We start from the raw sequence: 72089 nt of genomic DNA on the forward strand, positions 1-72089 counted from the left end.
AGAGGGAGGTGATTGAGATAAAGAGGGAAACAGAGAGAGAGAAATAGAGAGTGATAGAGAGAGACAGAGAGGAGGGTGTAGTGAGAGAGGGAGATGGTGCTAGAGTTAGAGTTAGAGACAGAGACAGAGAGATGGAGAAAGAGGGATACAGATAGAAATAGGGATATAGAGAGAGGTAGAGATATACTGATAAAGATAGAGAGAGAGGGGGCAGTGGGAGAGAAAGAGAGAGAGAGAGAAATGGAAAGGATAAGCAGCTTCAAGTTTTGGGGTTTGGTGCAGAACATATTGATGCAATCATGAAGAAGGCACAACAGCAGCTACCTCGTTAGGAGTTTGCGGAGATTCGGAATATCACCATAGACTCGAGCAGATTTCTACAGATGTACGGTGGAGACCATTTTGACGGGTTGCACCCCTGCCTAGGACAGAGGCTCCAATGCCAGGATTGGAAAAGGCTGCATCGAGAGGGACCCTCGCCAGCCAGGACACGCCCTCTTCTCATTGCTACCATCAGAGAGGAGCTCACACTCAACGTTGGAACAGCTGCTTCCCCTCCATCATTAGATTTCTGAACGGTCCATGAACCCATGAACATTGCCTCACTATTTTGCACCATTTATGTTTTTTAATATTTATCTTAACTTGTGTTAATTCTTCATGTATTGCACTGTACTGCTTGCACAGAACAACAAGTGTCAGTGATTGCGAGCCGTATATAAATAGGGAGCATTTGGTCATATTAAAGGACTATACATTTATTATTACAACAGTAATATATAATGCAACCAATCGAGGCTCTGGAGGCAGTGGGACTTCAGCAAGCGAGCAAATCTGGGTGAGAGTATGGTTGAAGAGCAAGGCGGCAGCAGAGATTGTAGAGGGGGAGCAGTGAGAGTGGGTCAGGGGGTCTCACGGATCTCCCACTGGAGACTTCAACAGGCACCAGGTAACATAGACCTGGCAGCAGACAGTGGAAGCACCGTCACTGGCTTAAGTCTGAGTAGCTTTTAAAAGTCTCGGTGAGCAAGAAACATCCTACAATATTAAAACAGTGCACAATTAAATGAAAGTGAAGTGAAACTGGAAAAGAATGTAAACAGAGAGGAGTGCCCGATGATGAACCAGGTTGGATTGGCGAAGGGTGAAAGAGGTAAGCTCCCCAGTAAGACGTGCCCCGAGCACTATGTGAGCAGCTCATTTTGGACCTTGGGCAGGTACTTGTCAGTTTGGGATTCCCTTGCACGTGGAGTGGGTAAATGCTAACAATTCCTTATGGAACTGTGGGCCATACTCAGCCTAACTGGATGCTCTGAGGAATGTTAGGAGCAGGCTTGATGGGAAGACTGAGCTACATGCTTCATGTAGGAAGAGTAAGACCAGAGGATCATTGGGTGGGTAGCCTGTAGGTGTGAACATTTAATTCTGGCTTTATGGCTGCTTTACGTGAGTGGCAACTCGCCGAGGAATGGTACTTCATGTGAAGGTATAGCTTCCTCCTGTTCTTCAGAAACATCTGCTGGCAGTATTTGCTCAGTTGCACAAAGTCCATGAGAATGAATCAGCTTCCCCATTCGCCGATTTTCCTTCCTGTTGATCATGGTGACCTTGAATTCACAGAAAGCAAAAGAAGCATTAATCACCTTGAAACATTGACTCTGTTCCTTGGTCCACAGTTCAACCTTACTTGCCTTTTAAGGTTCTAATATAGAGTCATTGTTTCCTGCCTGACACTCCCATCGAACTTCTATTATGTTTCCCACGGTGACGTTACCCGATGAGTCATCTTGATGAAAAGCTGAAACCCTGGCCATCGTTAGTGATCTGGGTTGGAGCCTGTCAGCAATGAATCAACCTGTTTTTTGCAGCACCTGTTCACATCTCAGTGCCCCTCTCAGCCGGTGAGTTACTTCCAATGTCTGAACACTGACAGGTTGTCTGAAAATGCGAGGTAAATGGCCAGTTCCTTTGTTTCGATGAGGGAAGGGATTGTAGCCGGAGCTCTGGGACAGCCGCCACTGTGTGAGCAGTTTTGGGCCCCATATCTATGAAAGGATGTGTTGGCATGGAGAGAGCCCAGTGGAAGTTTACAAGAATAATCACAGATATGACAGGGTTAACATATGAGGAATATTTGAGAACTCTGGCCCTCTGCTCGCTGGAGTTCAGGAGAATGAGGAGACAGCTCATTGAAACCTACAGAATATTTAAAGGCCTGGGTAGAATGGGTATGCAGAGGAAGTTTCCATTTGTGGGAGAGAGGCTAAGACCAGAGAGCATAGCCTCAGAATAGAAGGATGTCCATGCAGAACAGTGGTAAAGAGGAATTCCTTTAGACACAGTGAAGCTGTGGAATTCATTGTCACAATGGCTGTGGAGGCCAAGTCACTGAGGATACTTAAAATGAAGGCTAATAGGTCCTTAATTAGTAAGGGTGTCAAAGGTTATAGGGAGAAGGCAGGAGAATGGGGTCGGGAGGGAAAATAAATCAGCCGTGACTGAATCATGAAGCAGGCTCAAGGGGCTCCTGATTCTGCTCCTATGGGTTATCAAGGTTAGAAACAAGACACAGAGCAGCTACGATGTGGTTCATTGAGCATCCACTGGGGAGTGGTTAACATGGAATGGCTCCACTTCCGGCTGATCTGCAATTGCAAAAGGGTGATGCATCTATCAGTCTCGGGTGGGACCGTCCTCATTAAGTGCAAAACTAGTGTCCTTACGCATTGAACGGCAGACAGGACCCCACTAGTAGGGCGCGGTCAAATCAGCTTGCCTGCTGGGACCCAGGGAACAAAGATTCTAGAGAACTTATTGTCAGTGGTTTCTAGCATCTGAGAATTTCCCTGGGCTACTTCATGTCTTCCCAGTGACAGATTGCCACTGGATATAGTCTGCCTCTGCCTCAGGTGGTTGAAAGGGGTTGTCATCCATTCAAGATGACTTCTTGTCTGGAACTGTTGACCCTTGGCATGCAAGGGCATCATACTAGAAAGTTTGTTTGTCCAAACACTGGAGATCTGTTGCATGTATGGGCACTAGAGTGTTATACATATGGCTGATGTATACAGACAGCAAGGACTTGTTATTATTGGCGATGGAAGAACTCTATATTGTGGGTCTTAAATTTGAATATGTATATACACTCATTGGCCACTTTATTAGGTATCACCTGTACACCTGCTCATTAATGCAAATACTTAATCAGCCAATCATGTGGTAGCAACGTACTGCAAAAAAGCATGCAGACATGGTCAAGAGATTCAGTTGTTCAGACCAAACATCAGAATGGGGAGGAAATGTGGTCTCAGTGACCTTGACCATTGTTGGTGCCACATGGGGTGGTCCAAGTATTTTAGAAACTGCTGGTGGGCTGTCACACACAACGGTCCCTTGAGTTTACAGAGAACAGTGCGAGAAACCACCAGTGCTTTGGGTTAATGAGAGAGGTCAGAGGAGAATGGTTCAAACTGACAGGAAGACGATAATAACTCAGATAACCACACATTACAACAGTGGTGTGCAGAAGAGCATCTCTGAAGGCACAGCATGTTGAACCTTGAGGCAGGTGGGCTACAGCAGCAGAAGACCATGGACATACAATTACTGCCCTCTTGGTTAGGTATGGGTGGCTGAGTGTAGAGTCTGGAGCATCCCTATCAACTTGGATTTTAGCAAGTCACTCTATGGATGCTGGAGGGGTTCTTTGTGTAAGACTCCATTCCAGACAGGATCAGCACCTTCAGCAAGTGAGTGTAACACACCTTTGTGTATGATCTCACACCGCAGTGCATGACCTCACACTTTAGTGTATGACCTCACACTAGTGAGGATCAGCACTTTGAGCAGAGGGTGTAATATACTTGTGTATGACCTCACGTCTTAGTGTATGACCTCACACCACAGTGCATGACCTTAGATCTTAGTGTATGACCTCACACCACAGTGCATGACCTCACACCTTTGTGTATGACCTCACACCCATGAGGATCAGCACTCTGAGCAGGGCAACCTAAGACATTAGCTGGATAAAACACTACTGTTTGTCCTAATCCTCAAGAGAAGATTTACAGACAGATTCCTCATAGTTCTACTGTTGATATGCTGCTCTGTCAGGACGAGCTGGTGCACTTTGGTTGGATTAAATTCTCCAATGGCTTTAGAGCTTTCAAGTCATTGGCTTTGAATCAATTTCCTAAAGTACAAGCTGTGCCTGAGGGTTTATTTATAGGGCCCCTCCTGTATTGCTGTCTATTGTGTACATGATCTTTTTCTTATTTTTATAAGCATCACTAGATATTTCACACCCATCAGACGCAGTAGTCATTGTACTGTATGTGTGGGCTTATTTTTTTAATGATCCTCCTCACTTGGTACAGGTTCTGCCTGACTCTTCCAAGCTCATTGCCCCCTGTTGGAGGGATGGTGCCAGGAGTGACACAGCACTTCATCCACTTGGTTATTCTTCAACTTTGACATTAGACAAAGCATGATTGGTGGATCGTTAGCAGGAATGCTGGAAGAAGTCAGCAAGTCAGGCTGCATCAATGGAGGGGAATAAACAGCCCTCCTTTAGAGTTGGGACGTCATCAGGACTGGAATGGCAGTGAGTGGAAGCCAGACAAATGTAGATGCTTCATCTGCCTGAAAAAGTGGGATCTCCTATTAGCCACCCATTTCAATTCCATTTCCCATTTCCATTCCGATATATCAGTCCTGGGCCTCCTCTGCTGCCGCCTTATCTCCTCACCTGCCCATTACTTCCCTCCGGTGCTCCTCGTCTTCCCTCTCTTCCATGGTCTTCTGTCCTCTTCTACCAGATTCCGCTTCTCCAGTCCTTTACCCTTTTCACCAATCAACTTCCCAGCTCTTTAGTTCACCCCTCCCCTCTCCCGGTTTCACCTATCACCTACAACCCTTGTACTTTTTCCTTCCCTTCCCCCAACTTCTTCATCTGACTTCTCATCTTTTTCTTCCTAGTCCTGATGAAGGGTCTCTGCCCAAAACGTCAACTGTTTACTCTTTTCTATAGATGCTTGGCCTGCTGAGTTCCTTCAGAATTTTGTGTGTATTGCTTTGATTTCCAGCACCTGCAGACTTTCTCTTGTGTATGAATATATTTACAATATTACTGAAATATTAACTACACAATACCCCTCCCTGCTCAGCTATTTCCTTTACTTTTGGAAAGCCTCCTCATACTGCTTTGTCCATTGCCATTTCTTCCAGCTGTGTAGTAATAACTTCAAGGGGTGGAGCACAGAGGCCAGTGTTGGCAGGAACCTGTTATAATAATTGGCAAATCCTATACAGGACTGCAACTGCAACACGTCCTTTGGCCTTGGGGCATCCACGACTGCCTGAATTTCCTCAGCACACTTGTGTAATTCTTGTGCGGCAATGGTGTGACCACAGTAGGTGATGCTTGGTTTAAAGAACTTACACTTGCTGTGTTGTGCCCCAAGCCCATAATCTTCTAATCATTTTAACACCCACCTGAGATTTTGGAGGTGTTCCTAAGCAGCCTTACCAGTAACAGTGATGTCATCCAGGTAACACTGAGTGCCTGGAGATCCTTGCAGAACTTGGTCCACAGCTTTCTGCCAGAGTGCAGGTGCAGATGCCACTCCAAAAATAAACCTATTACAGCGATAAAGCCCTTTGTGAGGGTTTATGGTGAGAAACACTTTGGACTCTCCTTCCATCTCTCTCTCTGTCTCAGCTGTCCAGGTTGATGAAATGTTTCCCTCCAGAAAAGTTTGGAAAAATAGCCTCTATGCTGGGCCAAGGGTATTGATCTACTTTCAGCACTGGGTTGATGGTGACCTTAAAATCACCACCGATCCTGACAGACCCATCCTTCTTTGTTACTGAGACCACTGGCATTGCCCATGGACTCCACTCAAACTTTGGAAAGAATTTCTTCAGCCTCCGTGCAATCTAGCTCACTGGCTACTTTATAATGGATGGTGTAAGCAACTGGGCGGGCTTTGTAAAACATGAGGGCGCCATTTTCATTAAGCGCTATTTTACCATTGATTTGTTTGAGTTTTCCAGTGCCATCCTTGAACACTTCTGTGACATCATCCAGAACCTTTCCTAACATGCTTCCAGTTAACTCTTCTGCAGGGATGTGGCATGCAAATAGTGGATGGATCTCCAATAAAGTTGTAGTTATCTCAGCCATGTTTCCAATTCCATTTTAAGTAATTTACCATGCACTTCTGGCGTGAGCTGTACTCCTTGTCTACTGTTAGTTTTCATAATGTAAATGTCAAGGATGCTCAGTCCAATGTCACTCTCATCACTATCAGATTTTTCATGAGCAGCATGCAGGATAGTGCTCTTTTTGAAAGTGCAGGTTAACTTTTTATCTTTTACTCTTCCCTGCGCAGTTCATTTATCTCTGTCTGCCCACCATGCTCTTTATATGTCTGTGTCCTTCTTTGTTGCATTTTCTGCAAGTTTCACCTTTTAACCTGGCATTGGTCTGGTGTATGCGAGCCCCTGCCACAACAGATTTACAATTTGTTCAACCAGGCCACCTTCTGTTTAGACATTGCAGTTTTGTTCACGCTCACTTTCATTCCTGACTGCAACTCAATTGCTTCCCTCTCTGCCGTTTCCATTGATACAGTGACTTCAACTGCTCTTTTAAGTGTAAGTTGTGCTTCAATGCTTTATTGTAAGATTCCACAAACTAAATGATCTCTTGGTGCATCATTAAGCCCATTACCAAACCGACAATGCTCAGACAATCTCTTCAATTCAGCCACGTAAACTGAATAAATTCCCCTTCTTTTTGATTCCACTTATGAAACCTAAAACATTCTACAATCAACAGTGGTTATGGTTCTAAGTGTTCCTGCATTACTTTTATAATATCAGCAAAGTTTTGTTCAGCTGGTTTGGTTGGAGCAGTGAAGTGTCTAAGCAAACTATATGCCCATAAATGCAATGCATTCAACAAAACTGGTACTTACCTCTCATTGGCGATTTCATTTGCTTCAACATACTGCTCAATTCACTCAGTATACATGAGTCAGTTATCTATTGTGCAATTGAACGCATCTATATTTCTGAAGTAGCCAGCCATTTCTGCTTTTTTTCATTTATGGATCGTATCAACCAGTAGTCTCCATTTATGAACCCATGAACTCATCCGTTCTCTGTCCTTCTTTTAAACTCAAACATTTCTCTCTTGTGAAGAAAGTGTGCTGTATTTTTTTAAACTTGAAAACCTTGCTGTGCTTTTTTAAACTCAAACTTCTTGTTGTGCTTCAACAGGTAGGTAGACATCTCAGATTCATTTTAAAACTTACTCAAAAATGTTTGTAACTCCAAAATATTAAACTAATCAAAAGCAAAGACACGGAGCCAGGAATAATGTATCTTAGTTTTACTTTAAGCGAGGAGCACAAGTACTGTATGACATGGTGGCATAATGGCGTACACCATTTACATAGTTTTACATATGACCTGCAAATGTAAACAACAAAGAATGCTTAATCAAACAATATATTTCCAATATTACTCGGATATTACTGAAGTGTTAAATACACAATAGGAGGGAGACATCTGTGAGCAGATGATGGATCTGATTCTGAACTGCACCCATCTTCCCAATACAGTCTGTGGTCTCATAACCACCAGCTATTTATATTTTAAAAATGTCTGGATTTTGTCACAGCTCTGGAGATAAATTTGATTTAATGACCATTTTTGTCTGGCTGTCTTTTTCTGCCGTTGGCAAAATAACAGGGAGCAGCCAGCTGTGACTGTACATAGGATGGATACCAGACAGAAGTGATGCCAGTGACTGCTTGAGGCATAAATAAAATCTGAGAGACTCTGCTGCGTAAAGCAAACAACAACTTAGTGAGAAGGAGATGGCTTGAACACTGGCATCTCAGAAAGCTCTTTGGTGTGACAAACAAGTCTGCAATATACACCCAGTGGCCACTTTATTCAATGCCACCTGTACCTAATAAAGTGATGTATATTTGTGGGCTTCTCCAGCTGCAGTCCATCCACTTCAGGGTTTTATGAGCTGCGCGTTCAGAGATATTTTTCTGCAGACCGCTATTGTACCGCGCGGTTATTTGAGTTACTGTCCCCTACATTTCAGCTTGAGCCAGTCTGGCCACTCTCCTCTGACCTCCCTCATTAACAAGTGGTTTTTGCTCACAAAGCTGCTGTTCGCCTGGTGTTTTTTTGTATTTTGTATTCTCTGTAGTAAGGGCTCCCAACTCTTTTTAGATCATGGACCAATACCATTAAGCAAGGGGTCCATGTTGAGAACCCCTGCTCTAGAGACTGTTGTGTATGAAAATCCCAGGAGATTAGCAGTTTCTGAGATACTCAAACCACCCCATCTGGCACCAACAATCATTCCACAGTCAGTCACTTAGGTGACATTTCTTCCCCATTCTGAAGTTTGGTCTGAACAACAACTGAACCTCTTGACCGTGTCTGCATGCTTTTATACATTGAGTTGGCTGATTAGATTTTGCATTAACGAGCAGATGTACAAGTGTACCTAATAGAGTGGCCACTGAGTGTATATGCAGGAAGAGTGGGGTGAGTGGAGTTTTACAAACAGCAGTGGTTCCTTTAACTTCACTGGAACTATTTTCTGCAACTCTTTATGTTCAATTTCAATTATCATTCAATCATTTAATCAATTATCATTCAATAAAGCCGAACAATACAATGTTCCTCTGGGGCCAGGGTGCAAAGCACAGTACTAAAAGGCACACACAGCAGAAGGCACAGAGGCAAACATAATTATAATATCAGTAAAACACACGGTCACAAAAAGAAATGATAATGTAACCCAATTCCCTGAGTGTCACAACCAGCAGATTGACGGTGCATGGGATCTTGTCCTGGAGCCAGGTTTCTGCGAGAACAAGCACGTAGCAGTTACTCATCACACTGCAAATGAACACAGTCCAGCTTGTCTTCCACCAAATGAACATTAGAGGGCAGCACTTTATGAAAGGCAACATATGGAGATGAAACCATAGCCATCAGGAGTGATTAGGCAGTTTGGCTGTGGAATAACTTTGGTGGCATTATAATCATCAGCTGACATTGATTTCATGCACATAATTTGGATGTGCTATCCTCCACTTACTGCATTTTTCTGGAGAAATGGCTTTGCTTTCACTTGGAGAACTTGCTTTAGATTCTGGTTCCCCTGCCCTTTAGAGTTTATTTTGTGAGTTTGCTGTGTGCTCTGAGTCACATTCATTGGTCAATGTAACGTTATCAGTAAATACTCTGGTCCAAATCTCAGGGACAATTGATATCAAGGCTGAAATCAAGATACCAGAGATTGCTGATGCTGGAATCTGCAGCAACATAAACAACACCCCTCCCTCTCCCTCTCCATCTGCCCATCACCCACACACTCTTCCCATTGGTAGCTCTCCCTCCTCCTTATCTGCATCCTAATCACCACCGTCCTCCCCTATTAGATTCCATCATCTTCAGCCCTTTGTCACTTCCAACTATCACCTCCTGGTCTTGACATTATTTCCACTTCCATTTGCCTATCGACCACCCATTGCCCCCCACCTGCTATCTCTTGCTCCACCCCTTCCCCTACCTTTTCATACTGGTTATCTGCCCTCCACCCAGTCCAGATGAAAGGTCTCAACTCGATCTGTTTCCCTCTGACCCAACGAGCTCCTCCAGCACTCGTTGTACTAGTCCCAGCTGAAAAAGACATTTTTCCATTCACAAAGTACTGTATCTGGCTTTACTAGCCAGGTCTGCCATAAACCAAGAAGCGATTTGATGATCGGAGGTAGAAGAGACTACCGATCCTGAATTCCAGAACAAAATTAAAACAGAGCGCTGGAAGAAAGGAGCATAAAGAAAGGACATAGCATAACGCTTTATAGTGCCAGTGACTGGGGTTCAAATCCGGTTGCTCTCTGTAAGGACTTTGTCTCCGTGATTGCATGATTTTCCTCCAAGTGTTCTGGTTTGCTCCCACGTTCCAAAGACGTACGAGATGGGCTAGTAAGTCATGGGGATGCTATGTTAGCATCAGAAGCAAGGTGGCACTTGTGGGCTGCCCCCAGCACATCCTCGTACCATGTTGATCACAGACACAAACATCGCACTTCACTGTGTTGTTCGATGCAAGTACAGTATAATAAAAAAAGGTCATCTTTAAAATTGGTATTTATTAAGGTACAGTGCAGAATAGGCCCTTCTTGCCCTTCGAGCTGTGCGTCCCAGCTATCCCCTGATTTAAACTTAGCCTACTCACGGGATAATTTACAATGATCAATTAACCTATCAACCGGTACGTCTTTGGACTGTGGGAGGAAACTGAAGCGCAATCAGAATTGAACCCGGCTTGCTGCTACTGTAAGCATTGTGCTAATCACTACGCTGCCGTGCTGGCAATATGTTTTGGATCAAAATGCATTGACCCAAAATGTCAACTTCACCTTTTGCCTCCGCAAATACTCTTGAGCAGCTGAGTTGTCCAGTGTTCTGGTTTCAGTGAAAGCTTTGTTGGTCGTCCTGGACAGATGATGCTTGCAGCTTTTTGATATTGGCATTAAAATTGGTTTGTTATCTTCATTCTTCTTCTAAGCCTCGCAGGCGAATCACTCACATGGCAGATGTAAAATAGTTTAACAAGTTTTAAGTAACCTTTTTAAGCCTTGTTTGATTGACACAAGCTGTTCAGAACTCTGGGACAATGTATGATAGAGTCTACTCCCATGAACTCTGATAACATTTCATGAAGTTCTGATTGTGTCAGAGGCTTCACTCACTGGGACACTACATGAATGGAATTTATTCCTTAAAGTACATTTAATTTAGTTATTAATGCAGGGGTGGTGAACCTATGTCAAGTGTACCCAGGATGGCACATGCAAAAGGTTTTGTTGGCACACAGCAAGCAGCACCATCCTTCGATCCTTTAAACCCTACCCATAGTATAAAAGATACATGATGATTATCTTTACTGCCAAAAATTGTTAGATGATGTTAGCCGCAGTGCCTGGGTGGGGAGCAGAGTCCAGGCTGGAGCAATCAGGCTCTATTGTCAACTGTGGACTGATGGCATGAGGTTTCTTTTGCAATACTTTTCTATAGTGATTGTGATACTACTTTATTTGTGTATTGAATGTGTGCTTTGTGCGACTGTATTATGCTATACACCTTGATCCCATAGTAACGCTCTTTTGTCTGGCTGTATTCATGAATTTTTGTGTGTGGTTGAAATGACAATTAAACTTGAATTGAATGATACATTTCAAAATCTTCGCAGACCTGGTGTACAGATTAATATTCAGAGACTAAGTGGTTGGGCCAGTTGGCATTGGCTTCTCCCTGTTTATATTTTTATTTCTGACATTTGTGAGTGAACATTGGATATTCAATGCTAACATCAGTAAACACTATATGTCATTTCACACCTCCATGAATATTTTTTCAAAAAAAACACATTTACTATGTTATTTAAGTTTATCGGTGAGGTATTTGTGAGGACTTTGTGATATGGTGCAACTCAAACTACCTGCGTCTCAATATCACCAAGACCAAGGAGATGGTGGTGGACTTTAGGAGATCTAGGCCTCATATGGAGCCAGTGATCATTAATGGAGAATGTGTGGAGCAGGTTAAGACCTACAAGTATCTGGGAGTACAGTTAGACGAGAAGCTTGACTGGATTGCCAACACAGATGCCTTATGCAGGAAGGCACAGAGTCCAATGTACTTTCTAAGAAGGTTGGCGTCATTCAATGTCTGTAGTGAGATGCTGAAGATGTTCTATAGGTCAGTTGTGGAGAGCACCCTCTTCTTTGTGGTGGCGTGTTGGGGAGGAAGCATTAAGAAGAGGGATGCCTCACGTCTTAATAAGCTGGTAAGGAAGGCGGGCTCTGTCGTGGGCAAAGTACTGGAGAGTTTAACATCGGTAGCTGAGCGAAGGGCGCTGAGTAGGCTACGGTCAATTATGGATAACTCTGAACATCCTCTACATAGCACCATCCAGAGACAGAGAAGCAGTTTCAGTGACAGGTTACTATCGATGCAATGCTCCTCAGACAGGATGAAGAGGTCAATACTCCCCAATGCCATTAGGCTTTACAATTCTACCGCCTGGACTTAAGAACTTTTTAAAAGCTATTATTAATGCTTTTTGAGATGGTGATTTAGATGCATATCATATTTTTTTTACTGAGTTAAGTATTGTATGTAAGTAGTTTTGCTACAACAAGTGTATGGGACATTGGAAAAAAGTTGAATTTCCCCATGGGGATGAATGAAGTATCTATCTATCTATCTATCTATCTATCTATCTATCTATCTATCTATCTATCTATCTATCTATCTATCTATCTATTTTTAAAATTGTGTTTACTCTTTTCAGCTTGGACAGAATGAAACAAAAATGTTCAAGTGGTGGGAGAAGCACCAGAGAGTGGTGGAGTGGATGATATGGCATGATTTTTAAAAAGTGATAAAGCATCATGCACCTTATTTTCTGAAACAGTGATGGGCAGGACTTCCCCTGTAAAGTGGCATTATGAAACTGTTCATAACTGTTATAAATGTGGTAGAATAACAATACTATTTATAAGTGATGTCAATTTAATTGTCTTTTTAAAATATTGATGTTAATAAATTTTTGAAAGGCTTTGTTTGTTTCAATCTGTCTCTGTTATTTTTTTATAAATAGTAGAACAAAGAATATATGTAAATAAGCAACAGGACACATCCTTTTCCTTAAAAAGTCCATAATCATTGTTACTAATTCATCAATCAATAATAGACTCTGCTCAAACTTATCACGGCACTCATGAGAATTTTGTAGAGGATTGTAGCCAATATTTGCACATAAAAAGCTTCTCAAGAAGGTTCACCACCACTGAACATCTGCAGACGCATACACTCAGCGGCCAGTTTATTAGCTACAACTGTACACCTCCTCGTTAATGCAAATATCTAATCAGCCAATCATGTGGCAGCTGAAAAGTGTTGCAGACACGGTCAAGAGGTTCAATTGTTGTTCAGACCAAACATCAGAATAGGGAAGAAGTGTGATCTAAGTGACTTTGACTGTTGGCACTGAACAGTGCCATTTCAGTATCTCAGAAACTGTTGATCTCCTGGGACCTTCAAGCACAACTGTCTCTTTAGTTTACTAAGAATCGTGTGTTGTTGCATGAATGAAGTACTGGTAGATACAAAGCAGCTCCTTTATTCGACAAAACAAAGTACAGCAGCATTGCTCAAAAGGTCTGTCTGGCCCAACATAGACTTGATATCTTATGTGCTAAAACAATTCCATATTTACAATGTATCTACAATGCTTTCTTTGAAACTACACACAAACTTCACACCTCCCGATTCGCGCCCACACCACACATCCAAATAAATTTTAATCAGCATTGCCTCTAGCCATGGAAGCTCTTTAGTGTGCAACTTCCAGAATATCCTCCACCTGTTCTGCAAAGCCCATGCCCGGCGTTTGGCTCACTTCATCCAGGACCACGTGCTTCAGGTTAGGCAACCTAATCTTCATGTTTTGCAAATGGTCCCTGATCCGGCCAGGTGTCCCCACCAAAATATCAATGCCTGTCCGAATGCTGCCATTTGACTGTTCCACCGTGAAGACAAGAGACAGGAAGTTTTCTGGTAATATCCTTGATAGCTTTTGACACCTGAATCACAAGTTCTCCTGTTGGTGCAAGTGTTAGGACCTTAGGAGGCTGACCCCTCCTTTGTTCAGTCAAGTCCAGCTGCAGCTTTTCTACCAACGGGATGGCAAAGGGAAATGTTTTGCCTGTGCCGGTCCTGGCCTGTGCTAAGCAGTCACTACCATCATAGATATGGTTGAATGTCCGTGCTTGTACCTGAAAGAAGTGAGTCACACCTTGAGCCTTAAGCAGTTTAATAGTCTCCTGAGAAATTCTGAAGTTTGAAAAGGCTCCTTCTCTCTGTTCAAAAGACAGTTCCTCTTCTACTTCGCCCTCAGAGCACTATATGGAATCATCGCTGCAAGATGGAATGGCTTCAGATTTTGATTCATTCATCAACCCATTTTTATCTTCCCGTTTATATCTCCTTTCAGATTTTTCCTCATAATCATCCTTCACCAATTTGCGCTTTGTTGATTTTGGAGGTTTCACATCACTCTCATCTGCTGATCACTGATGTTCTTCATGTGCACCGTTTTCTTTGTATTTTGTCTTTTCTTGCAATGTCCTTCTCTCTTCTGAGTGTCCGCTCTTCTCTTTATCTCTCTTGTGAGAACTGCTCCTTCAACGTCACGGGCTCTGCCTCCAAACCAGGTTCTGGGTCCTCGGTCTTGCAGCTGAGTCTGACCGGCATCTTGCCTCAGCACACCAGGAAACGAACCTCGACACCGCCGAGCAGTGTGGGGCTGCAGGGGAATTCGAGGGAGAGAAGCGTAAGTCAGATATAATGGTATCACAATGGAATAAAGGGAATTACAGAGGCGTGAGAGAGGAGCTTGCCCAGATGGATTGGAGGAGGATACTGGCAAGGATGACGGCGGAGCGGAGATGGCTGAAGTTTCTGGGAATAGTTCACAAGGCACAGGATGGATATTTCCCACAGAAGAAGTTCTCAAATGGCTGGGGTAGGCAACTGTGGCTGACAAAGGAAGTTAAGGACTGCATAAAAGCCAAAGAAAGGGCATATAAGGTAGCAAAAGCGAGTGGGAAGTTGGATGATTAGGAAGCTTTTAAAATCCAACCAAAGACAACTAAAGAAAGGAAAAGATGAAATATGAAGGCAGACTAGCCAATAATATTAAGCAGGATACCAAGTGCTTTTCAGTTTTATAAAGAGTAAAAGGGAGGTGAGAGTTGATATTGGACCACTGGAAAATGATGCTGGCGAGATAGTAGTGGGGGGAAAAAGAAACGGCAGATGAACTTAATGGGTACTTTGCTTCTGCCTTCACTGTGGAAGACACTAGCAGTGTGACAGAGGTCCATGAGTGTCGGGGAGCAGGAGTGAGTGCCATTGCTATTACAAAGGAAAAAGTGCTAGACAAACTCAAAGGTCTTAAGGTGGATAAGACATCTGGACCAGATGGACCACATCCTAGAGTTCTGAGAGAGGTCACTGAAGAGATAACGGATGCATTGGTCACGATCTTTCAAGAATCATTTGATTCTGGCATGGTCCTGGAGGACAGGAAGATTGCAAATGTCACTCCACTCTTTAAGAAGGGAGGGAAGCAGAAGAAAGGAAATTATAGGCCAGTTAGCCTAACCTCAGTGGTTAGAAAAGTGTTGGGATCTATTATTAAGGATGCGGTACTTGAAGACTATTGATAAATAAGTCAAAGTCAGCGTGGTATCTGTGGAGGGAAATCTTGCCTGACAAATCTGTTAAGAGTTCTTCGAGGAAGTAACAAGCAGGGTGGACAAGTGACAGGCAGTGTATGTCATTTACTTGGATTATAAGAAGGCATTTGATAAGGTGCCACACATGAGGCCCTTTAACATGAAAAAATTCTATGGCGTTACAGGAAAGATACTGCCGCAGATAGTGGAATGGCTGACAGGCAGGAGGCAGCGAGTGGGAATAAAGGGGCTGCCAGTGACTAGTGGTGTTCCTCAGGGGTCAGTATTGGGACCGCTGCTTTTCACATTGTTTGTCAGTGACTCGGATAACGGAATTGATGGCTTTGTGGCAAAGTTTGTGGTCAACACGAAAATAGGTAGAGGGGTAGTTAGTACAGAGGAAGCAATGTGATTGCAGCAGGACTTAGAGAAATGGGAAGAATGGGCAAAAACGTGGCAGATGGAATACAGTGTTGGGAAATGTATGATACTGCATTTTGGTACAAGAAACAATAGTGCAGACCATTATCTAAATGGGGAGAAGATTCAAACATCACACTGCAGAGGGACTTGGGAGTCTTTGTGCAAGACTCCTAGAAGGTTGATTTACAGGTTGAGTCTGTGGTAACGAAGACAAATGCAATGTTGGCATTTATTTCAAGGGGAATAGAATACAAAAGCAGGAAATAACGCTGAGGCTTTACAAGACACAAGTCAGGCCGCACTTGGAGTATTGTCAACAGTTTTGGGCCCCGTATCTCTCAGCAAGGATGCGTTGTCATTGGAAAGAGTCCAGAGGAGGTTCATGAGGGAATGAAGGGGTTAACAAGAGGAGCGTTTGGCAGCTTTGGGCCTGTACTCACTGGAATTTAGAAGAATGTGTGGGAATCTCATTGAAACCTACTGAACGTTGAAAGGACTAGACAGGGTGGATGTGGAGAGGATGGTTCCAATGGTGGGGGTGCTCAGACTAGAGGCACAGCCTCAAAGTTGAGGGATGACCCTTTAGATCAGAGGTACGGAGGAATTGTTTTAGCCAGAGAATAGTAACTCTGTGGAATGCTCTGCCAGAGACTGCGGTGGAGGCCCAAGGCGGAAGCTGAGTGTTTCCTGATTGGTCAGGGCATCAAAGGATATGGTGAGAAGGCAGATGTATGGGGTTGAGTGGGATCCGGGATCAGCCTGATGGAATGGTGGAGCAGACTCGATGGGCTGAATGGCCTAATTCTACTCCTATGTCTTATGGTCTGGTCTGGGATTCACGGCTTTTAGAAACCCATTGTTCAAAAAAGTACTCCAAAGTAAATTCACAATACATTTTCAGATGTGAGGATTGGTAGCCAAAGTCATTTGCTAAATGTCAATGTGCTAAACCCAAAAATCGCTCTAACAGGGCGCGAGAAACAAAATACATTCTGTGGGCAAAAATGCCTTGTGAGAGGTCAGAAGAGAATGGCCAGACTGGCCCAAGATGTCGAGAAGGCGACAGTGGTGGGCAGGAAAGCATCTCTCAATGCACAATGCATCGAACGTTGAAGCGGATGGGCTACAGCAGCAGAAGACCACGAACATACACGCAGTGGCCTCTTTATTAGGTACAGGAGGTTCCTAATAATATGGCCACTGAGTGTATACAAATATACAATCTTTAAACCCGTCAAGGTGATGGTGAACTATCTACTCCTTGTGTTGAAAGATTTAGACATCAGATTCGATATTATCTTTGGTATGATTTCATTAGTCAAATCTGTGGTGGGCTTTAGATCTTTACTGTATCTAGGAAGGAATGCAAAATCCAGGGTTTGCTCTGCATAAAGCACAAGGCTGTGTGGTGAGCAACAAGCAAGACCCGGCTTCTCGGCTGACAGGCTGATTGTAAACATTTGACTAAGTAAGCGGTAGGTTGGGAACCAAAAAGCACGATGCTGCATTTGCAGCAAATAACACTAAAACTTAGGAAACAGTCATCAGGTCGATCAGTATCAGCGGAGAGAAAAGCAAAGATAGAGTTTCAGGTTAATGGCCCATAATTTAGTCCTGATTCAAAGTCATCAACTTGAACTGTTCACTCTCGTTTCTTTCTGCACAGTTGCCGCCTGATCAGTTGTGCATTTCCAGCATTTTAAGTTTGTAGTCGATGATTCACTGGTGAAATGTGCAGCAACGGTTCAAGAAAATGAAGTCAGGACATATTTCCATGTCCCGAAAACAAAAGTGATTTCTTTCTGTGCTGCAAACTGCATGCATTTTGGATTATATTTTATTAGCCTATTTGTGGAAATATTTTGTTTATGATACTTGCATATGCTTTGTGGGTGCACCATGGTCCAGAGCAATGCTCTTTTAATCTCAAATGACAATAAATTTGAACTTGAACTTGAAAAGAACGATGAGCTTTCTCACTGAAAATAACTTGAAAAGAGGATTATTTGCTTTATCACGATGGTTAAATTTCTGTCCAATCACAAAAGTGGTTTTAAAAATACAGCTAATACACTTGGTTTTGTAGGTAGGTTCATTCTCTTAGTGCCAGGAATCACTTTCACTACTCTGCACGCTGATGTCTCTATCTCTTGCATCCATCAAGTTGCCCTTCATGTGGAAGCCCAACCGATCAGCTGCTGTGACCTCTTCTCGTGGCCGTTCAGACACAGGTGCCAGGTTTACTAAGTCAAGATTGGAAAGTGTTGGAAATAGGGCACCAACTTTGTGTAGAACTTAAACCTATCATCCAGGGAACACACACACAAAATGCCAGAGGAACGCAGCAGGCCAGGCAGCGTCTATGGAAAAGAGTCGATGTTTCGGGCCGAGACCCTTCATCAGGACTGGAGAAAAAGAAGATGAGGAGTCAGAGTAAGAAGGTGGAGGATGGAAGGAAGAGAGAACCATGCTTTCTCACTGAATATAACTTGAAAAGAGGATTATTTGTTTTATTATCATTGGTTAAACTTCTCCTGTCTAACTTCTCCGTAACTTCCGTCATCTCCAACAGGATCCCACCACCAAACACATCTTTCCCTCCTCCCCACTTTCTGCTTTCTGCAGGGATCACTCCCTATGTGACTCCCTTGTCCATTCGTCCCTCCTGGCACCTATCCTTGCAAGTGGAACAAGTGCTACACCTGCCCCCACACCTCCTCCCTCACTGCCGTTCAGAGACCCAATCAATCCTTCCAGGAGAGGCAACACTTCACCTGTGAGTCTGTTGGAGTCATCTCCTGTATCCGGTGCTCCTGGTGTGGCCTCCTCTACATCGGTGAGACCCGACGTAGATTGGGAGACCGCTTCACTGAGCACCTAACGCTCCAGATAAAAATGGGATCTCCTAGCGCCCACCCATTTTAATTCCGCTTCCCACTTCCATTCCGACATGTCAGTCCATGGCCTCCTCTACAGTCGCGATGAGGCCACACTCGGGTTGGAGAACAACACCTTACATTCCACTTGTGTAGCCTCCAGCCTGATGGCATGAACATCGATTTCTTGAACTTCGGTAGTGCCCCTCCCCCTTCACCATTCCCCATTTCCATTTCCCTCTCTCACCTTATCTCCTTACCTGCCCTTCACTTCCCTCTGGTGTTCCTCCCCCATTCCACCCCCTTTTCTTTCTTCCATGGCCTTCTGCCCTCTCCTATCAGATTCCCCCTTTTCCAGCTCTTTTTCACTTTCACCGATTGACTTCCCAGCTCTTTAATTATGCAGAGGATTACATGCTGGACGCGGAGGCTGGTGGGGTGGTAGGTGAAGACAAGAGGAACCCTGTCCCTGATGAGGGAGGTGGGAGGATGGGGTTAAGGCAGATGTGTGTAAAATGGAAGAGGTGCAGGCGAGGGCAGTGTTGATGGTGGAGGAAGGGAAGAAGGAGGACATCTCCTTAGTTCTCCAAAGTACACTCTGAGGTCGCCCCTCAGCTCTGTATGGATGCTCCAGTGCAAAGATCTAAGAAAGCTGCAGACGATTATAGAGTCAGCCCGCTCCATCATGAGCTCAAAGCTCCTTGCCTCGAGGACATCCTCGAAAGGCAGCATGCATCGTTAAGGACCTTCACCATCTGGAACATGCCCTCTAATCATTAGGCATCCGTTAGTCTCGAGAGACCATGGATTTGCGCCTCGGAAAGTTTCCAGAGCGCAGGGCTGGGCAGCGTTGTATGGGAGACCGACAGTTGCCCATGCTGCAAGTCTCCCCTCTCCACGCCACCGATGTTGTCCAAGGGAAGCAGCTTGGTACTGGTGTCGTCGCAGAGCAATGTGTGGTTAAATGCCTTGCTCAAGGACACAACACGCTGCCTCAGCTGAGACTCGAACTTATGACCTTCAGATCACCAGACCAACACCTTAACCACTTGGCCACCATCATGGAGGAGGCACCAGAGCTTGAAGACCTTCTCCCAGTGCTTCTGCTCCTCTGCCACCAGATCTCCGATGGTCTACGAACCCATGGCCACTACCTCGCTATTCTTCGTTTTCACTATCTATTTATGTATTCTTCATTGCAACTTATAGTAACTTTTTAATGCCTTGCACTGTACTGCTGCCACAAAACAATAATCTTCACAGCAGATGTCAGTGATTCTGAGACAGCATCACAGAGGAAGTGCAGCAGAGAGCTAAAATGAATTAGTGCTTTCAGGTGGACGTTCAAAGTTCAAAGTAAGTTTATTTTAAAGTTCGTACACGTCACCATACACTACCCTGAGATTCATTTTCTTGCAGGCATTCACGGTAGAACAAGGAAATACAATGGAATCAATGAAAAAATACACGCAAACACTGACAAACAACCAATGTACTAAAGAAGACAAACTGTACAAATAGAGATAAATAAATATTGGGAACATGAGTCCTTGAAAGTGAGTCCATGGGTTGTGGAATCAGTTCGGTTCTGAGGTGAGGCATCCTGTAATGTTATTTAAAGAGTAATAGGAAACTCCACTCAAGTGACCTTCCCATTGTCCTGCACATCGCCGATCTTTCAATCAACACTTAAAAAAACATGACCTGCTATAAAGCGCCATGGATCCTCCCGCGAAAGTAAAAATTGCTCTGTAATTGCTAATTCTTTTTTGTGTCAGTAGCTTTGCCCTGTGCTAGGGTCTGTTAATTGCTGAGCATATTTACATATTATAGTGTCTCTCTGCCAGGGTTGCTCACTCTGAATGGAATGGAACAGCTACTTCAGCAGGAAGTTAGGCATCTCAAAGTTGTCAAGGGGAATAACTAAGGGAGGCTTTGATTGTGGCATGTGTGGGAATGCCCCCCTGTTGATTTACTAGTTAACACTCCGTAGGAAATTTGCCTCTCAAAGAGGAGCTGGCTGTCGGGCTGAACAAAAGATGAGAATGCAGGAAACACTCATGCATCATCTATGGATCCTTCATTCAATGTGCAGTTGCTGCAGCAGAGGATAATGTCGGCTTGCTGGAGATATATCATAAACCGCTCAGTCCCAGAATGCCCTAGTCTCCAGTCACATGGCACAGTTCAGAAGGCTATAAGCACTTTTGGTTCTATGTTGCTGAAAGAGTTCCGAGGAGCTCCAGGTTAACAAAGGAATGCCACGATCACATCTTTTGTTATTCATTCTTTCTTCCCCCAGACCTTTTTGTTCTCTGCCAAACTGCTGAATCCCAAACTTCTTCCAGTTCCAGTGAAATGTCATTGACACAAATCCTTTTATCTGTTTCCCTTGTTACCGTTGCTGTTTGCTCAACTTTCTGTTTTCACTCCAGAAACAGAAAAGACACTCTCTAGGAGAACACTCCCTCATAAATGATTCTGTCTTACTTGAGTGTCAGGCTTTTGTCTGAATGTATTTTCTGTTTGCAATTCAATCCAGGTTGATGACTGACATGGAAGGGTCACTATGGTGAGATGGTTAGTTTTACATTGACGCAGACTTAACTGCTGTGTTACATAATTTGCTACAGTGTTATTCTATTGAATCTGATTTTGAATCAAGACTAGAATAGTAACATCAATCACAATTTAATTGCAGGTTCTAAAGGTAGTTATACAACATAAAACAAGAGTGAAAAAGCTGCCTGAAAGAGCAGTGAGCATTTTAGAGTCATTTAACACTACAGCACATAAACAGGCCCTTCTGGTCATCTAGTCTGCGACGAACCATTAATCTCCTTAGTCCCATCGATCTGCACCTGCACCATAGCCCTCCATGCCCCTCCCCAATCCACGTACCTATCCAAATTCCTCTCAATGTTGAAATCGAACCTGCATCCATCCACCACTTGTCATTCCACACTCTCAACGCCCTCTGATCAAAAACTTTCCTCCTCATGCTCCCCTTCAACATTTCACCTTTCACCCTTAATCCAGTGGGGAAAGCCTGCTTGCATTTACCCTATCTACACCCTTCATAATTTAGTATACCTCTATCTTTTATGTTCCAGGGTATAAAGTTGTAACTTATTCAACCTTTTCCTATAACTTAGGTCCTCAGGTTCCAAGAACATGCTTGTAAATTTTCTCTGCATTCTTTAAATCTTATTTATATCTTTCCTGTTGGTAGATAACTAAAACTGCAGACAATGCTCCAAATTAGGCCTCACCAGCGTCTTATACAGTTTCAACAAAACATCACAACTCCTGAACTCAATACATTGATTTATGAAGGCCAATGTGCCAGAAGCTTTCTTTATCTACCTGTGACACCACTTTCTAAGAATTGTGGACCCTTATTCCCAGGTCCCTTTGTTCTGCCACACTCCTCAGTGTCCTACCATTCACTGTGCAAGACAAACCATGGCTGGTTCTCCTAAAGTGCAACCCCCCCCCCAAATTGCCACACCTACTACCTTGTCTGGCTTCGCCAGCGAAGCCAATGTCTAATCCAGTTTACTACCACATCCCGAATGCCAAGCAACAGAACCTTCTTGACCAACTTCCCATGCAAGACTTTGTCAAATGCCTTGCTAAAGTCTGTGTAGAAAACATCCTTTCCCTTTCCTTCAACTTTCCTGGCAGCTTCCTTGTAAAACCTCTATAAGATTGGCTTGACAGGACATGCACAAAGCCATGATGACTGTCTCTAATCAGTCCCTGTCTGATGAGGTGTGGCTGAGGGCAGCATCGATAATGGAGGAAGGAAAACCCCTTTCTTTGAAGATGGAAGTCATCTCTGATGTCCTGGAAAGAGCTGTGGCGGAGGCAGAGGAAAAGGGATCAGCATTTTTGCAGGAGACGGGGTGGGAAGAGGCCTAGCCAAGATAGCCATGGGAATCGGTAGGTTTATAAAAGATGTCAGCTGAGAGTTTGCCTCCAGAGGTGGAGACAGAGAGAATACAACTTGGCATCTAACACCCCTCAAAGCTAATCAATGAACTCCAAAACCTGGGCCTCACTGCCCCCTGGTGCAATTGGATCCTGGATTTCCTCACCCGCAGACCCCAATCAGTTCAGACTGGTAAAAACATCTCCTCCACGATCTCCATCGTCACAGGATCACCGCAGGGATGCGTACTTAGCCCCCTGCTCTACTCACTTTACACCTAGGACTGTGGCTAAGTGCAGCTCCAGCACCATACACAAGTTTGCTGATGACACCACTGTTGTGGGCTGTATCAACGGGGGTGACAAATCAGCATGCAGGAGGGAGATTGAAAACTTGGCTGAGTGGTGCGGTAACAACTACCTCTCACTCAGTGCCAATAAGACCAAAGAACTGATGTAGACTTTCGTGAGGGAAACCAAAGGTCCGTGAGCCAGTAATCATCGGAGGATCGGGGTGGAGAGGGTCAGTAACTTTAAATTCCTGGGTGTCACTATCTCAGAGGACCTGACCTGGATATAAATATTACTGTGAAGAAAGCACATCAGCGCCTCTACTTCCTCAGGAGTCTGTAGAGGTTTGGCATGTCAACAAAAACCTTGGCAAACTTCTATAGATGTGTGGTGGAAAGTGTGCTGACTGGCTGCATTATGGCCTGGTATGGGAACGCCAATGCCTTTGAGTGGAAAATCCTACAAAAGGTAATAGATTTGGCCCAATATATCACGGGTAAAACCCATAAGACCATAAAACATAGGAACAGAATTAGGCCATTCAACCCATCGAGTCTGCTCTGCCATTCCATCTCGGATCCCACTCAACCCCATGCACCTGCCTTCTAGCCATAACCTTTGATGCCCTGGTCAATCAGGAAACTATGAATTTTCGCTTTAAAATATACCCATGGTCTTTGACTCCACAGCTGTCTGTGGCAGATCATTTCACAGATTCACTAATCTTTGGCCAAAAAAAATTCCTCCTTACCTCTGTTCTAAAGGATCACCCCTCAATTTTGAGGCTGTGCCCACCCCCACCAGAGGAAACATCCTCCCCACGCCCACCCTATCTAGTCCCTTCAACTTTTGGTAGGTTTCAGTGAGATTCCCGCTCCTCGCATTCTTCTAAATTCCAGTGGGTACAGGCCCAAAGCTGCCAATGCTCCTCATATGTTAACCCCTTCATTCCCAGGATCATCCTCGTGAACCTCCTCTGGACTCTCTCCAATGACAACAAATCCTTTCTGAGAAAACCCTTCCAACCATTCAGCACATCTGCATGTATCTACATCACCAAGGACCTCACGCGGTCTGTACACACCGGCTGGGTGGTGGAAAAGGCACAACAGCGCCTCTTTCGTCTCAGACGGTTGAGAAAGTTTGGTATGGGCCCCCAAATCCTAAGAATTTTCTACAGGGGCACAATTGAGAGCATCCTGACTGGCTACATCACTGCCTGGTACGGGAACTGTACCTCCCTCAATCGCAGGACTCTGCAGAGAGTGGTGCGGACAGCCCAGCACATCTGTAGATGTGAACTTCCCATGATTCAGGACATTTACAGAGACAGGTGTGTAAAAAGGGCCCGTAGGATCATCAAGGACCAAAGTCACCCCAACCACAATCTATTCCAGCTGCTACCATCCGGGAAACGATACCGCAGCATAAAAGCCAGGACCAACAGGCTCCGGGACAGCTTCTTCCACCAGGCCATCAGACTGATGAACTCACGCTGATCTGAGTGTGAGGACTGTTCTATTTATTATAAATTACTATGATTGCACATTACACACTTAGACGGAGATGTAACGTAAAGATTTTTACTCCTCGTGAATGTGAAGGATGTAAGAAATAAAGTCAATTCAACTCAAAATGTAGTCGTAGAAAAGCAGCATCCATCGTCAAAGATCCTCACCACCCAGGCCATGCTCTTTTCTCACTGCTGCCATCAGGTAGAAGGTACAGGTGCCTCAGGACTCACACCACCAGGTTCAAGAACAGTTACTACCCCTTAGCCATCAGGCTGTTGAGCAAAAGAGGATAGCTACACTCATTTAAGGACTCTGTTATATTGTTACGTATTGCTAGTTACTTGCACAGCTTGTTTTCAGTTAACAGTTCCTGATGTTTACAGTTACTGTTCTATAGATTTGCTGAGTATTCCTGCAGAAAGAACAATCTCAGGTTTGTATTTGGTGGCATGCATGGACTCTAATAAATTTTACTTTGAACTTTGATTGAGAAATGGGAGGGAGGTGTTAAAGGTGGACTAGGGCAGGGTGGAATTTAGAGGCAAAGTGGATAAAGTTGACAAACTCAGCTTGGATGCATGAAACAGAGCTAACGCACTCGTCAATGTAGTGCAGGAAGAGTTGGGGTGTATTACCAGGGAGGGCTTTGAACTTGGACAGCTCTACATAGCCAACAAAGAGTCAGGCATAGCTGGGGCCCATGTAGGTGCCCATGGCTACCCCCCGAGTCTGGAGAAAGTGGGAGGAGCCGAGGGAAATGCTGTTAAGATTGAGGACCAGTTCGGAAGATGGAGGAGGATGGTGGTGGTGAGGAATTAGATGGTTCTTTCCTTAAAGAAGAAGCAGAGAGCTTTGAGGCCTTCTTGACAGGGGAATAGAATTGTTTAGGACTGAACATCCACGGTGAAAGTAAAGCGGTCGGGGCCGGGGAATCGAGGAGAGTAAGACCATGAGTAGTGTTGTAGATGAAGGTGGGAAAGGGCTGAACTGAGGGGGAATAGAATGAAATTGAGGTATGAGGGCACAAGTTCAGTGGGGAAAGAGCAGCCAGAGACAATAGGCCTACCCAGACAATCGGGTTTATGAATCTTGGGTAGGAGGTAGAAGCAAACAGTTCTATCCATAAAACCTCACTAGACAAGCTCTCCAGTCTGTCCTGACAGAGCACTGCCGTGACATTTCCCCCTGACTAGCAATGCCACCCCTCCCCTTCAATCCCTCTCGCTCTATCACGTCTAAAGCAATGAAACTGAATGCTAGTCCTGTCCCTCCTACAACCAAGTCTCACTAATGGCTTCAATATCTTAATTCCACATGCTGATCTCATCTGCCAAAGTTCATCTTCCTTTTCTAAAGTACTGAAGTATACACAGCTCTCAACTTCACTCCTACCGTGCTCAGCCTTTCGATTCCTAACATCTCTCTCCACAACCTCTCCACTATCTGTTCTGGCACCCCAGTTCCCATTCCCCTGCTACTCTGGTGTAATCCCTCCCCCATGCAGTACTAGTAAACTCTCCCACTAGGATATTAGTCTGCCCTCAAGTTCAGGCGTAAACTGTCCCTTCTCTGCAGGAGAGCCCAATGATCCAAAAATCTGAAGCCCTCTCTCCTGCACCATCTCCTTAGCTACGTGTTAAACTGTATGATCTTTCTATGACTGGCCTCAGTAGCACATGGCACAGGTAGCAATCCTGAGATCACAACCATGAATGGCATGTTCTTTAACTTAGCACCTAGCTCCCTGGACTCACTTTGCAGGACCTCGTCACCCCTCCTACCGATACTGACATGGGCCCACGGCCTCTGATTTCTCACCCTCCCACTTAAGAATGCTGTGGACTTGATCCAAGACATCCCTGACCCTGGAACCCGGGAGACAACTTCCCATCTAGAAATCTTGTTCTCATCCATAACCAATGAATCCCCCTTCACTACAGCTCACTTCTTCCCTCCCCTTCCTTTCTGTGCCACAGAGCCAGAGACCCGACCACTGTGACTTTCCTCTGCTAGGTTATTCCTCCACCACCCCCCGGCAACTGTATCCAAAGGGCTATACCTGTTTTTGAGGGTAACTACCATAGGGGCACTCTGCATTGACTGCCTATCCCCTTTCCCCCTCCTGACGACACCCAGTTTCCCATGTCCTGCACCTTGGGTGTAGCTACCTCCCACTATGTCCTGTTTATCAACCTCCAGAATGATCCGGAGTTCATTCAGTTCCAGCTCCGACTCCTTAATGCAGTTTGTTTGAAGCAGCAGCTGGATGCACCTCTTGCAGTTATCATCATCAGGGACACGAGAGGACTCCTTGCCTTCCCACATCCTTCAAGAGGAGCATTCCACTATCCTGCCTGGCTTCCCTACTGCTCTAAATGTGCAAGAAGAAAGAAAGAAAGGATAAATAATGAATTTTTAAAAGATCTATCTATGAACTACGCTTCTCCTCGCTGAACCCTCAACACCCCGCTCTTCAAGAGGGCACAGAGCGACCACTCCCTGCTGAACATCGACTGCTCCTCGGTAGAGATCGTTAACAGCATCAAATTTCTTGGTGTTCACCTGGCGGAGAATCTCACCTGGTCCCTCAACACCAGCTCCATAGCAAAGAAAGCCCAGCAGCGTCTCTACTTTCTGCGAAGGCTGAGGAAAGTCCATCTCCCACCCCCCATCCTCATCACATTCTACAGGGGTTGTATTGAGAGCATCCTGAGCAGCTGCATCACTGCCTGGTTCGGAAATTGCACCATCTCGGATCGCAAGACCCTGCAGCGGATAGTGAGGTCAGCTGAGAAGATCATCAGGATCTCTCTTCCTGCCATCACGGACATTAACACTACATGCTGCATCCGCAAAGGAAACAGCATTATGAAGGACCCCACGCACCCCTCATACAAACTCTTCTCCCTCCTGCCGTCTGGGAAAAGGCACCAAAGCATTCGGGCTCTCACGACCAGACTATGTAACAGTTTCTTCCCCCAAGCTATCAGACTCCTCAATACCCAGAGCCTGGACTGACACCTTACTGCCCTATTGTCTTGTTTATTATTTACTGTAATGCCTGCACTATTTTGTGCACTTTATGTAGTCCTGGGTAGGTCTGTAGTCTAGTGTAGTTTTTTTTTCTGTGTTGTTTTTTATGTAGTTCAGTCTAGTTTTTGTGCTGTGTCATGTAAACCATGGTCCTGAAGAAACGTTGTCTCATTTTTACTACGTACCGTACCAGCAGTTATGGCCGAAATGACAATAAAAGTGACTTGACTTGACTTGACTTGACACTGGTCCACTCACACAATGGCCGCTCCGCTTAAACCTAGCTTCTTTTTATTGACCCTTGCTAGGTGCCTAACTATATGCATTACAATGTCTCCCCGGGAACTGTGGGGCACAAAATGTGCCAACTGCCCCCATTCACTTCTTTTAAACTCTTCCTACCTCCATGCAATCCAATGTCTCCTCACCAACTGTGCACAAAAAAAAATCTGCCAACTGTCGCCGCTTGCTTCTTTTAAACTCTCTCTCCCTCTGTGTAGTGCAATGTCCCCTCAGGAATGGTGGCGCACAAAACATTGCAATAATATTTTGCTATCTTACCACAGCAATGTGTCTTAAATTACCGCCTTAAGAGAGATAAGAATTGTTGAAAAGAATTCCAGTAATCCAAGATGGCCAGATAGGTAGAATAAATGTAAGGCGTGGCACTTTGCTGAGAAGACCATGAAATGTTAACACAATGAAGGGACAATTATTATCAAAACGGAATTTGTTTTATTAAAAAAATAAACTTTATTCATAATAACAGATATATAGAAAAGAATAAACACTGTGCCAAAACTTCTTATCTTCTTAGTGTTATATGGTCCAAACATTCAGTAGAGTTAACACTTTTAAAACTGTAGGAGAATTTTACATTGCATAAGGCAAACCAACTTCATTCTGTTCAGTTCCCAATTCCGCCCCTGAAACCATAAACCTCCTGGCTCTTTGCTCACACTGACGCCAGTCAGTCAAAGCCTTGATGTCCTATCAGTGAAGTTGAATTCAATTTCATACTTATAATTGCCCTTCCCTTTTACTCCCACCCCTTTGCACCCCTAATTTAAAGCCATACACTGTTCCACTGCTTTATTCCCTAAATTTATTTTATCTTTGTCACTTAATTCCTGCCTCGCTGGTCAAAGGCTCTGGTGATCTACCCTGCTGAAGGGCACAGGAAAATAAAGTTTAACAGCCCTCCTGTGAAGCACGTGGGACATTTTCCTGCTATTGGCTCAATGTAAATTATTCATGTTGTCAAGTCAATCCAGGCTTAGTTTTTCTAACATGTTCATCAGTCTTTTGATATTCTCCTTCCAGTTCTAGAGTTGTGGGCGGAATCCACCCACACAAAAGGCTCATCGATCATCTTTATTGCTTCCATTAACCTCTTCTGTTCATTCGGTGACAGCCACATACTGGGTTTTATTATCAAATTTCTTCCCTGCCTCACGTCCCTCAGCCCCCCGCCCCCATCGCCCCAGCTCCGCTTGGCCATTCCCATCCCCTGCTGCTCCCACACTTATGCCCCCTGATCTGTTGGCGGGGGCAACCTTCAGCCCTTTAAAGATAAAGATTAGCTTTAATTGTCACACGTACATCGAAAGATTGAAACGCGCGGCGAAGTGCGTTGTTTCGTGCCAACGACCAGCACAGAGGATTGTGCTGGAGGCAGCCTGTAAGTGTTACCACACTTCCTGTGTTGTGCATTTAATATTGCAATCATATCTGAGTAATCTTGCATATATATTGGTTCTTGCTCATTTAAATAATTAATTATGGGTTATATGTAAAAATACATTAATTGCATAGGTCGTCGCATCACCACGTGATATCTGTGCGCCTCACTTAGAGTAAAGGCAAACTACACCAGTATTTCAGGCTCCCAGCATCTTCTTTTGAATTAGTTTAATGCTTTGAAGCTACAAGATATAGCATCCAGCACCAACGTATCATGCTCAATGCTCACTGACCCTAACCGTACATCTTTGAAACATGGGAGGAAACCGGAGCACTTAAGGAAGCCCACGCAGCCACGAAGAGAACATACAAACTCCTTGGAGACAACAGTGGGAATCGAACCACTGGCGCTGTAAAGCAATTGGGCTACCCGCAACGCTGCTTCATGTATTTCTTCTGAATGTCACCTTGGTCCAATTTTTTAAAAACTCCATTCATCTCTTGGTGGTAATGACTTGCATTAATGTGGCAGCTGCACTGTCAGTAGAATGACAGAGAGAAGCAAACGTCTGATCTGAAAATTAGCTTCACAGGGTTTAAAACCAGCAGAAATGTAATAAGGTGCAGTGATAAAGGGACTCATCCTGAAACGTTGAATGTTTATCCCTCTCCATGGTTGCTGCCGAGTTCCTCCAGGATTTGGTGCGTCTTGCTTTAGATTTCCTGTATCTGTAGAACCTCTGGTGTTTATAATGAAATGCAGGGTTATTGGGGTATTTCTGCAATATTATATTGCAGATATGATTTTACCAGTTTCTTGGCCTGGTGGGTGGTAAAGTTTACCGGTTAGGGATGGTTGGCAAGACCAAGAAATTGATTGTGGACTTCAGGACTGGAAAGGCAGGAGATCACACAGCAGGTGGGAAGTTCCTGGAGGTCGGCATCTCAGAGGATCACCCGTTTGACCATGAAGGAGGCATGCCAGTGGCTCTGGTTCATTAGAAGCTTGAGGAGATTTGTTACTTCACCAAAGGCTTGCAAATTTCTACAGATGTACAGTGAAGAGCATTTTCTCAGGCTGCATAACCACCTGATACAGATCCCCGAATTCAGACGATGATGAGAAGCTACAGAGCGTTATAGACTCGGCCATTTCCATCATGAACACAACTCTTCCTGCTGTCGAGGACATCTTCAAGAGTGGCTGGCCCAAGAAGGTGACATCCGTCATTAAAGATCCTCACCATCCAGAACATCCCCTCTTCACATTCCTACCAACAGAGGTACAAAGGCCTGAGGATTCACACTTCTTCCTCTCCACCATCAAATTTCTGAGTGGTTTATGAACCTATGAACACAACCCTGCTAACCATCTTTTGTTCTATCTATTTATTTTTTCACCTTGTAGTAATATTTATGTCTGCCACAGCACTGCCGCCACAAAACAACATAACTCATGTCATATGCCAATGATAATAAACTTGATTCTGATTCCTTCTGAGTTACCTCAAAATTCAAAGATCGAAGTAAATTTTATTACCAGAATGTCACCAGATACAGCTCTGAGATTCTTTTTCCTGCGGGCTTACTTAGCAAATCTATAGAACAGTAACTGTAAACAGGATCAGTGGACAACAAACTGCGCAAATGCAAATATAAATAAATAGCAATAAATAACCAGTGTGAAATGACAAGTTAAAAGGTTCCTTAAGTGAGTGTAGTTAGCCCCTTTTGTTCAAGAGCCTGATGGTTGAGGGGTAGTAACTGTTCTTGATTCTGGTGGTGCGAGTTCTGAGGCTCCTGTACCTTCAGCAGCGAGAAAAGAGCATGGCCTGGGTGGTGAGGATCTTTGATGATGGATGCTGCTTTCCTACGGCAACGTTTCATGTAGATGTGCTTAATGGTGGGGAGGGTTTTACCCGTGATGTACTGGGCCGAATCCACTACCTATTGTAGGATTTTCCACTCAAAGGCATTGGTGTTCCCATACCAGGCCATAATACAGCCAGACAACACACTTTCCACCACACGTCTATAGAAGTTTGCCGAGGTTTTTGCTGAATCTCCGCAGACTCCTGAGGAAGTAGAGGCACTGCCATACTTTCTTCGTAATTATATATATATGATGGGTCCTGGACAGGTCCTCTGCGATAGTCCACTGCAGCCACAGTATTGAAGACATTAGGGAAATCTCACCGATCCAACTGCCTGCTGGCATGGTTGTCACCTTTCCAGTAAAACACTTAAGATTTCCAACACACTCGTGATAATTAAATGAGTCAACTGGTGAGTCACTTTTGCACAACACTTAATCTCGAGCCAGAGTTGACATTGTTGGATCTGATTAGTTTTCATTCAACGGCGAGTACCAAGTTGTTCATGGTGGATCACTTTACACTGAGCATCCAGAAGAAGTAATAATTCTTCGGGTAAGATGGCGGTGTGCAACGGCTTCTACAGGGCCAACCAAAGGTGTTATTGTCCTTTTTAAACGTTTTTTTTTGTGATCGCGAGACCCAGCTGGACATTAAGAACAGGGAGTGCTGCAGGCCCACCCCGTTAGTGAGCTGCTCGTTGGCGGAGAAACCGGAGCTGCTGGACTTTGAGCGGATCGTGCTGCGGCCTGCGCCTGCGAGGCGTCGGAGGAGTCGGCGCGCCAAGTCTGGCGGCAAGGGATCGTCTTAGTTGCTTTTCTGGTGATCCCAAGACCCTGCTGGACAATGTCACTGCGAGTCCGATTCACCGGTTTATTGGCGGACGGGTGGGGAGCTGCTTGACCTCGGCCGTAATGAGGACTACACCCCAAGCTGCGGTGTCACCTGTTTACAGCTGCCCAGGAGAGCCAAAGGTGTCAGAGGCGGTGTGGCACGAAGTCCAAGCTGGAGTCGGTGCTGCCCCCTCAGTGTCCAGAAGACGGACTGTATTGCATATGACTGCACACTGCTCCAACATCCATGGACTCAGGGGCTTGGACTGTATTTTTTTGGTGACTGTATTTTACTGCTGTCTTCTCATATGTGTCTTGTGCTGTGTATGACTGTTGGTACTGTGTTTTGTACCTTGGTCCCGGAGTAATGCTGTTTCGTTCATGTATGGTTTGACTAACAATGAAAGTTGAACTTGAAATTGTTGTCTTCTCACTGCAGATCTCGTCAACTATTTCAATCTTACTAGCCTAGACGGAGTTGCTTTTTTGCCCTCAGTCAGCAGAGGGGATCCTGAACTTCCTGTTGCATGCCATTTTAATTCTCAGTCCCCCTGTCCTTGCATGTTCACACTGGAGAGCTGGGAATCCACAGCAACACGCTCAAAGCAAGTCAGGCAGCGTCCATGGAGGGGGAAAAACAGTTGATGTTTCAAGTCACGATTCTTCTTCAGGATTGGAAAGCAAGGGGGCAGAAGTCAGAATAAGAAGGTATGGGATGGGGGGCAAGGAGTACAAGCTGGCAAGTGATGGGAGATACCCTGCGAGGGGGAAAAGTGGGTAAGTGGGAGAGGAGAGATGGGGAAATCTTCCATCTGTGCACTTTGCGATCTCTCTGGAATGAGAATTGAGTTTACCTACTTCAGGTAAACTGATCTCCCTTCATTAAAAATCAACTTTTAAAAAGCATCTACAAAAATGTATTTTAAAAGTATTCCGCATAAAGGAAGAAATAGTGCAAGAAAATCTTTGCGTTCATGAACGGTACATTCAGTAGAGCAAACTTTTTTTAAAATGCCACCATTGCCCCTTATGTGACTCCCTGAGGTGACACTATGACTGCTCGAGAGGCTTCGCCACCCAGCTTGGCGCCTCCATGTGCAAGAACAGAAGGAGCCTACACTGTGATCCTTCCCCACTGACATTGAGCGTTGGCTGCACTAAGCTTCAGCACATACACCAGCAAACTCGACCGAGTCAGTCTGCAGCATTCCCTCACAGTCGTCTCACTGTGCTGGGTGACCAACACCTTTCGGTCAGACCAAAGGGTACCCTTCACCTCCCCAGTATCTCCCCACTAGCTTTCCAGCCCGTTGTCAATTCCTCTGATCCTCAGTAACACTAACCTGCTCCTTTTCCGTCCTCAACGCTGCCCAGCTTGCTCAGAGCCTCCAGGGTTTTCCGTTCAGCTTTAACCATCTTTTTACTACTTAGTTCTGTTTTGTTTACCTGTCAAGGTTCATTTAAAGTTTTTTTTTAGTGCCTTTCTGCCACAGTGCTTCACTATTCCATAATCTGACATACAGATGGAATTCATCTGACCACAGATAGCGCTATCTGGCACGGTGTTATGAAATTCCTTTGCTGGGGGCTGGCCAACTAACCAGAGGCAAGTTCTGTAATCACATTTCACAGTGGTTATGAGAAATATGATCTTGCTCCTGTAAGCACTTTTTATGTCCCAGCAAATGAAATATTGTTGAGGTACAGACTCCGGAATGATATTGAGAAATGCAGTCGTCGACCTTACCATGTCCAGAGAGAGAAGGTGTGAGTTGATCAGATTTTTAAGTGCTGTTTGAGCATTCGGTGTTGCCCAGGACCTACCTCACAAGTACTTTTCGTAAATATATAATATCTTCCCAACGCATTTCAGAGAGTAACTGAGTTACTCACAGCTCAACATCACAACAGGAAGGTGACATTTGGACAGTGAAAACACTTCCAGCCTGGAGCGAGTGCTTAAATCTCCGGAATTGTGTTAATTTGTCAATCTTCCAGCTCAAATCCAAGGCCACAACAACTGAGCAAAGGCTTTCTATTTCGTATGTTTTTGTGTTGAAGCTATTCCAACGCAATTCAAGTTAAAAGCGGTTTGTGAAGAGCCTTTCATATTCTGTGAATGTTACCTTCCGATTGTCAATATTAAGATCAGATGCAGCAGGGTAAAGTCTCCACAGTCCAACAATATGTTTCCTGCAAATAAATTAAACAGGTTCAGTTGACCTCGACATTTTCCACCAAACATCCCCTGATTAGAAGCAGCACACATCAGGATGCAAAAAGAAAAGGAAGACTTGCAATATATGATGTCACCCACAAACTTAATATCCCCACTCAACCTTTATGAGTTTTGTTTTCTTACCATGTGTCAGATAAAAAGGTATAATTCTCTCCTTGACTAATCCATAGACGTTGGATGCTTAAACTATGGCTTAACTTCAGATGAAGAATTTCTACAGCAGTGGTTTAGTCTTTTAAAACTGTTTTTGTAAGATGTGGGACTCACTGGCTGGAATTTATTTATTTATTGAGCTGGGCCTCAGCAACACCAGGATTTAACCCTAGCCTGATCACGGGACAATTTACAATGACCAATTAACCTACCAACCGATACGTCTTTGGACTGTGGGAGGAAACCAGAGCACCCGGAGGAAACTGGTCACGGGGAGAACGTACAAATTCCTCACAGGCAGCAGCAGGAAATGAACCCCTCTGATACTATAAAGCACTCTGCTAACCTCTTTGCTACCGTGGCCTGAGAGAGTGGCAGTGTTCCTCCTTGAATCACTTTAGTCTGTGTCGTGAGGGCCCTCTCTCATTGCTGTTGTGTAGAGGCCTCCAGAGCTCGCCCCGGTGACAAGGAGGGAATGCTGACACAACTCTGGAGCCAGATGCAGGGAGCTTTGAAGGGCAACTTGCAAATCATTCCTATTCGCCTGCTGCCCTTGTCCTCCAATGGAGATCGTGGATCATGGAGGCACCACTGAAGCAGGCTTGGCCGTTTGCTGAGGTATATTTCATGGCTACCACCAGCCACAGTCCAGTATATTGGCAAAGAGTGAATGACTGTTTAATGTGGTGGAAGGAATACTGATAACAGGCTTTGTAAGTGTAAATCTGAATTTGCTAGAACAATTGTGTGGTGGCCCATTATGGAATAAGTACCAAGTAGAGAGCTATCTATGGGAAAGTTTATTTTTGATTTTTAATATAGAACATAGAACATTACAGCACACCCAGACCCAGACTTTTAAGGTCAATCTAACCCTTCCCTGCTACATGGACGTCCATTTTATATCATGTACATGCCTATCCAAAACTCTTTTAAATGTCCCTAATGTATCTGCATCTTGTGCTGGCGTGTGGCCTAGTGGATAAGGCATCGGTCTAGTGATCTGAAGGTCACTTGGTTCAAGCCTCAGCTGAGGCAGTGTGTCTTGTCCTTGAGTAAGACACTTACATTGCTCTGCGATGACACCGGTGCCAGGCTGCTTGGGTCCTAGTGCCCTTCCCTTGGACAACATCGGTGGCTTGCAGCTTGGACAACTGCCAGTCTCCGATACAACGCTGCCCAGGCCTGCGCCCTGGAAACCTTCCAAGGCTCAAATCCATGGTCTCACGAGACCAACGGATGCCTATTATTATCTGCATCTACCGTCACACTGATCACTTCTCAATTTTTGTATCACTTTTCCAGAGAAATTCATTTCACATACCAGAGAGAGAGAGAGAGAGAAAATGCTTTCTCCTCCTTTGTGGATCCCTTTGTGGTGGACAAAGAGTATCATTATCTGGTAATACTAGGGTGGGTCTGCAAGTTCTGACAGAGAACAAACATCAGAAGCTACAATTCCTTGAGTCAGCTGTGAACATTCATGCGATTTCAATATAATTGCTTTGTAATAGGATGTGCTAGGAAAGAGCTTCCTCCCCACCTATGGTGCATGTGGCAACACACTGGTGTGACAATGAATCACTGCATGTGTGACAAACGGAACAAATTACAAGGTCATCTTAATTTCGCTTTATATTCCCTACCATCCATGGCTAACAAAATCTTATCTCACTCCTTAGCTTTTCCATCTGTTCGGTCCCAGCATGAGCAAGAATTGGAGATTCCCACAATCCCCTGTAGTTGGGAATCTCCTGGCCTTGTTCCAGAATGGCTGAGCTCTCTCTGCTGAAGACTGTGCCTCCTGGTACTGGCTTCTGGAGAACCTGAGTTATGTGGAAAGATTGAAGAGGTTAAGACTTTATTGCTTGGAACATTGAAGATTGAGAGGAGATTTGATAGAGGTATACAAAATTATGAGGGGTATAGATAGGGTAAAAGCAAGCAGGCTTTTTCCACTGAGTTTGGGTGGGACTACAACTAGAGGTTAAGGGTGAAAGGTGAGAAGTTTAAAGGGGAGCATGAGGGGCAACTTCTTCACTCAGTGGGTCATGAGAGTGTGTGGGACGAGCTGCCAGCACAAGTGGTGCATACAAGCATGATTTCAACAGTCAAGGGAAATTTGGATAGGTTCATAGATAGCAGGGGTACAGAGGGCTGTGGTCACGGTGCAGGTCAAGGGCAGCAGGACTAAGTGGGCCAAAGTGTTTCTCTGCTGTACTTTTCTATGCCAGAGGAAATTCACGCATCAGGTATCATGGTAAGTTCAAGATTCAAGATTTTAGACTCAAGATTGTTTAATGTAATTTCCAGTACGCGAGTGTAAAGGAGAACAAAATAATCGTTACTCTGGATTCATTGCAACACAAAAAACACAAGAAATATAAACATGTAACACATACATACAAGTTTAATTAAATGTCCGTAAAGTGATGCTAGATGCAGAGTGTCTGTACGTTATGCGCTCCCTCCCCTACGGTCGACTCTTGACTGCCCTGGCTCTCGGAGAGACGACGATGGAAGTGATAGATGAGAGCCAGATCCAGGATGTCTCTTTCTGGAACCCAGCACTGTTCCTCGGGTCCAGGTCCTTGCCAGTCCAAACAGCCGTACACCCTGAACAGTCTGTGAATCCAGGACTCTTTTTACGGTGAAGTCCTGTCCCCCACCAACAAACCTGGGTGGGCGGTGGAGCTGATGGTGGTGGAAGGACTGGTGCTTACAGGTTTTAATTTGAAAACGTGGAAAGTGGGAATGATTCTGAGGGCCTTGGGGAGCTGCAAGGTGTAAGCCACCGTGTATACTTTCTTGAGAGCCTTGAAGCGTCCAGTGAGATTGGGCACCAATTTCCTAGACTCCACCCAGTGAGGCTAATCCTGAGTAGACCGCCAGACCTGTTGTCCAGTCTGCAAAGCTGCCCTCTGTGTTCTCTTGCGGTTAGCCTTTACTTCAGCCTTCTGGGTAGAGGCTACAAAACCTCCCTTGCTAGAGTCCGTGTCTCATAGCATCATCGGATGGGATCTACAGCTGCAGGAACCCCAAGCTCAGTGTCCTGCTCAGGGACGGGTGATGGAGAGTACCCAAACTGGCTTCGAATGGGGACATCCCATGTGCGGAACGCTGTAAGGTGTTGTGGGCAACCTCTCGTCTGATTTTTCTGAGGTCAGGCGTCTTAGGCGTCCTGGTTCACCCGCTCTGTCTGGCCGCAGGACTGCAGATAAAACCCGGAGGAAGGACTTGCTGTTGCCCTGATCAGCATACAGAATGCCCTCCAAAAACATGACATGAATTGATGACCATGATCTGACCAAATGTCCACCAGAAATCCATGGTTCCTGAAGACCTGGTGCGGGACAATTTTGGCCATCTCCACCACAGATGGTGGTTTTTCCAAGGCAATGAATTTGCAGGCCTTCGTAAAATGACTTACAATTACTATGATGATGCTCTTCCCCTTGGAAGGTGAAAGACCCACGACAAAGTCCATGGAGATGTGTGCCCATGGTTTTTCTGGAACAGGCAGAGGGTGAAGGAGCCCTTGAGGTTGGGTGTGGGGCTCCTTGTTCCAAGCACGCACCCCGCATGCCCTCACATATTGTTGGATCTCGCTCACCATTCCAGACCACAAGTATCTTCTCTTGATGAACTCGAGGCTCCTGGCAATCCCTGGGTGAGTGGCCATCCTCAATATGTCTCCCCATTGAAGTACCTGAGACCTGATGGAGCTTGGGACAAACAGACAACCTGGAGGACCGTTCTTGGGAATCTCCCCTTGCGTCTGGGCCTTGCGAACAAATGTGCCGATTCATCAACGAATTGGCGCTATCATCTTGGCTTTGGACAAAATGGTGGTAGGCTCCTCCTCTCATTTGGGTTCATTGAACTGATGAGATAAGGCATCTGGTTTCTGATTCTTTGACGCCAGTCGATAGGTCATGATGAAATTGAAGCGGTTAAAGAAGAGGAACCAGCAGGCCTGCCTGGAATTCAGTCTTATGGCCTCCTGAATATAAGCCAGGTTCTTGTAGCCTGTCCATTCAGTAAAAGGGTTGCTGGGCCCCTGAAGCCAGTGCTGCCAACTTGACCACAAGCAGCTCTCTATTTCTGATGCTGTAGGTGACCTCTGCTAGGGAGAAGAATGCACATGGGTGCAGTTTATTGTCCAAAGATGTCCATTGAGACAACACTGTACCCACTCTGATGTCCGAGGTGTCCACCTCCACGACGAAGGAAAGGTCGGGGAGGGGTGAAACCAAAACGGGGGCAGCAATGAACCACCGTTGAGGTCTGCAAAAGCAGCCTCCAAACAAAAGGGCCCGTGGATCACTTGGCTAGTGCAGTCAGCAGAGCCACCACTGAGCTGAAGATCCCGGTGAAGTGTCTGGAAAAGTAGGCAAACCGCAGGAATCGGTGGCCTTGTTTCATACTGGATGGGGGGAGCGGCCAATCTCTAACTACCTGTGTCTTAGTCGGGTCCATCTTGAGATTGCTATTCAAGATGATAAAACACAAAAATGAAATGGTGGTTAGGTGAATTTCTGATTTCTCCAGCTTGAGATAAAGTCCCTGACCTAGATGTCTGTTCAGGAACATGTTCCTCCATGGACTTCGTGAAAATTGAGATATCATCCCAATGAGGCGCCTCCAAAAATTGGGATATCATCCAAGAAAATTGGGATATCATGCCCTTCCGGGGACAGCATCCCAGAGCTCTTTGTTTATAAAGGCCTGGAAAGATGCTTGAGCATTCCTGAGGCTGAAGGACACAGTCAGATACTCCTAGTGCCCTGTCGATGTGCTGAATGCAGTTTTCCACTCATTACCCTCCTTTATGCAGACCAGATGGTACACACTCCGCAAGTCTAGCTTCAGGAATACTCCTGCCCCTTGGAGGATCGCAAAAAGGCAGTGTTCATGAGCGGAAGGGGGTGACCATTCTTGGCCGATAAGCCGTTCAGCCTGCTATAATCAGTGCATCCCATCTTTTTCTGTATGAAGATGAAGCCTGCGCCGGCTGGTGAGGTGGGAGATGGAATGAATCCCATGGGAAGAGCCTCCTTTATGTACTCCTCCGTAGCACTTCTCTCTGGGCCTGACAGCACATAAAATCGACCCCATGGAGAACAAGTACCAGGCAGTAGATCATAGGGCTGGTGTGGTGGAAGGGTCAAGGGCGTTCCCTTGCTGAAGTCCTTGTAGATAGAAGGGTTATTGGCCAGCTTGGGTGTTGCAAGAACCCCCAAATGTCCCTTAGAGGATGACTCCTGAGGCTCCTTAAGTAGCTGGGGAGGTTCAGAGAACCTCAAGGCCTCCTCCATAGGTTCACTAGAGTCTTTAGTTGAAACAGAGACCAAATCAGAGTTCAAATCCTTATCTGTACCCTCCGACAACAGCAACAAGAAGCTACAAATGGCCTTTGTGCTCCTGGGACGAGGCTTCACAGGTTTATGTTGAGGAGCCTTTACCTTAGATGGGACCTGGCAACTGACCACTAGAACTCCAGACTGCCTAGGCACTTCCTTGGCTTGCCCCTGGACTAGAGACCCTGTCTCTCTAGTCTCAGCGCACCCCCAACTAGGCAGGGTCAGGACTCGCATGTTCCAGTTGCCTGGAGCCGGTTTGTCTGCCCTTGGAGACAGGACTAGGTCTTCCAAAGGCTCCAGATTACCCCAAACAAAAGTCTGCCTCCTCACCGGCGGCTGGTTTCAGGAGAGTCTGGGGGTCGCAACCCCAAACTGAATACCTGCCCTCTTGCGACGACTGGATCATGCAACAATCCTCCCGTCCTTCCAGTGCACGAAAGGGTCATGTCGGGACAACCAGGGGAACGCGAGGAGAACTGATGATATAGAAACAAGTGTCCTCTGCATGTTCCTCCATCCCCAACCACAAAACCGAAGTCTGTTGCAGGATCTGCTGCACCCAAGAGGTCGACCATTCAGGGCTGGCTCAGCTCCTGCAGAGCTCCTTCAGTCGATGGGCGGTCGCCCAGGCCAGGAAATTATCAGCTGCCCCAGACACCCCTCGCCGGTTATTATTCCAGGAAATCTCCGGTTTCAGCGTGACTCCGGGATCGGTAGGGTCGGGAGTAGTGGCTGCTACCGTCACAGTCCTCCTGACGCTGGACGGGAGCGACGGCTGCGGTGTCGGACATTCGGCCCGCAGTTGGCCTGCCTCCCCATAGCAACCTCAACTCCGACTCTGGCTCTCGTTATCGGTGGAGAGTCCTGTGCGGCCAATTTGCATGAGCTCGACAGGATCCTGAGCAAGAGATGGGCTTGTCTTTGTCCAAGGTCGATGCATTGAGGCTAATCTCTTCAACCCTTTGAGATAGTCCCGCTCTTGCTCTGGCAAGCGATTATTGAGGCGGATCAGAGCCTCTAAGTCCTCGACCGACTCTCCCAAGGCAAGGACATCCTCTAGATCGTCTCGGAGTCTGTGGCGGTACAGAGTGGCCAAGACCTCCCATTCCAGCCACTCTCCGCGGCCAAAGTCCGAAATTTAATAGCATAGTCAGCTGCTGACTGATTACCCAGACAGTCCGAGGCTCTGTTTGCTCCGGTGGGGTGACGGAACACCTCTTCATCACATCCATGAATTCCTCCAAATCCGAGCGAGACTCCGACCTCTGCTCCCAATGCACCGTGGCCCAGGCCAAGACTCTCCTGGTCAGGAAAGAAGTCGCGAGGGACAACGTTCCATGCTCCGTAGGTGTTCAAATACCAACGAACGCTGGGTGAGGAGGCCACGCAAGAGCTCGGGGTCACCGGCAAATCCCTCCGGGGTCGGGAAGTGGTCTGACTCTGTAGAGAGAGCGACAGCCTCACCCTAACGACTCTGGCGTCCTCCTCGTGACAGTTGGCACACGGCGAGCTGGAGGTCGTGTATCTCCAAGAGCTGTCTAGAAATGTTCTTGCTGTGGGTGGCCACAGCTGACAAGAATCTCTGACACCCTGCTGGGTCCACATTGGGCTCAACTGTACTGCGACAAGAGACCCGGGCGAGGATGGTTAGGACGATCCAACGCTAGACTCGAGACACAATATGAGACTGAAACAAAGACAGCGTTCTAAACCAGACGCTAGATGACAATCCAAAGCTGAGCTGTCAAGGGACCACCAAACCTCAGTTTGGGTACTCTTTAAATATTAAAATCCTGGCGCCAAAACATGGCCGCCAATTAGCGGGTGGTCCTGCGACTTTAAAGGGGCCGCACAAGCTATCTGGAGAGCTGAGGCGTCTAAACCCCAGACTCTGGCACTGTTAAGTGTGTATCGAAACTAGAAGAGTCACATGGAAGGACTTTCTATATCTTTCAAGATTCCAACATCCTCTGCTTTCAAAACAGGCCAGTGTTTTGGAGTTTAGAAGACTGACGGATGATCTCATTGGAATGCAACGATCTGAGTGAACTTATCAGGGTCATTGGCACAAGAATGTTTCCACGATAGAGAGAGCAGAATTGACTGGAATTGCTTCAGAATAAGGAGAGAGAAATGTTCTCCTTGGAGGTTGCTGGGTAGTTGGAGCTCTCCAACCCAGAGCTGGATGCATTGAATCAGTATATTGAAGGCTAGGGTAGATGGAGTTGGGTTTATAGGGGAACCCAGTGTTGTGCAGGACAGGCACGAGTGTCAAGTAGATGCTCAAAATCAGAACAGCAGGCAGGGAAGCCTGGACAGGCCTCTGGTCCTCCCTTGCTCCTAGCTTTTATGTTTGGACTGAACTAATTTTTCTCTCCACATTCATATAACTATAGTCCCTTAAGTCACCAGCCAGCAAGAGTGAGAGGCAAAGTTAGTAAAAAAAAAAGGTAACAGAGATATCATTGGGAAATTTGGGCACAGAGCACTCAGCAGAGATAGCTCCATCTGGCCTGGGTACCCATTACCTACAGCTTCACATTGCCGGAGTATTGGGCCCTGTCTACACCACCCGTGGCTTATTTAGTATCGTGTTCAATCGAACCTCCTCTGCATACTTCCTAACCCTGATGCTTGGATCTTTCACCTCTTGTTAGCAACCACGGTTAGCTCATATAATTCAAACTGCATGTTCTGCAAGGTTACTCATTCAGCCCCTAATTAATGCAGTTCGTTATGAGAGAGCTAGATGCTTGCTGGAAAATTCCACTATCCACACAGACAGAATCATATGCAAAGACAACGTGTTGTATGAAGGCTAATGTTAGCACTTACCCTGATTTGAGTGGTGCCTACATTCACACACTAAAGTAAGATTGATTGGATATCTAGAAAGCATGCCTCTAATAATAGATGCACAGCATAAGAGACGGCAGATGAAACTTGTGGAATGTACAACTACAAGTTTCTTTGTTCAGTGACCTCTGACCCTAACCCTTGATCTCTCTTTTGCTAAACATAAGGCTGTGAGTGAATTCATTGCATTTATTCTTAACCAGCAGAATGGAGCAGGCAAGCCAAAGTCCACAATCAATGCTATTGTTTTTAATATCAATTCCTCCGAATCTGTTCAGTCTCTGCTCCCATTATGGACTCGCTGAGTTAAAAAGCAAATTCCAGGCATTCTCTTGCATAAATGAAACTTCGCTGAAGCCTTTGACTATCTCTGTGTCCTGTTACTACTTGTCTTCCTGTCGGTACTTGCTTTTCTTATTTAAGTTGAGCAGCCTGCAATTACCTGCACAGGCACATTATTTAATCCTTTCTGTGTGTACCCAGTTCATCTGAAAGCCTCAAATCATCTTACACTCAAGCAACACTTCAAGCTTCTACAAGGCCCGGCCTGCAACATAATAAGCAGTTGGTCCAGGGAACTGAGATGATGCACTATCACGCCAGCAGGAGAGAGGATATCACTCCTACTTACCTGGGTTTCTTCAGTAGCCCTGTCGTCTTATCATGTCGTATCTTTCAGCAGCTGTGTGCAGGTTTCACATGCGTGGGCAGCAGTCTAAAATCCGACTTTCTTTGAGCTGCTGCCAATTCTGAGTCACAAGCATTAACAAGCAGGCAGACTAAAATGCTATGAACAGCTAGTATTGAAGCTGGGTAATGAGATAGCAAAAGAAGGGAAGAAAGAGAGGAGCAATGAAAGAAACTGCCGAGATTAACTCAAGTAAAAGCCCTGAGGTCCAGTGTTGCACTGGGTTTCACAGCTGCTCTGCAGAGGCAACCCAGGGGAAGCATCCACTGGATAATTCCCCAGTGTCTCAGAAATATTTGGCTTGCAGTTCGGAAAGCAGGTTTCAAAAGGTTGGTCTGCCGGCTTCAGTCAGACAATTTATTTTCTTGCTGAAAGATTATCAAGTCACCGCTTCCACACAGTCCATCTTCAGAATGGGTTGCATGCCGGGCTAACATCATCGGCATGGATTCCTGCCACCCTGACCACTCCCCTTTCTCTCCTCGGCCCTCTCAGAGAAGATGCAGGAGCTCGAAAGCCTGGACAACCAGACCCAAGACTGCTTCCTCCCCACTGCCAACAGACTCCTGAGACAATCATCTTTCAAGACCCACACAAAATGCTGGTGGAACGCAGCAAGCCAGGCAGCATCTATAGGGAGAAGCACTGTCGACGTTTCGGGCCGAGACCCTTCGTCAGGACTAGAAAGATAGTAAGAGATTTGAAAGTAGGAGGGGGAGGGGAAAATGCGAAATGATAGGAGAAGATGGGGGGTGGGGTGAAGCTGAGAGCTGGAAAGGTGATTGGCGAAAGTGATACAGAGCTAGAGAAGGGAAAGGATCATGGGACGGGAGGCCTAGGGAGAAAGAAAGGGGGAGGGGTGCACCAGAGGGAAACGGAGAACAGGCAGAGTAATGGGCAGAGAGAGAGAAAAAAAAAGGAGGGGGGAGAAAAACTAAATATATCAGGGATGGGGTAAGAAGGGGAGGAGGGGCATTAACGGAAGTTAGAGAAGTCAATGTTCATGCCATCAGGTTGGAGGCTACCCAGCCGGTATATAAGGTGTTGTTGCTCCAACCTGAGAACCTGAGTGTGGCTTCATCTTGACAGTAGAGGACCTCTCCCATTATTGTCACTTCAGCATTTCTTTCTGCCCAACCTCAGAGTGCACCATTGGACTTTGCACTCACCTCTGTATTTATTGCTCCCTGCGTCTTACGGGGATAGTTGGGTGAGCTGGGGCTTTTCTTTTTAGTGAGAGGTGACTTGATAGGTAAGTATAAGATGATAAGAGGCATAGATCATGTGGACAGCCAGAGACTATTTCCCAGGATGGCAATGGCTAATACGAGAGGGAATAATTTTAAGGTGATCGGGAGTAAGTATAGGAGAGATGCTGGAGGTGGATATTTTACACAGAGAGTGTAGGACAATGGAATGCAATGCCGTGAGTGACAGTAGAGGCAGATACATCAGGGGCATTTAGAGAATCTTGGACATGCACATGTATGAGAGGAAAATTGAGAGCTCTGTGGGAGGGAAGGGGTAGATTGATTGTGGAGCAGTTTCGAAGGTTGGTACCATATTGTGGGAGGAGGGGTCTGTACTGTACTATGCTGTAATGTTCTATGTTCCTTGTTCTAGAATTCCCAAGTATGTGGTTTATTTTGTGGGCTTCATATGAGCAAGGAATTTCATGGCACCCTGGTGTGTATGTAACACTTACCCAACAGGCTGGTATACGTCTAGGGGAAAAGGAGATCCAGCCACTCACCAACCCCACCTCCCGTACACGCAGGCGCTGTGAGAATCAAGTTTATGCCGCGCGTACCACACAATATCAAACTCACACCAGATACCGTTACAGAATACACTTTAAAGATTTTACTAAACTAAAAGAGTACTATTCAATACAGTATATATGAAGGAAAAGAAAATAAAGCAAAAGGCGCCAACTTATCAAAGTTCAGACAGTTTAGTGCACATCGTTGGAGCTCAACCATCCAACCATTCGACCCCTCGTCGCTTGCCTCCGACCTCCACGTCCTTGCACCTGGGACCACCCGGGTGGTCGACCGAGCAGTGCAGCGCCTGTCCACCTTCCTCGGCGTCTCCTTCCCGCCTCCCCTCAAAAGACCGCGAAACCCTCCAAGCTCCCAGCCCCACAAGACAAAATAACATTCCCCATTGGTTAACAAATGAATACAATCCCCATATCAGCAAGTCCAAAGCTAAACAACTGCGAGAAAAAAACACTTATCAGACATAGAAGCATTCCTACTCTAGCAAACCAAAGAAGCCATTTTGATTACATACACAGTACATTGTACACGTATGTCAATAGACTGACCTAATCTGAAAAATTAACTGCTTTCCGCCCTGCAGATGCTGTCTGACCCACTGAGTATTTTGTCTTTCGTTTTTATCTCAGACTTTCAGCATCTGCGGTTTTCCACTTGATTCCCGTGCTTGCTAAGCTCTTCCGAAGTAGCAGAGGATGTTTTGCTAATTCAAGATCGTGGCAGGAAATGGAAGCAGCTGGACAAAGAATCGCTGGGGTCACTGCCAGCAGCTGCTTTAGGTGGTGCCTCTGTGACTCGTGGCAATTGCCCCAGATTACAGGAGAATATAGCTGGAAATAAATCATTCTTTATTTTGTTTTCTATATTTCCCACGATGACATAGAAGACAGCTATTCAGCCCATCGAGTCTCTGCCGGTTGTCAATTAAATCCCATAAATCCCATTCCTGCACTAATTTTCCTGTAACCTTTTCCTTCCACATGCCCAGCAACCCTGTTCTCCTTCCCCTATATTTTGTTCAATCATTATCTGCTTTGTCGCATGATCCTGGTCTTATCCACGACCATGATTGTTCTTGGCCAATTTTTCCACAGAAGTGGTTTGCCTGTGCAGCACACACAAAATGCTGGGGGAGCTCAGCAGGCCAGGCAGCATCTGTGGAAAAGAGTACACTCGACATTTTGGGTCAAGACCCTTTGGCAGGACTGGAGAAAATAAATCCTCAGCTTTTTTTCTCCAGTCCTGCAGAAGGGTGTCGGCCCGAAACGTCGACTGTACCCTTTTTCATAGAAGCTGCTCGGCCTGTTGAGCTCCCCCAGCATTTTGTGTGTGCTGCTCGGGCTTATGGCATCTGCAGATTTTCCTCGTTTGTGGTTTGCCATTGCTTTCTTCTGGGCAATGACCTTACACGACGGGTGACCCCAGTCATTATCAATAGTCCTCAGAGATTGCCCGCCTGTCACCAGAGGTCGCAAAACCAGGACTTGTGATATGCACCAGCTGTTCATACGACCATCCACCGCCTGCTCCCATGGCTTCACCTGACCCTGACTGGGGGGCTAAGCACGTGCTACACCTTGTTCAAGGGTGACCTGCAGGCTAGCAGAGGGAAGGAGCACCTTACACCTTCTTAGGTAGAGCCGTATCTCCACCCCACCACCCGATTTTCCTATCACCCAATTCATTAGGTGTGATTTATAGCAAGCAGTTAAAGTACCAGACCATACCATTGGAACACGGGAGGATATTGGAGAACCTACTCACACATTTGTCGAGGGAATGTGCAAACTCCACATAGACAGCACCAGAGGTCAGGATTGAAGTGAAGGCTGCTGGAACTGTGGAATATCTGCACTATATCTGCATGGCCCATCAAGGGAGTATTTATAAAGGCAAAAAAAAAACCCTGAAAAGACAATAGTGGTGGTGGTATTGATAACCTGAGAGAATTGGAAAAGAGCAGAGGGTTAGAAGTATGGTGATATCACGTGAAGAACGTGATTGGAGAGAGTTCTGAGCATGTGCAGAAATGTTAGAAGGATCTGGAAGCATGGCGCTGTAAGACACGTGTGCTTGTTGCTGTTAAATAAAAGTTCTATTTCTTCCAATATGGTTCGTTATTAGAAACCCCCGGTACATATTAATATAAAGAACACAACATGGCGTCAGAAGTCGGTCTGGAAGAATAATACATTACCTAACACGGGAGAATCGAAAAGAGTTTGAACTGTTTTGGGTGTTGCTGACAGTTTTACAAATGGAAGGGCTGCAAACTCCACCGACACTTCAATTGTCTGGGAACGTAGCTGAGAACTGGAGAAAATTTAAGCAACGTTTTGAAATTTATTTATCGGCGATCGAAGTGGATAAAAAACCGGAAAAAACAAAAGCTGCGCTTTTACTCCACGTAATAGGTGATGACGCAGTTGAGGTATATAACCATTTTACTTTTGAAAATTGAGATGATTTAAATCTAAATTCGATAATGGACAAATTTGAAGCATGTTGTATACCTAAGCGTAATGTGATGTATGAGCAATGTAAATTTTTTACATGTAAGCAGAAAGCTGGTGAAACTATTGATCAATATGTTACTGTGTTGAGACACCGGAGTAAAACATGCGAGTTTGGGGAACTGACAGACTCTCTCATCAAAGACAGAATTGTTTGTGGCATTCTGGATAATGGTCTGAGGGAAAGACTGTTAAGAGAACAAGACTTAGAACTGGAAAAAGCTTTGATGCTCTGCAAAGCTTCAGAAACAGTGACGTCACAGGCTAAAGAACTTTTCATTGAGAGCTGCAACGTAGACGCTGTGAGGAAGCGCGAGCATATTAGAAAAAATAATAAAACGACAACAAAACCAACAGAGAACAAGATGTCATGTGAGAGAAAGAAGCTATGCGATCGCTGTGGGCAGCAGCATCCGCCAAAATAGTGTCCAGCGTATGGGAAAATGTGCAACAACTGTGGTAAGAGTAATCATTTTTCATGCTGTTGCAGAAGTAGAAAGAAAATAAAACAAGTAAATGCAAGAGTTTTATATCGATATGCTTTGTGAAAACAAAGTAAGAATGACTGGACTATTCCATTGCAAGTGAACCAAAACAATATTCTGTTTAAACTTGATACTGGAGCACAAGTAAATGTTCTTGCAGTGTTACGTACCCCGTAACTGGGTCACTTACCAGCAAAGATAGAGAGGTCCGTTGAAGTCTGATGGTACTATTTTTAAAAGTCTTTATTTATAAAGGGGCACAAAAATAAGATTAATACAAACATTCAGATAATATACGTCGTCAATACTCAATCTAAAAGCGCGGGTATAATCATAATCATCAATAAGAAATAGCTCTATCGTTTGTCTAGGGGATACTGTATTGTCCGATGGAAAAATAAAAGTCAATTGTCATTCAAGAGGCAGCTTTTTGGGTTGTAGAGAGAGACAGTCTTAAACTTGCCCGTGTCCTTTATGAGGCCAATCCGTTGAGATGGGGGAGTTGGTTCCCCGTTGTTAGTTCAAAAATCGTTTTCCGTGGTACCAGCCACCAGCTCCCAGGCAAGGGAACCGAACGCACGTGGCTTCCCTCAAATGGCTTCCTGCTATTACGGGATCGCTAGCGTTTCTTCTGGTGCGTCTGAGGGGGCTGTTCCTACAGCCCCTCTCTTATCCTGACTTGCAGGGTTGTAGATGTCAATCAGGTTGGGGAATGATGCAATCTCTCCCCGTCACCCAGCCCACTTTGCCCGAAGGCTGTCACGTAGCATAGGATCGCAATCCACAAATGTGTCTCCAAGAAACAATGGATATGTCCCGTGAGTTTACATCGCGGGGAACGAGGCATTTTGCACGTCTCTCTCTCATTTCCTGGGTCCCCTGATCCAACCCAAGAGTGCTCTTGCAATTCTCACAAAGGAGGGGGCTGCGGGCATAACAGCAGAATCTGTGTTTAATGCACTAAAGCCAAGACCAATGTTACATCAGACAAATATAAAAGCTACTGGGTGCAGACATTCCAGTTAAAGGAACATGTGTGGCAAAAGTATCACAAAAATATTGTGCACACGCTTTCATTTGTGGTGGTGCCAAGGAATGTACAGTCAATACTGGGTTTATCTGCCTGTGAGAGATTGAATTTGGTGAAAAGAGTAATAGTCCTGGACAGTGACACAGAGTCAGAATACAGTGACTTGTTGAAAGAGTATGAGGATTTGCTCAAAGGGCTTGGTTGTCTTTCAGGAGATCACACGATTAAAATTGACAACACAGTGCAACCCGTAGTACATCCATGTAGAAAAGTGCCCTTTGCGTTACGTCATCAACTGAAAACAGAGCTTGACAGAATGGAACGGCTAGGAGTCACAAAAAAAATTGATGAACCGACTGAATGGGTCAATTCGCTTGTCATTGTTGATAAGAAAAATGGAAAACTGAGGATTTGCTTGGATCCAAGAGACTTGAATCGAGCCATTAAAAGAGAGCATTTCAAATTGCCTACTCATGAAGAAATTATGTCACAGTTTGCTAATGTAAAGTACTTTAGTAAATTAGATGCATCCTCTGGATTCTGGCAACTTAAATTAGATGAACTGAGTTCAAAGTTGTGTACCTTTAACACTCCTTTTGCCAGATATTGTTTTCTTCGGCTTCTGTCTGGAATTGCATCAGCTCCTGAAGTGTACCATAAAACCATTCACATGCTATATGAGCACATTGAGGGCGTAGATACTTCCATGGGCGTTATTATTGTTTGGGGATCAACTAAACAAGAGCATGGCGCCGGACTCAGACAAGTCTTTGAGGCAACACGCAAGGCAAACCTGAAGTTGAATAAAGACAAATGTCAGCTAGGAGTGACTGAACTTACCTTTGTGGGTGATATCATCAACAATGAGGGTGTGCGTCCTGATCCATTGAAGGTTTCTGCTATTGAGAACATGCCAAGACCACAATGTAAAAAAGGATATTCAAAGGTTTATGGGAATGATCAACTACATGGAAAATTCATACCCAATCTTTCGGAACAGCTGGCTCCATTGAAGCAGCTATCAGAAAAGAAAAACGAATGGAGCTGGAATCATGAACAGGAGAAGGCATGGCAAAATCTCAAGAAAGTGCTCACTAACGAACCTGTGTTGAAATTCTGTGATGCTGAGAGACCCATCAAAATCTCATGTGAAGCAGGCTTAGGGGCAGTATTACTCCAGAAACCTGATCAGGAATGGCTACCAGTGGCATATGCATCTCGTTCATTATCTGATGCAGAAACAAGGTATGTCCAAGTTGAAAAAGAATTGCTTAGCATTATGTTTGCTTGCGAGAGCTTTCATCAGTTTGTGTCAGGGCAGTCTATTGATGTTGAAACTGATCATAAGCCTCTGATTGCATTGTTTCACAAACTAAGTGACTGTCCTTTGTGAATTTAGTGAATGATGATCAAGTTGCAAAGATATGCATTGAATGTGTCATACACACCTGGAAAATGCATGTACATGGCTGACACACTTTCCAGAGCTGTGGATCCAACGACAAAAGACAGTCACAGGGACGCTGTTGATGTTCAGACATTTGTTAATATGATCATAGAGACTGTACCTGTTGCTCCTGAAAAGTTGGAACTGCTGCGTCTTGAGACAGAGAAGGACAAAATTCTCAGTCAGGTAATGCAAGTGGTGATGGATGGATGGCCAGATAATAAGCATGACTGTACCTCAGAAGTACAAGAATATTGGAACCACAGATCAGAACTGTCTGTTGTGGATGGGATATTGTACAAAGATAGCAGAATTGTGATTCCTAAAAGTCTCCGAAAAGAAATGCTTGGGAAAATTCATGAAGGCCACCTAGGTATTGAAAAATGTTAAGAGGAGGACATGGGAAGTGACATTTTGGCCCAGGATGAATCAAGAAATTGCAGAATTGGTGTCTTCTTGTCAAATATGCCTTAAATATCAACCTAGCAACCCTAAAGAGCCACTGCATCCACATCCTAGTCCTCAGAGACCTTATCAGAAGGTAGGCGTTGATCTTTTTATAACTGACAACAAAGGTGATCTATTAATAACAGATTACTACTGATTGTATCCTGAAGTGTGTAGACTGAGCAGAACAACTGCAGAGAATGTAATTACATGCATGAAATCAGTATTTTCCAGACATAGTGTACCTGATGAAGTTTTCACAGACAATGGTCCACAATTCAATGGTGAATGCAATGGACATTTTTCTCATGAATAGGGCTTTGTTCATACAACATCTAGTCCATTTTTCCCTCAGTCCAATGGATTAGTTGAGAAGTCAGTAGGAATTATCAAGAAACTGATGCACAAAGCAAAAGGTAGTGGAGGTGATTTTAATAAAGCTTTGTTAGCCTATCGCAGTGCTCCACTTGAATGTGGATTTGCACCTGCTCAGCTCTTGATGGGATGCCGTTTGAGATCCAATCTGCCAATAGATGAGAGCCTTCTGAGAACAGAGGGAGGTGAACAAGTGAAAATGTGGAAAGATGAACACAAAGCAAAGCAGAAAACATACTTTGACAGATGTTCTCGTCCATTACCCGAACTGCACCAAGGAGATGAAGTAAGCGTACAAGACAAAATGAACACATGGACACAGAAAGCTACAGTACTTGAAGAAGTACAACTCAGATCAAACATGGTCCAAACAGAAGAAGGAGCAGTGTTAAGAAGAAATTGCAAAGACCTCAAGAAAGAGCCAACTTCAGAGTTTCCATTAATTGATGCAAAACCTGGAAATAACAATGAAACACAAGAACTGTGTGAACTACTTAGAAGGTCTACTCGTGTTCGTAAACCCCTACAGAGACTGATAGAGACATGTTAAATTATGCATTTGCTATGGTCAATGTTGATAATTGTTTTTCTTTTTAAGGAAAGGAACATGTGGTGATATCACGTGCAAGAACGTGATTGGAGAAAGTTCTGAGCATGCGCAGAAATGTTAGAAAGATCTGGAAGCATGGCGCTGTAAGACATTTGTGGTTGTTGCTGTTAAATAAAAGTTCTATTTCTTCCAGAATATGGTTCGTTATTAGAAACCCACGGTACGTATTAATATAAAGAACACAACAAGAAGCATACAGCAATCATGCACCAACAGATAGAGTCAGAGTAAGGGAAAAAGTGTGAAGACAATACGAAAGGCAAGAAAAAAGGTACCTAGGAATAGAGAGGACAATTCACACTTTATTGAGGCCACATAAGGATTTTATTGGGGGGGGGGGGTCTCTAAAAACTGAAATAAATTAGCAATCAAATTTGGTTTACTATGAGAGCATAGGAACAGACAAAGTGTGGGACGGGAGGATGGTGTAGAACAGAAACACGGATGTTTGCTGAGATTCACAGAAATTTGACTTAAAAGAGGGCAGTATTGGGCATTAGATATTGCTGCATCCAAATTGGTCAGGAAAGATAGAAAGAAAGGAGAAATACTGTAGCTGCATTGATTATAGGGAATATTATGTTAGTGTAGTAAAAGGATACTGGTACTCCATAGTAGAGTATATAGAGTAACTATATAACTATATATATATACACTCTATAACTCTCTATATATAATCCATATATTGACACCATAGATATGTTGCTAGTCAACTGAAGGCAAGCTTAGCCAGCATGGATTTGACAGACAAATTATGTTTAACCAATTTGATAGAATTTTTTAATGAGGCAATAGTTTGAGTTGACGAAGGACTGCAGTGTGTTAGTACAGTGGCTTAGAGACTTCCACAAACCTTTGATAATGTTACAGGTTTATTAGCATAGTTGAAGCATATTGCATAAAATGTATAGTGATACCATGATATAAATTTGGCCAGCTACCAAACTACACAGGGCCCATGGTGAAAGGCTGCTTTTCAGACTGAAGGAAAGCTTTTCCAGGGATTGGTTTTGGGGCCATTGCATTTTTGATCCATATCAACGACCTAAATTGGAGGCGGGGAATGGAGGCCACAGCTTCTAAATTTGTGAATGACAGAGGACGCGGTAACTGCAAAACGGTCAGAAATAAACTACAAGCAACACGCACAAGGTGCTGGTGGAACGCGGCAGGCCGGGCTGCATCTATGGAAAAGAGTACAGTCGACGTTTCGGGCCGAGACCCTTCATCAGGGACTGGTGAAAAGAAGATGAGGGGTTGGAGTTAGAAGGTGGGGGGAGGGGAGGAAGAAACACAAGGTGAGAGGTGAAACCAGGAGGGGGTGAAGTAAAGAGCTGGGAAGTTGATTGGTGAAAGAGAAACAGGGCTGGAGGAAAGGGAATCTGTTAGGAGAGGACAGAAAGGCATGGAAGAAAGGAAAGGGGGAGGAGCACCAGAGAGAGGTATCTCCTTTCCTGCCCATCATCTCCCTCTAATGCTCCTTCCCCCTTTTCTTTCACAACCATTGAAAGTGGGAAGACAGGTTGAGAAAATATCTAATAAGCTACTTTCAATTCTGGGCTTTAACAATCAAGGCCTGAAGTACCGAAGCAGGAATGGCAGGTTGCACCTTTGATACACAAAGGCGTGGCCTGAACTGGCTTTAATTCTCACTGCCACGGTATAGAATGAATGTGAAGACGTTAAAGAGAGACAAGAAGAAAAGCAATGAGAATGGTTCCTGTGATGAGAGAGAGCTTTTACAAAGTTTTCTTCGAGTGGCTGGGTCAGATTTCTTTGGAGAAGAAGAGGCTGAAGGGAGATTTGATGGAAGCATACAAAGTGATTAATCGACTGCGTGGAGTGGATATCGGAAACCTATTGAATTTGAAGAATAAGGACAGAGGTATAAAATAAAGGGGTGAGAATGCAACGTGTGGTTGGGTTCAGGAACGCAGATGTAGTGATGGCAGGTTCCTTCATGGCCTTCAAGATGGAATTTGGATTACGACATGACGGAGAGAGGTTTGAAATTGGACATATTCTTCGGCAGAGGGACAGCAGGAACATGAGGGGCTGAATAAACCCCTGCACTGTCACCATTCAAAGACTTGCACACAGCAGGGGAAATGTCAGCACAAATCCAGAGAGACCATCTCTGTGCTGCTGTTTAGGATGATAAGCGAATGCAGGCTGCTCCCAGGAAGGAACGTCTCGTGCTCCGTGCGTTGTGAGCTGGCATTCTGTAAACCTACACCGCCAGCAGTGGCATAAGGAATTCAGTAACCTCAGCAGACCGCCAAAGTAACCTGTCAACAACAGTCTGCTGGAGAATCTCAGCAGGTCGAGCAGCGTCTGTGGGGAGGAAAGACCGGCTGATGTTTCAGGTTGAAACCCTGCATCAGGACTCACCAGCAATCTCCTTTCATGTATCTGGGTACCAGTACACTTCTTCAGTCTACAGTTCAGCATCCTGTGGTACTGTGTGGTAGGCTGAGGCGATTAGCTGTCCCTCACCAATCAAATGGCCTTCTGAGAATTCATTTCACCTTGCTGCAGTTTCTGTCGGGATGAGGCAGAGTATTGGACAGTGGGCTGGCCTTAAGGACGACACTCACAAGCCAGCGTATTCTGTTCAGGCTGTGACAAAGAATTCCACAGATTCTCTGGCTAAAGAAATTCCTCCTCATCTCTGCTAAGCAGCCTCATACCGTAGCGCGATATCGATACGCAGCAGCCTCTCCGGACTCTGGATTGGGGATTACCAAACGTTACGTGGTTTTTCTTGTGTGGTCTGTTTTGTGCTTTTTCGTGATATCATTCCGGAGAACGTTGTCTCATTTTTTAACTGCATTGTACTTGTGGTTTATAAATGACAATAAACTGAATCTGAATCTGAATCATGTGTGGCACCTTGTCAAAGGTCTTCTGCTAATCCAAATACACAACATCAAGTGATTCTCCTTTGTCCACCCTTCAAAGAATTCCAACAGATTTGTCAGGCAAGATTTTCCTTTGAGGAAACCATGCTGACTATGGCCTATTTTATCCTGTGCCTTCAAGTATCCTGAGACCTTATCTCTGATAATCAGCTCCAACTTCTTCCCAACCAATCAGGTCAGTCTAACTGGCCTATGGTTTCCTTTCTTCTGCCTCTCTCCCTTCTTGAAGAGTGGAGCGACATTTGCAATTTTCCAGTTCTCCAGACTCGTGCTCGAATCAATTGATTCTTGAAACTGGTGCCTCCACAATCTCTTCAGCCACCTCTGTCAGAACCCTGGGGTGTAGTCCATCTGGTCCAGGTGACTCATCTACCTTCAGACCTTTCAGTCTCCCAGGAATCTTCTCTCTAGTAATGTTAACTTCACACACTTCATGACCCCAACACATGGAACTTGCACCATACTGCTAGTGTCTTCCACAGTGACGACGGATGCAAAATCCTTATTCAGTTCGACTGCCATTTCCTTGTCCCCCCATTTCTACCTCTCCAGCATCATTTTCCAATGGTCCGATATCCATCCTTGCCTCTCTTTCACTCTTTATATATCTGAAGAAATTTTTGGTATCCTCTTTAACATACTTTAATATAGCTTACTTTCATATTCCATCTTTGCCATGACTTCTGCAATATTGCCCTTTTGGCGTGCAATGTCTATCTCCTGTTGTAATTGTAGACTACATCCTTACTACAGCTTTAGGGTTTGTATACAAAGACCCTCGGGGTCTTTTTACCCTTGTGGTTCCTTAGCTCTATCCACAAAGATTCAAAACCATCTGGCCCTATGTCACCTTCTTCTAATGATTTGATTTTCTTTTGCTAACAAAGCAACGCCGCCTCCTTTGCCTTCTCGCCTGTCCTTTCGATGCAATGTGTATCCTTGGACATTGAGTTCCCGGCTATAATCTTCCGTCAGCCATGATTCAGTGATGCCTACAAACGTCATACCTGCAACTGGGCTACAAGTTCATCTACTTTATTCCATACACTGCGCGCATTCAAATATAACGCCCTCAGTCCTGTATTCACTCTCTTCCACTTTGTCAGCCGTTTGTGTTGCAACTCATCCTGTTGACTGCAATTTCACCCTGTCAACAGCCTCTGATATGAATTCTGTCAAAAGACATTACTTTGAACTTTGAACCTTGATTAATGCTGCCCTTCAGTAATAGCCAGGTGCCTGTTACTGGCTCACTCACGGAGGAACAAAGAACGAAACATTAGCCGTGGTAATGCTTTAGGTTGCGTGTTGAGAAACCTTCATAAATTTCTGCTTTTATTTGAGATTTAGAGCATCAAAGAAAAACTGCAGGCAAAAGCAGAATTTGATGGATAATCACAGGGCAGGCAGAGTCTGCGAAACTGAGCTAACGTTTCAGACGGAAGACCTTCTGCCAGCACTAGGAAATGTCAAAAGCAGGCATGTTTTAAATTGCTGAGAAGGGGAAAGGTGGACTGAGTGAAGGGAGTGATCAGGTAGGAGACAGAGATTTGTATCAACTAACAAAGGTTATTGCAGTTTTGCTAATGGCAGCCAAGTGTCACATATTGGAGGCAACGGCACGTGGTTACGTCAACCCCAAAGATCATTGCAAACTGCAGTGGTTGTTGCTGCTCTACCCGCGGCCTCCACCATTCATCACTTTCTCCGTATCAGCTGATCGACAGCATCGTTTGCCTTTATTAGGGAGAGAGAGAGAGCCTGTGATATGTCGAATTGTCAAGGAGAACGATTAGCTTTTGTCGCACTGCAGATCACGCTTGCTGTCGCTCACTTGGTGGGTGGAGGGGGCTGATATGGGGGGGAGTAGGAGGGCTTTGGGGTCCCAACGTTCTTACTGCCACTCATTCCTTGGGGCACTCCTCTGTTCTCATGGGTGTCTGTGAAGAACAAGGATTTCAGGTTGTGTGTTGTATGCACCAACGTTCGGAAGGCAGCACCTTCCAGACCCACGACCATCCACCATCTAGGAGGACGAGGACAGCAGATACCTGGGAACACCACCTCTTGGAAATCCCCCTCCAAGACAGTCACCATCCTGACTTGGAAACGTATCGCCGTCCCTTCATTGTCGCTGGGTCAAAATCATGGAACTCCCTCCCTAACAGCACCGTGGGTGTAACTACACCTCAGGGACCGCAGCGGTTCAAGAAGGCAGCTCATCACCACCTTCTCAAGGGCAACTAGGGATGGGCAATAAATGCTGGCAACACCCACATCCTATAAATAAATAAATATAGATTCTCTGATATTAAATGTATTTATTGAATCTACTGTATATGTTTGCAGTTGCTACACATTAACTTCCAATATATCATGTACATAGACACCCGGGTCCTCCTGAACACAAACACCATCTATTCTCATCGTTGAATCAGCCAGCAAGGTGCTTCAGTAGTGTGTGTCTACACTTTAAGCAGCTGTATGGAGCATGTGATCTGAATTTATGTACAGTTTTGTATCTTCCCCTCAGAGAGGACCGCATCCCTGCCGTTGGGTGCCTCGATAATCCAGAGAGCTATGTTGCCTGGAATCAGGGCTTTGTGCTTTGGCTCTTAGTAGGGTCACCCACCCCAAACAGGTCAAAGGGTAGAGGCCAGACTACGAGCGGCCCACCAGTCCTCCAGGTTCAGGAGTTCAGCTCAGGGCTAACAACCCTGACTGGTCAAAAAGCAATTATAACGGAAAGAACAATGAAGAGCACTTCCATAAAGGCAGAAATGGAGGACCTTCACTGCTGTCCTAAACACCAGAGTCATAATGGGCAGCAAGTAGGTAAGTTTGCATCTCCCACTGCTAAGAGCCGAGTGTTGTTTGCCCTCAATAGAGGATGCATAATTAGAGGCTCGGTCTTTGTTATTTGTCATACTCAGAATCAGAATCACCGGCAAATGTGAAATTTGTTGTTATGTGGCAGCAGTACATTGTAAAACGTAATAATAAAAAAGTGCAAAGTACAGGAAGTAGATACATACAAGTTCAATTAAATCAGTAGTTTAAGAAGAGAGGGGACAAAAGTGATGAGGTAGTATTCAATGTCCATTCAGAAATCTGAAGGCAGAGGAAAAGAAGCTGTTCCTGAATCGTCTGAGCTGAAAGATAAAAAAAGGTGCTGCATTGGCAATGAGGGCGGATATTGCTGCTCAGGAAATGGTAAAGTTGTGACTATGCGCAAAGGAAAAGTGAGGGGAAATGTTTAAGTAGACTGACATTGATGGCAAAATAGCAGTGATTGTTCCACCAGCGTATCCATGATCATAGCACACAGTACATATAATCTTAAAGGTATAACCACGCAATATATATTATACAAGGGTATTTTTGTCTTTGCTTCTTAGTCTTAAATATATAGGAAGAAAAACAATAGGAGAAAAGCATCTCTCACCCACAGGCCACGTACATTTCACGTTGTATTGAATAGTGTCCATTGTTTTCTCTTCGGAGGAAACGTGTCTACATTCTCCTTGAATCACAATGATAATAAAGAAAAGTTCTGGATTATTCAAACATGCAACTTTGGGTGCCCATTTTACACAGCTGTACTCATTCCTGACATGACAGGACATGACTGGTTTCATACTTGGTTGATCGTCATAAGTAACATCTATTTCTGATACCCTGCAGCCATCTTTCTCAACATGTAACTTTCCATTCCAATTAAATAGACAACTAACTACTGTACAGTGCCTGATATTTAACTAAAACAAGTGGCCACTGGCTGCGGCGAGATTATGGGTTGGCTGAACCTTGGCCCTCGAGATATCCCTGTGGTCGGATTAACTGAGCTCAGAAATTGGCCACGACATGGTTTGGGATTAACAAACTCACGTCCTTCCGATCCATAGGTCAGTGTCCAAGCTGCCTGCAAGGCTGGGTAAGTATGTGGTCCAAGAAAGTGAATAATCAGAGAAAAAGGATGAAGGGGGAAGGGAGGAGGCTGAACTGACGGGCCTGGAGATAAGGAGGAGGAAACAGAAAATTGGAAGCATGGAGAGAAAGAGAAAAAGAGGAAGAAAGCAAATAGAAATGTCTTGGAATCATAAAGTGACACGGCACAGGTACAGGCCCTTCAGACTAACAAATCCATAGCAACCATTTTGTCTTCTGAGCTAATCCCAATTTCCTGTATTTAGTCCATATCCCTTGTTGTATAGTTAATATTTCAATAATAGTTGAGTAATCTTTTTTATATATATTGACTAAGCATTCTTGTTCATTTAAATAATTTATTGCATTAATTGCATGTGTCATCATGGTATCTAAAAGTAAATTTGAGCAAGAATGCTTAATCAACCAATGCAAGATTACTCAAATATTACTCAACGCTTACACAATGTCCCTCAAGACCCACCTCCCCGTGTACTGTCCAAGTGCTTCTCAAATGATTCTATTGTACCTGCCTCAGCCATTTCTTCTGGCAGCTCATTCCATATACTTATCACCCTCTGCATGAAAAGGTTGTCCCTTAAGTCCTTTTTAAATCTTTCCCCTCTCACCCTAAACCTCCCATTTTTGGGCTCGCCTGCCCTGGGGAAAAGACTGCTGCCAATCATCTTATCTCTGCTTCTCATCATTTTAAACATTTCTACAGTAGAAGCTCACCACTATTCTCCTACATACCAGGGAATAAGGATCTAGCCAGACCAATCTCTCCATATAACTCAGGCCCTCTCATCCTGGCGAAATCCTTCTTATTCTTTTCAGCACCATTTCCAATTTAACCACATTTTTCCTGTGGCAGGATGACCAAAACTATACACAATTTCCAGTGCTGTCTCACCAACAACCTGTACAACTACAGTGTAATCTCCCAACTCCTATACTCAATGTCCTGACTGACGAAGGCCAGCATGCTAAATGCTTTTTTCACCGCCCTGTCTACCTGTGATGCCGCTTTCAACTAACTAGGCACCTACACTCCTCGGTTCCATTACACTCCCTAGTGCCCTACGAGGATGATTCCAGGAATGAAGGGGTTAACATGTGAGGAGCGTTTGGCAGCTTTGGGCCTGTACTCACTGGAATTTAGAAGAATGCATTTGGATCTCATTGAAACCTACCGAATGTTGAGAGGACTAGATAAGATGAATGTGTTTCCTCTGGTGGGGGTATCCAGAACAAGAGGGCACAGCCTCAGAACAGAGGGGCAAGCCTTTAGAACAGAGGTAACAAGGATTTTTTTTTAGCCAGCGAGTGGTGAATCTGTGGAATGCTCTTCCACAGACTGCAGTGGAGGCCAAGTCTGTGGGTATATTTAAAGTGGAAATTGATAGATACCTGAATGGTCGGGGCAGCAAGGGATATGGTGAGAGGGAAGGTGTATGGAGTTGAATGAGATCCAGGATCAGCCATGATGAAATGGTGGAGCAGACTCAATGGGCTGAATAGCCTAATTCTGCTCCTATGTCTTATGGTCTGATGGCCCTAATTTATAATGTAAATCCTATGCTGGTTTGACTTTCCAAAATGCATCACCACACAGTTACCAGTAACGAAATCAATTTGCCACCTCCAGGCCCACTTCCCTAACTGATCCAGATCTTGTAATATATGATAACCTTCTTCACTATCAACAGCACCTCTGAATTGTTTGTCATCAACAAACTTACTGATCAACACTTGTGCACTTAACCCAAATCATTTATATAAATAACAAATAAGAACTGCAACCCTTGAGGGGCATCATTAGTCACTGTTCTCCATTCCAAGAATCAATGTTCAACCACCATTTCTCTGTAGGGAACTGCAGGAAAGTTAATTTTCTTAAATAAAAATACAGCATTCTGCAAACACTCAGCAGGTCAAGTAGCATCTACGGAGAGAGAAACAGGGTCAACATTTCAGGTTGAAGCCACTCTGCATCTTCTGTTGTCATTTCAGATTTTCACTCTTTTAGCTTTCTGATCTTCAAATTTTCTAAAAGATCTGTAAAAGTAATATTAAATCTGGGTTAATGTTTGAGGCATGTTATGAATGACAGAAGAAATGAGGTTAGACGACAATTTAAAAACTCACAGGAAATTTGTTTGCCAAAAACAACAGCTCGTGACCCCATCCAGTGATTATAAATGCCGCAAAAGCCGTCACTGAAATTTTGGGTGGTTTCATTGGCCGTAACGAAGTGAAAACATATTTATGATGTTGGCACAGGAGATAGCTGGAAGCTGAACTGGCCCTGCAAAGTCCTTCGAGAGAACAGGAATTTCATTTTATAGGTAGGTAATCTGTATAGACATCAGAAAGCCAAATGTTATCATGCCACCCAGCTGCCAGTTTATTGCACACCATTTAACTACTTTTTAGCCAATAGTTTGCAAATGAACTTGCGATTTATGATTCTAAAGATTGAAATGAACCCGCCCGAGCAACAGGTCTCTGTCAGAGATCAGAATGATTTCAGTGACCAGGCTCTCTGTACTCTCTGTATGTTTGACATACCTTTACTCCCTCAACACCTTCACTGTGTTTCTACCTCCCTGCTTCTTGTCTAGGGCTTACTGGAGTTTTAAGGAATAATTCCCTAATATTATATTTGGGCAAAGGCTTTGGATGATAACTAACAAGACCTGTAATATAAGGGTGACGAGTCCCATTGTTCAAGGCAATGAACTCTTGGGCAGTACAAAGGGAGAGTTGCACTATGACAGATCCAACTAAACCGAGCTTCCACCTACTCGTATCAATAAAAATCCCCTCTCACCATTTCAAATAAGTGTTATCCATTGTCTTGTTCAAACTCTATTCATCAAGGAGTATCAGTAAAAGTAGATATAATGACACCGCTGCTCTGTCTTTGCTGCATGTGTAAACTGGCTGCCGCAATTTCTACCCTTCAACAGTGGCCACTGTTTTCTTGCTTTGAAGTGCAACAAGAATCTCTCAGTTATGAAAAGCACTAAGTTCACCGAAAAGGCACCAATGCATTCGGGCTCTCACGACCAGACTATGTAACAGTTTCTTCCCCCAAGTTATCAGACTCCTCAATACCCAGAGCCTGGACTGACACCAACTTACTGCCCTATTGTCCTGTTTATTATTTATTGTAATGCCTGCACTGTTTTGTGCACTTTATGCAGTCCTGGGTAGGTCTGTAGTCTAGTGTAGTTTTCTGTGTTGTTTTTTACGTAGTTCAGTCTAGTTTTTGTACTGTGTCATGTAACACCATGGTCCTGAAAAACATTGTCTCATTTTTACTGTGTACTGTACCAGCAGTTATGGTCGAAATGACAATAAAAATGACTTGACTTGATCAAAGACAAAGGCATGAACAGGTGGAATAAGAAAAAAAGTTACTTACAGCAGCATCATATAAGCCACATTTACAAGAAATATAAAAATTAAACACAAATTACAAGTAACTGATTATAGATAGGAATACCGTTTTTTCCTTAAACGATATATCTGGACACAAGAGACTCTGCAGATGCTGGAAATCCAGAGCAACACACGCAAAACACTGAAGAAGCTCAGCAGGCCAGGCAGCATCTGTGAAAGTGAATAAATAGTTCTGGGTCGAGACCCTTCATCGGGACTGGAAAGGAAGGGGGAATAAAAAGGTGGGGGTAAAGGAAGGAGGACAGGTTAGAAGGTGATAAGTGAAGCCAAGTGGGTGGGAAAGGTAAAGGGTTGGAGAAGAAGGAATCTGATAGGAGAGGAGAGTGGACCATGGGAGAAAGGAAAGAAGGAGGGGCACCAGAGGGAAGTGATAGGCAGGTGAGGAGAAGAGTTAAGGGCTAGAGTGGGCAATAGAAGAAGAGGGGAAGGGGGAGGGGAAAAGTTTGTCTCCAGAGAAGGAGACAGAGTGATCGAAAAAGGGGGAGAGGTGTCAAAAATGGAACAAGTGAGTTTAAGGACAGGGTGGAAGTTAGCAACTAAGTTGATGAAATTGACGAGCTCAGCACGGGTGAATTTATGCAGCATTTATGCAGTCGTCAACGTGGAGTAGAAAGAGCATTACTAGGGAAGACTTGGAACATGTAGTCAACAAAAAAGAAGGCACAGTTGAGGCCCACGTGAGTGCCCCTAGCTACACCTTGAGTTTGGAGTAAGTGAGTGGAACTGAAGGAGAAACTGTTGAGGGTGAGGACCAGTTCTTCCAGATGGTGAAGGGTGATGGAGTGGGGGAACTGCCTGGGGGTTCTGTTGAGAAAGAAGTGGAGAGCTTTAAGGCCTTGTTGATGGGGGATAAAAGTGAATAGGGACGGATAGAATATATATTTAGACACTAACTCTCTGTAAGGGGCAGCGTGTTTAGAAGTTCAAACATGATCCTAGAATGTTCCTCAAGATGTCAGACATCCTCTTTCTTCTATGAGTCATCACATTTACTGATTGCCCCACTGCAAAGCTCCACAGAACTCCCACCATCCAGCCTATGCTCACTTTCACTGGGAAGGAGGTACAGGAGCCTGAACCACCAGGCTCAAGAACAGTTATTACCCTTCAAACGTCAGGCTCCTAAACCAGCATAGATAACTTCACTCATCTCAACTCTGAAGTGATTCCACAACATATGGACTCACTTGCAAGGACTCTACAGCTTCTGTTTGCAGTATTATTTATTTCTTTTGTTGTTTTTCATTGATTCTATTGTATTTCTTTGTTCTACTGTGAATGCCTGCAAGAAAATGAATCTCAGGGTAGTATACGGTGGGATACTTCATGTTATGTTTTGTAACTCCAGAAACTAATCAAAAGAGAAACACGGGAGCCGAGGATACTCATGTACTTACTTTAAGTTGTTTTACCTTAGTGAGGCGGGCACTTATGACGTGGTGGTGTAATGACGTAAGCCATTCAAGTACTTTTACATATAATCCTGAATGTCCTGATTGGTCAGGGCACCAAAGGTTATGGCGAGAGGGCAGGTGTATGGGGTTGAGAGGGATCCAGGATCAGCCATGATGGAATGGCGGAGCAGACTCGATGGGCTGAATGGCCTAATTCTGCTCCTGTGTCTAATGGTCTGATGGTCTAACCCATAGTTAATTATGTAACCAACAATGAATGCTGAATCAAACAATATATTTACAACATTATTGAAATATTAAATACGCAACACTCCTTCCTGTTTATCTATAAACTCCATCTCAATATGGTATTCATCTCAACTTCTATACATGTGTTTTTGTGTGTGTGTGTGTGTATGTATAAAATATACCATACATTACAACTACTATGTAGACATTGCCAGCTGGTAAAATTTAAATGATCCCATTCAGGCTTAAGGATGTAATCACTGTGGAAGATTTCTTACTCAATCCATCAGCGTTTCCATGATTAGTTGTCCTTTTGAATTCAACGTTGTAATTTTGTCCTCCAGGAAAAAGAGCCCGTCTCTGCATTTGTGCTGATGCTTTTAGTGGGAAACCCTTCAAAGGATTGAAAATGGACACTAGCGGTTGGTGATCAGCAACAACAGTAAGCTCTGACCCATACAAGTACTGGTCGAAACGTTTTACATCCCAAGTCATACTTGAGGCCTCTCTGTCAATCTGTGTATAATCTTTTTTCCTGCAGTGGTAAGGGAACTTGATGCAAAGGCTATAGGGCATTCACTTCCATGACTCATAACATGTGTCATGACTGTGCCTAAGGTATACCATAAGGCAAAGCATCACAGGCAAGCTTCACTGGACAATGTGGATCATAATATGTGTGAGTACAGTGTCTGACATAACCCTTTACCCTTTTGAAAGCCATTGAAACATTTAAATCTCCAGGGCTTGAAAAGGAGTTCCTCGGACCCTACAGGAGGCAAGTGCAGAAATTGCCCAGGCCCTAGCAGAGATATTTAAATTATCCTTAGTGACAGGAGAGATACCAGAGGACTGAATGTCTACATGGACTTTAGCGAGGCATTGACAAGGCCCTGCGTGGGAGGTTGGTTTAAAAGGTTCAGTCACTTGGCATTCAAGATGAGGTAGTTAATTGGATTAGACATTAGCTTTGAGGGAGAAGCTACAAAGTGGTAATAGATGGCTGCCTCTCTGACTAGAAGCCTGTGGCTAGTGGAGTACCGCAGGGATCGGTGCTGGGTCCATCGTTGTTTGTCTTCTATATCAATGACCTGGATGATAATGTGGTCAAACGGATCAGCAAATCTGCGAGTGACACCAAGATTGGGGGTGTAACAGACAGTGATTAAAGTTATCATGGCTTGCAGAGGGATCTGGATTAGCTATAGAAATGGGCTGAAAAATGGCTGATGGAACTTACTGCAGACAAGTGTGAGGTGTTGCCCTTCGGTGGGACCATCCAGAATAGGTCTTACACAGTGAATGGTAGGGCACTGAGGAGAGTGGTAGAGCACAGGGAATATAGGTCCATAATTTGTTGAACGTGGCATCACAGGTAGATAGGGTCATAAAGAAAGCTTTTGGCACATTGGCTTTCATAAACCAATGCAATGAGTACAGGAGATGGGATGTTATGTTGAAATTTTATAAGACGCTGGTGAGGCCTAATTTGGAGCATTGTGTGAAGTTTAGGTCACCTACCTACAGGAAAGATATTAACAAGGTTGTAAGAGTACAGAGAAAATTTAGAAATATGTTGCAAGTCTGGAATATCTGAGTTACAAGGAAAGATTGAATAGATTAGGACTGTATCCTTAGAATGGGAAGATTGAGAGGAGATTTGATAGAGGTATACAAAATTATGAGGGGTATAGATAGGGTTAAGATAGGCAGGCTTTTTCCTCCGAGGTTGGGTGGGACGACAACCAGAGGTCGGTGGTTAAGGGTGAAAGGTGAAAAGTTTAAGGGGAACATGAGGGGAAACTTCTTCACTCAGAAGGTCATGAGAGTGCAGAATGAGCTGCCAGCAGGAGTAGTGCAGGTGAGCTCGATTTCAACATTTAAGAGAAATTTGGATAGATACATGGATGGTAGGGGTACGGAGGGCTGAGGTTTTGGTGCAAGTTAATGGGAGTAGGCAGTTTAAATGGTTTTGGCATGGACTAGATGGGCCAAAGGGCCTGTTTCTGTGCTTTACTTCTCTATACAACACTGCATACATACTTTGATAATAAATTTAGTCTGAACATTGAACATTGTTTCAAATTGAATTTGCTGGTAAGTCCGAGCAGTTGTCGCTTCTGAAGGAGCCAGTCATGAAACCATGCAATATACCCAAAGTCTTCCGAAATCCAAGCCATCACTGCACTCAACCATGTGTCTCTGGGTTGCTTCAGGACTTTCAGGTAAGTGTCTGTACCAATGACTGCAACTTTGCTGGTCAGAGGTAACAGCTGCCACACTCAACACCTTGAGAGAAGAAATCTTTCTGCTAATGTCTGAGTTTTAAAATGTTCAGACCTTCACTGGTAAGGCCCCTGCAGCCAACAGATCACTTAATAATAATCTTCCGGCACACTTGAATTTAAGAATCCCAGCTCAGTTAAATAATGCTCCTGAGAGTTATCAACGATCCATTCAGAAGTTTTCTTTGAATTTATTAATTTCCCAGCATGTGGCAACGCTGGTGTTGGACCTTGATACTCTTTTCATCCAAAGTTCCTTCAGAAGTCAAGAATGAGTCATAGGCTTTATTGCTTACGATTGTTTTATTAAGTATTGCAGAAGAAAACGAACAAGAAAGAGGAGCCAAAAGAACAAAGAAAATACAAAGGAGAAAAAGAGTCATGGTTGTCTCACAATCTGACTAAAGATAACAAAATTCCGGTGATAACTATTAAACTATAAATCAGCCGGTTTCGAGCTGCATGACACCTGCTATAGAAACTAAAAATCTCCTGGAAAAGTACCGAAGCAACTTGATGCACCATCAATAACTCTGAGACGTGGGTTGAGGTAGGCTTTTATTGGCTGGAAGAAAGCACAAGCAGCAAGTGACCATCACACGACATCCTGGAGACTGAGGAAGGGTCTGTGCCTCCAATCGCCTTTATACCGGGGTCTGTGGGAGGAGCCACAGGAGCAGTCAGCAGGGGGGCGTGTCCAGACAGGTATATGTAGTTCACCACACAACTGTACCATAATTGCTGGAAAATTACATGTATATAGGTAATTCTATAAAGTACAACCAAGTATAGGAAAGTTAAACTACAAGAAAAATATAATTCTACACCAGAAGTTCCACAGATGTCGGAAATCCAGAGCAGCACACACAAAATGCTGGAGGAACTCAGCAGGACAGGCCGTGTCTATGGAAATGAATACAATAGTTGAGGTTTTGGGCTGAGCCCCTTCTTCAGGACTGCAAAGTGGGGGGGGGGGGGGAAGACGGCAGAATAAAAAGTGTGGGAGATGGGGAAGGAGGAGATCTGGAAGGTGAAAGGTGAAGCCAGGTGAGTGGGAAAGGTAAGGGACTGGGAAAAAAAGGATCTGATGGGAGAGGAGAGTGGACCTTAGGAGAAAGGGAAGGAGGAGGGGACCCGGGGGAAGTGATAGGCAGGTGAAGAGAGGTAAGAGGCCATAGCGAGGAATAGAAGAAGAGGGGAAGGGGGAGGGAAAGAACTTTTTACCAGAAGAAGTTGATATTTATGGCATAAGGTGTTTCTCCTCCACATTATTGACCCAGCAGTTAAAAAGGTCTGGAGATTTAATTCCACGTCAGAGCAACCTGATGTCCACCGTCCTTGTCCTCCCCGGTAGTGGAGTTTGCAGGAGTGTTGGGGTGCTACAATTGAGAACACTTCAGCCATTTTGTTATGGCGATGAAAGGAATGAACACTTACAATAACAGAAGGGATGTCGAGCCGTGCTCGTTCAGGCAGGGGTTGTCTCATTAGCTGAGGAGTTTCAAATGGAAGTGGAGGCTTTATAATCTGCAATATCATGACCACTTTGCACTGCAATGGACCTATTTATTTTGTTCCACTTACGTTCTTTCTTGTAAAAATCATGTATAATTTATGTCATTCGTTGTGAATGCTGTGTACCGGTTGCTATTTTCCTGTGGAGCTGCTGGAAGTAAGTTTTTCCTTGCACTCACTGTATGCTTGCATGTACTTCCTCATTTGACAATAAACTCGACCTTGTTTTTGAAACATCTCCATTTCTCATTGTATGAAGGAAGGACACTAATTCGGATGCTGCCGGTCCTTCTGTGGCAGGGATCACTGGCCTTCAAAAACAACAACTTTCTCCTTTCTTGCCAAGTGTGACTCCTACCAGCCAAGTATTTTCCATTTGCTGCTCCTTGACCCCTGTTTTCCCAGAGCTCCTTAATGCAACACTGAATGAAAATTCCTGTAACGTCATGGGGAGTTATTCTCAAACTAGTGTAAGACCATAAGATATAGGAGCAGAATTAGGCCATTTGGCCCATTGAGTTTTCTTCCCATTTCATCATAGCTGATAATATTTTCCTCTCTGCCCCGTCCCCTGCTTTCTCTCCACATTCTTTCAAGCCCTGACAAATCAATAATCTGTAAACCTCCACCTTAAATAGACATAAAGACTTACCCCCACAGTTGCCTATGGCAAAGAATTGCACAGATTCACCACTTCCTAGCTAAAGAAATTCCTCGTCATCTCCATTCTAAAAGGACGTCCCTCTATTCTGAGGCTGTGTCCTCTGGTCTTAAGCTGTCCCACCATAGGAAATATCCTCTCCACATCCACTCTATTAAAGCCTTTCACTATTCGATAGGATTCAATGAGGTCACCCCTCATTCTTCTGAACTCTAGTGAATATAGACCCAGAGCCATCAGACACTCTTCATATGACTAGCCATTCAATCCTGGAAACATTTTTGAGAACCTTCTTTGAACCCTCTCCAGTTTCAGCACATCCTTTCTAAGATAAGGGGCCCAAACCTGCTCACAATACTCCAAGTGAGGCCTCACCAGTGCTTTGTGAAGTGCTCCAACTCCTTAACGCAGTTTGTTAGAAGCTGCAGCTGGGTGTACTTCTCGCAGTTGTAGTCGTCGGGGACACTGGAGGTCTCCTTGCCTTCCCACATCCTGCAAGAGGATCATCTCTACTGTCCTAACTGAGCAAAGAAGGGAAAAAAACTTGAGCTTTTCTCTCAACACACACAAAATGCTGGTGGAACACAGCAGGCCAGGCAGCATCTATAAGGAGAAGCACTGTCGACATCAGGGTCTTCGTCAGGGTCTCGGTCCGAAACGTCGACAGCGCTTCTCCTTATAGATGCTGCCTGGCCTGCTGTTTTCCACCAGCATTTTGTGTGTGTTGTTTGAGTTTCCACCATCTGCAGATTTCCCCGTGTTTGAGCTTTTCTCTCCTTTGTTTTCTCTGACTGAAGCTCTTGCTTTCAGCTCTTGAGCCCACACTTGGACCAACCTAGGCTGTGATGAAATCTGGACTCCGGTGCTCTTCACAAAATCCAAACAGTATGGGTCTCGGATTTGCCTTTTCTTTCTTTTTCAATCTTTTTATTGATTTTTTTTAAAAGAGTGTGTATGCAAACAAGAGGAGAATATCTCTGTCAATATGTCAATAGCAGTACACACAGAAGGTAAAATAAACAATATCCAAATCACACATAGTGTTGATCTACAAAGTAAAAATTTGATATAGAATGTATAATTCTCCTCTTATCAATTTGTGAAGAAAGGAAGGACTATCAGAAATTTTTATATAAAAGAGAAAAGAAAAAAAACACTATTCTAAACAGGGGAAAAAAGGACTGGGCAGTCCATCCTGAGAGAAAAACCAAGGTTCTAAAAAAATAGCTGGAAGAAAATCAGTACAAAAATCAGATCATATGAAAATATTGAATAAAAGGTCACCAGATTTCTTCAAATTTAAAGGATGTATCCAATGTCTGACTTCTTATTTTCTCTAAACTTAAACAGGACATGCTAGAGGAAAGCCAATAAAGGGTGGTCGGATTTGGGTTTTTTTTTGTGGACTTCAATTCGGAATGCAATTTGCTTGTGGTAATCATTTGCATGATGTGGTTTTTTTCTCTCTATCTGCCCGTTGGGTTCTCCTTTTCTTGGGCTCTTCTGGGTTTCTTCGTTTTGCGGTTGCCAGTTAAGAGATGAATCTCAAGGTGGTATAATGTACACATACTTTGGTAATGAATGTACTCTGAACTTTTTGAACTTTGAATAGTAATACTGGGCCTGGAATTGGAAAGTAAGTGTTCCGTAACAGCACCCTCAATAACACCTTCCATCATTGTGCTAATGATTGAGATTTGTGTTTTAAGTAACCAGATTGGATTTATCCTGCTTTTTGTGAACTGGATGTCCTCGGACAACTTTCCACATTCTCGGATGGAAGACAGTGTATGGCTGATATGCTTGCCTGGAGCAGATTTTGAGTTCTATAGTCAAGATGCTACCCACCATGCCTTTACTGTACACAGTGCTCTCAATCTTTTCTTGATGTCATGTGAAGTGAATTAAAATTGCCCAGGGACTGGCTTCTCCGATGGAGGGAATCTTGGGAGGAGACTGAGACAGGTAAATTATTCAGCACTTCTAGCTAAGTATGTTGTGAATTCTTCAGGCTAACCTTTAACACTCACTGGGTGGGCCCGGTCATCAACGAAGGTGTGGTGAACTAGATATACCTGTCTGACTGCTCCTGTGGCTCCTCCCACAGACCCTGCTGACTGCCCCTGTGGCTCCTCCCACAGACCCCTGTATAAAGGCGACTGTGGCCTGCTGCTCTCCCTCATTTTCCCAGGATGTAGTGTTGTTCTTCAGTCAATAAAAGCCGATATCTCACTTCCTAAGTCTCAACGTGAGTTATTGATGGTGCATCAATTTTATTGACTGAAAGTTACAACATGGAAACTGTTTTACGCCCAGAACGCCTGGACTTGGACCCCCAAGACCCTGGAGCAGCTCTTGCCTTTGACCACTGGCTGGTGTGCTTCCAATCGTACTTAGAGGAGGTTCGTGCCACCGACTCGGCTGTTCGGCTCAGACTTCTCCTCTCGAGGGTCGCCCCAAAAGTTTATTCGTTCATCAGGGACATATCCACCTACGAGGAGGCGCTTGCCGCCCTCAAAAGACAGTACCTGCGGCCAGTAAATCCAGTTTATGCACGGCACCGCTTGGCAACAAGAAAACAGCGGCCTACGGAGTCGACTGCTGAATTTCTCCGAGCTCTACAGGCACTCGCGCGGACTTGTGACTGCCAAGCGCTCACAGCGGAACAGCATACGGAACTCTTGGTCCGAGACGCTTTTGTGACTGGGGTCCGGTCAGTGTGTATATGCCAGCGGCTGCTGGAAAAAGCTGATCTTACCTTACGCTCCGCGATAGAGACGGCCGATACGATAGAGGCTGCGCAGCTGTACGCCGAAGAGGTCCAGCCGCGCGATTCCCCGGTTCCGAGCGAATTCGCCAATGCCGCTGCCAGTCGCGGTATCTCAAACCCCTCGAATTCGCCAGGTATAAAACTCTGTTACTTTTGTGGGCTTCCGAAACATCCCAGAAACAGCTGCCCGGCTCGCGAAGCGACTTGTTCCAGCTGTGGGAAGAAGGGCCATTTCGCCAAGGTATGTAAGTCTAAACCGCGCCCGGGGTCGAGCAGCGCTGCATCTGAGACCTGGGGGCCGCCATTTTGCATGACCGGATGTGGACAACCATCTTTGCCGGCGTCACCAGGCCCCGCCCCCGACTCGCCATCTTGCATGCCCGGATGTGAGCGGCCATCTTTGCCGGCGTCACCAGGCCCCGCCCCCGACAAGCCCCGTTCAACGCTGGCTTCCGTGACCCTCGACCAAAGCGCCCCACACCAGCTCGCAAGGTCGATGATGGACATCCTGGTGGAGGGGCACAGGACTAGCTGCCTGTTTGACACGGGCAGCACTGAGAGTTTTATTGACCCGGCCACAGTGAAACGCTGTGGACTCGTGACACGGCCGGTACGTCAGAAGATCACCTTGGCTTCTGGGTTGCATTCCACGGACATCCGGGTGGGTTGTGTAGCGACACTGGTGGTGCAGGGCACAGAATATCGGAACTTTGCGCTACTGGTCATGCCTCGACTGTGCGCCCCTGTGCTATTGGGGCTGGACTTCCAGAGCCACCTCGAAAGTGTGACTATGGCATATGACGGGCCCCTCCCACCACTCACTGTCAGGAATTCTCAGTTTGGAGGGACTTCGCCATATACTCCGTTACCACACACACATACACCCCGAACCCCACATCCCGCCCAGCACCATGCCGATAGCTGTGCTGCTGACACTATTTGCAACCTCTCCACCCTCAAGATCCCTCCCCCATCGCTGTTCACCAACCTGACCCCCGACTGTAAACCTGTGGCAACTAAAAGTAGGAGGTACAGTGCGGGGGACAGGGCCTTTATTCATTCAGAGGTGCAGCGGCTGCTCAGGGAGGGGATCATT

Source organism: Hemitrygon akajei, chromosome 29 (assembly GCF_048418815.1).
Source record: "Hemitrygon akajei chromosome 29, sHemAka1.3, whole genome shotgun sequence".
Classification (NCBI taxonomy): Eukaryota; Metazoa; Chordata; class Chondrichthyes; order Myliobatiformes; family Dasyatidae; genus Hemitrygon; species Hemitrygon akajei.